The 72,089-nt window shown below is 36.4% G+C and overlaps 5 protein-coding genes and 1 long non-coding RNA gene across 7 annotated transcripts in view; all 6 read left to right on the top strand.

Annotated features, from left to right (window-relative positions):
- The window catches only part of LOC120344535 (protein YIPF3-like), a 13,155-nt gene extending 13,016 nt beyond the window's left edge, over positions 1-139 (top strand). The window contains exon 8 of the mRNA XM_078112415.1: positions 1-139. This exon is cut by the window's left edge and continues 125 nt beyond it. The gene's annotated coding sequence lies outside the window, so the exon portion shown is untranslated.
- A 25,740-nt stretch (positions 140-25,879) lies between these two features.
- LOC120343905 (uncharacterized) lies at positions 25,880-32,669 on the top strand. The gene is made up of 8 exons (XM_039412926.2): positions 25,880-26,003; positions 27,094-27,372; positions 28,049-28,150; positions 29,955-30,071; positions 30,744-31,090; positions 31,342-31,476; positions 31,833-31,992; positions 32,491-32,669. The coding sequence occupies exons 1-8, from the start codon at positions 25,880-25,882 to the stop codon at positions 32,667-32,669; spliced, it is 1,443 nt and encodes a 480-aa protein (XP_039268860.2).
- A 7,299-nt stretch (positions 32,670-39,968) lies between these two features.
- Positions 39,969-42,029, top strand: LOC120344539 (uncharacterized). The gene is made up of 2 exons (XM_039413814.2): positions 39,969-40,228; positions 41,299-42,029. The coding sequence occupies exons 1-2, from the start codon at positions 40,013-40,015 to the stop codon at positions 41,707-41,709; spliced, it is 627 nt and encodes a 208-aa protein (XP_039269748.2). The 5' UTR covers positions 39,969-40,012; the 3' UTR covers positions 41,710-42,029.
- A 22-nt stretch (positions 42,030-42,051) lies between these two features.
- LOC120344531 (syntaxin-binding protein 1-like) lies at positions 42,052-59,545 on the top strand. 2 transcript variants are annotated; one of them, XM_039413805.2, is made up of 15 exons: positions 42,052-42,168; positions 42,758-42,804; positions 43,754-43,835; positions 48,263-48,415; positions 48,860-48,963; positions 49,548-49,696; positions 50,479-50,539; positions 50,814-50,968; positions 51,769-51,876; positions 52,498-52,627; positions 53,380-53,599; positions 54,151-54,263; positions 54,658-54,842; positions 56,205-56,368; positions 57,432-59,545. In XM_039413805.2, the coding sequence occupies exons 1-15, from the start codon at positions 42,141-42,143 to the stop codon at positions 57,518-57,520; spliced, it is 1,788 nt and encodes a 595-aa protein (XP_039269739.2). In that variant the 5' UTR covers positions 42,052-42,140; the 3' UTR covers positions 57,521-59,545. The 2 variants fall into 2 exon arrangements, with proteins under 2 accessions (XP_039269739.2, XP_039269738.2); XM_039413804.2 differs by lacking the exon at positions 42,052-42,168 and having other exon boundaries at positions 42,727-42,804.
- A 3,457-nt stretch (positions 59,546-63,002) lies between these two features.
- On the top strand, positions 63,003-66,972 carry LOC144422990 (uncharacterized). The gene is made up of 2 exons (XR_013475517.1): positions 63,003-63,133; positions 63,597-66,972. It is a non-coding gene; the product is annotated as an uncharacterized LOC144422990 (long non-coding RNA).
- A 3,724-nt stretch (positions 66,973-70,696) lies between these two features.
- On the top strand, positions 70,697-71,635 carry LOC144422939 (uncharacterized). Its single transcript, XM_078112981.1, has 2 exons — positions 70,697-71,441; positions 71,514-71,635. The coding sequence occupies exons 1-2, from the start codon at positions 70,697-70,699 to the stop codon at positions 71,633-71,635; spliced, it is 867 nt and encodes a 288-aa protein (XP_077969107.1).
- The last annotated feature ends 454 nt before the right edge of the window (positions 71,636-72,089 follow it).

The raw sequence follows: 72,089 nt of genomic DNA, 5'->3' as shown, positions 1-72,089 counted from the left end.
TTTATTCATAGATATATATATAATTACTGTATTTATGCTATGCTTATCGCATTGAACATTATTATAGGAATTTTATATCGGGGAGAGGAAAGTTGATAAGATGGCTGAATGCCATGCCGAAATACAGAATCTCGTCCGATTAACAGTCTGTGTCTTGTGTAAGAATAGATGACGAGTTATTCGTTTTAGATCAGTTTCGTTAAGACGACTCATTTATGTTACAAGCCATGACATCTCGTCGGGTCAATCAATGTCGGTTATACGATTTACCAGTTGTTTTCCCGAAGCATTTACTGATAGATGGGTATTTCGGTACGCTTTTGGAAAAATCAATTCAAATGCGGGGGGGGGGGCTCCTAATTATGTTTTGTCTTCCTCAAGTTTGTAACTTCTAAATTCCTAAGAGATTTTAAGCATATGTAATCATTACGGTGCTGACATTCCCATCAGCTGAATTATTACGAGTTGTGCAAACAATATCTTATATTGAAAGAATGTATGACATTGTTGCGCCCAGTCCTTAGGCTTGAACTAGGCTTTTGCATAAGGACTTTGACATTCAATAATAGACGATTTGCGACGCCATAATAGCGCATTATTGCCACCAGGTATATTCGTTTCGAAAATGAGTGAACCACAACCGGTGTATAGCAAAACGATTAAAACTGATCTCATATTTTGTACTTTTAACGGATAGTGAAAAATATATTGTTTTCATTATCGTGATCCTAAATAGACCGGCACAAGCAGTTTTTTCGAAAGTGCGCGATATTTATAATACAGGGTGTCCATAAAGACCGTTTAAAATTTCAATTTTGTTATGAAGTCAGTTTTCAATATATCTTAACCAGGTTTGTTGTTTTTTAATCAGTAATTGTTTGAGTTTTTTTTACTTCCTTTAATACATCTGTGAGGGCCAAAACAGTACATATATATGGTAAAGACAAATTCCCTTTGCAATTTTGAGATTTTATGAACATATACATAGATTTTAGAGGGAAAGTCTGTAGTGATCGCTGTCTCCCTGCTATCGCAAAATGAAGCCTGTTCTGTCCAAGGCCGCGGATTCCGAAAAACATTAGAAGGGACTCCCAGCTTTTAAAAAACGACCTCGATATCGCCAGAACAAGTTTAAGCTACCTGTGAACACAAGAGGTCGCACCTGTACCATGGCTTCGAATTCTAATTTGCATCACTGGTTCGAATGATTGTTAACGTGGAAGATCGCTGGACTCCTCGCAAGATGTTTCGCGTAAAACTGGTCAATTACGACTCCATCCACCATCAAGGTGGACCAGAGGTGCGCAACCTGCGAAATGAGCATAGGGCAATTTTACCTACGTTGCCATTATTTATTACCATAGTGGATGAAATGCTTTTTACTACAATCCTCGGAAATGTTGGAAAAGATGCGTTATGTATCAGTGCTATATTTATCACTAGCAAGAGCAATTCTCCTCTACTCCAATGCTAGGTCTTTTTTTGAAGATGCCAAGGTTTCTACCGATATTTAAAAAAAACAGTGTTAAATCAGCGGGAATTGTCATTGTTCATTATTAAATGAAATAAACACCGTATTCCCGTGGAAAATATAGTAAAAATTTGAGTGAAATATCATAGTATCCAGAGAAAATTTAGGAATAAATAAAAGTTATAGCCTTGTAAGTTGATCAACGTAATTTGAAACGGGTTTTCTTATTTTGAAACTTCTCAATAACAGGTCTCATCAATTCAAAAACCACCCTCTTCCCAACTCCAGGTCTCTTTCCAGATTTTCCGACGACGCCAAGATTTGTTTCTATCAATATTTAAAAAAAAAACGTTATTATAGCAGCGGGAATTGCCATTTTTTCATTATTTATGACGACATAAACAGACAAAGATTTCCCGCGCTTTTCAACAGCGTTACATTTGCTGTTAAATTCGAAAACAAAAATTTTGAGTCAAAGAGATGGCGCTCCAGAAGTGTGTGTACCACTATGGAGGTGACAAATTTTGTTCCCTTACTTTAGATCAAGTTGTGTAAAGGGAGTGAAAACTATGGGCAGAGGGTATATTCACTCGGCTAACACAGACAGTCCCCGAACTCGTAATAGGAAGTGACATTGTTGAATATTTATGACGACATAAACAGACAAAGATTTTCCGCGCTTTCCAACGGCGTCCCAGTTGCTGTTAAATTCGAAAACAGAATTTTTGAGCCGGAAAAATTGTATGTTAGAATGTTATTATAATAAACTAATACGTGATATCTCTTCGGAGTCAAAGAACACGGAAATGAATAGAGTTGCTCCGTATATCGTATTAGTCAGTGACGGAATTTAAAATGTTAAGAACGGGTTCTCTTATGTACAAAACTCACTGACAATAGGTTTCCTCATTAAAAAAATAGGGTGTCAAAAATAAATATAAATGCTTCTGTCCTCATTTCTAAGGAACGTACCTATTTTGACATGTGTCCTATTTTTGTTTTATTTCTGGTTTAGAGGTTCTTGTACCGGGCACTCAATTTAGAATGATTGATTTGCTAGAAATGATATTAGAACATCTTTGCTTGCTACGCGCATTCATAACTACGCCATAAGTTTGAGCTGTCTTATATTATTGGCTCATCTCGAGATAAATATGAAGAACACATCATATGACGGAAGAGAAGAAAGCCAATAGAGGACAGCTTAATCTTATGTCGAACCACGGCCCGCGGGCCAAATCCGGTCCGTTTGGTGATTCAATCTGGCCCGCCTGATGCTGCCATAACTGCTTTTAACCAATTCTTCATGCACTACATAGTTGTTGCCTTTGAAATCTGTATGGTACAATGGGCTTGTTTTATTATGATCGTGATATGTTGTATTTTAGGTTTCCACAGACTTTCATGTTATGGGGACGTTAATTAACAAAACTTTATGTTTACATGGCCCGCCAGTCTAGGTAAGCGAAATTTATGGCCCTGGGTCAAAAAGCCTTGTCCACCTCTGTCAGCCAGTTGTTTGTTTCAGACACATTAACTTGACGATGAAAAAAGCCGTGACCTGTCAATGGTAACGTAGCGGGCGTATTCCCAGTAACATATAACACGATTCGCCATACCGTCGAGGCCATAAAATCGTGAACTCATGGAACATGTAAAACATGGCGACCCTTACTGTGGTCAGGTTGTAATCGATGCAGACTGAGCCCAGCTGGAATATGAATGGAAATAAAGGCAAAACCAAACCAGTCTTTAAGCGTTATTACCTTTTTTCCTGTAAGTGCGCCGCACGAACAAAAAGTTCCAAAACCGCTGTGTTAAAATAAATCTGCTAGTAAGACATGTCCCATGAAAAATGAGACGATTATCTAACACCATCTTACGCTATTATAATGTAACAATCGCACCATTATAATGTTATCGTGACGCAAATTTACACGCGCGTAAAATAATCTTTGATGTATATTGGAGACGCAGTGAATTTTGGGTCAAAAAACCTAAATTTTAGATTGTGTTTGATAAAAGTCTTTTTTTACAAAAATATTGAAATCGTACCCGATTTCGACAGATTTAATAACAAATAATTTAAAATTATTAAGATTGTTCGGTGATAATGCAACAGAATTATAATTATGATGACACAAATGATTGATTGTGATCTTACAAATCGTTGTAAAGTTATGCTAATACTGGTCGGCAGGTGTAAAAACTCTGCGCGCCAAACCATGATTAGACAATCGGTGTTGAATATACGAACAATTTGGGGCACAATGCCATTTTATCGGAACAATACACTATGTGGAATAATAATATACATTCGCTTCAGACAAGGTTACAAAAACTTGTGATGAGAGACAACACCGAATATGGCTCCGGATTCTGGATCTGAAAACTTTGACTCCAAATTCTGCCTAAATAATCCAACTCCAATAGTAATAATAAAGAATATTAGCAATATGCAATCTCTAATTTTATTGCTATTTGCAAGTTGAAACCTCGCCTTTGTAAAATATCATTGGTTTATAATGTGTGAACGAATAAGTATTATATTACCAAAAGAACTATGCTCAAATATATGGACACGTAGCGCCACATAATTTTGATGACGTCATAGCAAAAATGAGGTAATAGCCTTCTGGAGAAAAATGCCATTTTTAACCACTGAAAATTTCCAAGCAATTGGTAATCAAAGAGAAATGCGATTTCCTCAGAACGTGTCAACGATCAAGAACATCAAAACGATCGTTATGTCCACTAAACATGTCCAATATCAAAGAACTGAAGAATTTTAGCAATATTACAGCAAACACAAAGCCCCCCCCCCCCTTCCTCCTAAAAAACCGATAAATTCTTTGGTAGAGATGAATCCACCGGCTAGGAAACGTGAACAGTATACTTTCACGTTCAACCACTAGCGTTGGTTGAGCTGCCTTGTCAGAGTTGCTCTCCCGAGGAGAAAAATAAATTATCGTTCAAAAAGTCAATTTTGATTGTGGATAAGTATATTGTGAAGTATTAAAACGCATTGTGATGTGAATAATATATAAGTAATTAATTATTTAAACATCCAATTCATTCTGTTGATAAAATCTTTAATTTAGAAATTTTGTTCCAGCGATTGTATCGGCTGGTATATGTAAATTGAGAGTTTAGCGCTCATGGCCCGTCTCCACGTTTTTCATCCCAGTGATATATACAGTGGTATTTTGATTGGTAGATTCCAAATACCCGTAGTTCGGCATCTTCGGTATAAACACGAAAATTCTATATTGTGATTAAGTTGTCTTATCGAAAATTCTGTTCTACAAATAATCCGTCTTATCGGCTTTCCTCTCGTTTATTATGCAACATATTCTGGATATACTTCACCCTTACCTCTGTTACTACTGCACAACTGTCTGTATAAAGGACCATATTATACGTATTTGATTCTATTATAATTTATATATATCAAAGAGGTTGAATGCCGCACATTCATGTTTTAGGCAAGTATGGTCTTGTGCATACATCCCGTCTCCAGTATTTATAATTACCAATTCTTTTATATTGCTTTTACGAGACGAATAAACATACATACATGCATGCCGTTTTATTTTTCCATTCTTGGTGAACTCGATTTACTGTCTAATTCCATTTAATCCAACGATTTCTTTAAAATTCAAAAAGAAACAAATTTTAATTCGGTTTCTTCCGAATGTAAACGTTTTGCATAATTTAAAACCAATCTTTGAAATTGTTTGATTAAACTTCAATTCGATTTTTGCAAACATTAAATATTCAGATGTGATGCCGGAATGAAACAAAATGGCGCACAGAAATTTCAATATTCTAAAATCCGGAGTCCGGAAATTTAAAACTTTGACTCCAACTACTAGAATTATGCTTTTAGTACGCTGGTCTAGTGATCAGAGACTAATACTAACTAACAAGAGAGTGGTGCACAAAAATATGGACACGAAATCCAAAACGTCGTAGTACGTACTTGCAATCTGTCACAGCGGACTACCGATAACAGTCGTCCCGATGTCATAAAACGTGGAAAACAGCCATCACGATGTCATAAAACATGCTCGAAATTGAAACCATACAGCGCATTTTAGATGAAATATCAGATCTCACAAAAAATTCAGGAACAAATGAAAAAAAAATAGAGCGATTTTTTTCATAACACAAAAACAGCAACATATTACCAAAACGATCCATTTTTTGTCCAATTATGCGAATGAGTAAACTCAATAGTAAAACAAGGCAGCAAAAAAGGGTTAAACACTAAGGTAAAATATCAAAGAAACCTGTTCTCATGTGTTAAAATAAAATCTTGAAATTTTAGCCGAAATATCTTATGGACCAGATTTAAAAAAGGAGTTTCCTTCATGTACTTTCCACATTTAAGCACTGAAAATTCGGAATTAATTTGTCCATTGTCTGAAGAGAAAATTGATTTCTTAACAACAACAACAAAACTTTAGCAAACGATCCCTATATCCATTTTATGACCAAAAGTTTGATGGAAAAATTGAACTTAGTTTATAAACTAAATATTACCTCATCCTTGATCACACATCCGACATTTTGCGCTGATGGAGAGGCCTGGGCGAAATTTTGGATCGACGACAGAAACTCGATGCAACGTCTGTGCACGGAGTCTCTTTTTTTGCAATGGATTCGGTGTTTGGACATTTATCTTTCTAATTATATATTGTTCGACTTCTTTCTATTCAAATTTAGACTTTTATCACAGGTGTCTTTGCTCGATAACCAACCTCACCCTTCACCGTGAAATGCATTTTCATGTATTTTCGTTTTTAGTTTTCGTTTGCATCAACTATTTTCGGTTTGGTGAAAAATAAATTACTGACTGACAACGTTACTCAAATCGCCGAAGAGTTCCTTCCCAGGAAGGAATTTTATCGTTTTTTTGAAGGTATTTAATATATATTTTTCATTTTTACTATAATACCTATTTATAAACACACTATTCAAACTGTATAAAAACGAGGGCGCACTCTAGCAAAAAACCCATCAAAGATTGGACAGATCAAGTAGTTTTATGCATAGGGAGGGAGGAATAAAGGTACTTCCGTAGTGTTTGTACCAGGTTAGGGTTAGGCTATAATTTTACTCATTATAAAACTTCACCATGTCCATGAATTTGAGATACTGAAACTCATGCACCAGTACTTCAACGACAAACTTCCAAAGGCATTTGTAGGGTATTTTACTAAACAGACTGCAGTCCATTCATATCGCACTAGATCTGCCTCGCAAGGTGCCTTATATGTCCCAAGATATACATTATGCTCAACACAAAAATCTATAAAGTATATGGGTGTGAAGTTGTGGAATGATTTACCAGGTACCATAAGATCACTGTCATATCATGGTTTTAAAACAGACCTGAAAATAAAATATATTGATAATTACCTTTCTGGAAGTTGATCATCTGAAAATTTAATGACCAATTCTAATCTGCTGCCGTTTCTTAACATCTGACTCACGACAGCATGTGACCTTGGCTTGTTATTCTTGACAACGCTGATCCCAGCTCGAGCGATTCAGAGGTGCACGGAGTCCTTATTTTTCAAAATTGCTGCTTGGTTGGCAACGATTATGCCGTTATGTACCATTGAGGTGTTATATACACCTCAATGTTATGTACACGGTCTAAAAACCTAATTGTACATTTATTAGAGTTTCATCTACTTTTATTATGATTGGTTTCTCTTTGAATTTTTTCTCCTTCATATATATATATAAAGAAGTTTGTAATAGCTATTTGGTGGTTTTCATGTTTTTCAAATTTGTTATATACACATATTATTCAATTGTTTGATGTCATGTTTTTTATGTTTTGTAAATAATAATGATTAGAAGCATAGGCGTTAACTAAATTTATTTATTAAGCTGAATCAGCATCGTAGGTGTCGCTGCTCGAAGACCTTTCGTGGTCCCTCGCGACTCCTGTCACACATATGAAGTTCTTTTTTTTACTTATTATATATCTTGCCATATTTCCGTGATATATATATATTGATTGTGTTGACGAATAAATGATGATGATTGATTGATTTTCCTTATTTTAGTTCTATTAGGAGTTCAGGGAATGTCTGTGTTAGCCAAGTGAATATACTTCCTGCCCATGTCCGTAGGTTTCAGTCGCTTTACACAACTTGATGTAAAGTAGGTAAACAAAATTAGTTACCTCCATATTGGTACACATACTTCTGGAGCGCCGAATAAAGAGTTCCGAAATAAGCGAAGAGAGTTTAATTTCTAACGAAGGCTTTTTTTTCGGCGAGATGACGGACTGTCACTGCAACGTTTTGTGACTACAGAAAGGATTTTCTGTAGCGATTTGTGTTCATGAATATTTCAAATAAACGTGATTTGTGAGGCAAGAATGAGTTTGTTCATTATTTATGACGACATAAGTGAGGCGAAGATTTTTTCCCGCGCTTTTACGGGCATTAGTGTGATTGCTTTAGGCCTATTATGACTTGACAAAATCTCTATTGAATTATTAACACATATTGTGAAATATAAATGACTTTGTTTTGTTATAAAACAAAATGACGGCTTGATTATGTGCTCACAATATCACGCAGATATAACATAGAATGTTCACAAGTTTTATAAATCTATATTTCCCGCCTAAAATTCTCTGAAAGAAAGTAGCTCGTCGTTTACTTGGCGACCAATCGTGTAGGCATCGTTTCGCATTCTCTTTAAACTGAGGGTGCATTTCCTTTTTTAACACCAATCACGACTCATTGGTCATAAAATAGATGCACTTTTCATCAACCCGATATGTGAGCTTGTTTTGTAAAACATAAAAATCTTAAAACGACTGAAAGTCGGCACTTTTCTGTTAGTATTAGCTTTCTATCAATAATTCAACTTCAATAGTTCTTCTGCTGTTATGATAATCGCCTTGTCGTCTAACCCAGGTGCAATAAATTGAGCAGGTTACATACCCCTGATATAGAAATCTCATAAAATCGAACATTTGTATTTGGAGTCAAAAGCTAAAAAAATTTGGTTAATTCAGTTTTCATATAGTGATGTTAAAAATTCAAAACATGGCATCATTGTAATCCGAATATACAGGGAATGTGAAAACACAACGACAAGTTTCTACAAATATTAAAAAAAAAATGTTGAGTAAACAATTATGAGGGCATAAGTGATGGAGATTCCCCGCGCTTTCTGCCAGCATTAGCATGTTTACATTCGTGTGTCGACCTATTGCTTTGAGACTACTCATTATATATAAATCAGTACTTGTTTGTTAACAATGTAAATTATATATATATATATATATAGTATTCATGACGTAATAATAGCATTTTTGTCATAGTAAGAATTAAGCCCAACTAGCATTGTTCACTATGAACTTACAACACGGTGATCGAACAATCACATTTTTTGGGGAACCGTCTTCTCGATGTTTCTGCATTATGATGTCTTAACCTGACACAATCTGATAGAATTATGACGCGACAAAGTCACGATTATTGGGTCACAACAAGCAAGTGTGAAATAATCTCAGATAAAATACTTTGATGTTTATTGTGGGAAAATAATTTGGGGAGTAATATTAAAAAAAAATATGAGATGGTGCGCGATAAAAGTATCAGCTTGCAAAAATATTGAAATAATATCGGATTTTACAGATTTAATGACAAATCGTTTGTAATTTTCTGATTTTACTTTGATAATGACACATAATGGGGATTGTGACGATACAAATATGTGATAGTGATCTCACAAATCGGTGTAAAATCGTTTTAATAGTTTTTTGCAAGTGTGAATGGTAACAACGAGAAATGGGAAAAAAATGGTCACTTGATAAAAAACATACCCAGCTCCTAACGTCTGGAATAAATCATGCGCAACAGTCCATGAAATGCCACGTGATTCAACCAGATTACCAGGTTTTGCTAACTAGCATACTACAATCTATTTAAAATAATTTTGGATTCTATATATATAAAGTTACTCCATATAAAGTCGGAGACAAAGCTATTAATTGAGTCAGAAAAATAAATTAAGCGCAACAAACCGCAAAATGTCACGTGATTCAATCAGAGTGGAAGGTTTGGATAACCAACAGTGCAGTCGTTCGTTTGGCCGTTTTTTTTTTTATTCTATGCATGCAGGAAAGTGACTATATACGGAATCGAAGACAGAATCCCCAACTAAAACCCAAAAGTTTTTTTGTCCAAATTTTGTCATTTCCGAGACGGAATCTGCGTTTTCATAAGAATCAAAATTTTATGCCAATTTTTTAATACATTCTCCACAAGCTGTGCGGTATCCGTCATTAAGATATGAGAACAATCATCAAATATACACGAAAGTTAAAGGCTCAGCAGTTAAAGCACTAGGCTTCCCTGTGTTGGCATCGCTGATTAAAACCTCGGCTATAAATGTTATGCCATCATCTTACCCTGGCTGTAATAAATTGGTGTCATGAACCTAATATAAACAACCTTGTATACTGGGGTTATGTTATATTAGCTCAAACGTCGACTAAGAGTTTTAAAGCAGCGCAAACAAAAGAATCACTTCCAAATCAAAACACCATGCTATTATGGGACGAACAGTATACGTCAGCAAGGTCAAATGTCGTGGCTGTTTAATGCGTTGCCAGTTTTCAATACACAAATCACCACAGTAGGCGATGGCAAAACGGGAAGATTCCAGTCCTTCCCAATTAAAGTGAATTCCTGAAGTAAGAAAATAATATTCATCACAAAAAGCAGTGAACGTTTGACTTTTGCGAAAGAATGTCAGTTTCTTTCTCAGCCAATCTGAAATTAAGAATAAAAGCGTATACTCCTTATATGTCCTGCATGATATGGGATATTAGTGGCTGCATGTACGGGGCCTTATTCGGAGACGAATGCGCAATAAAGCGTTGTTTAAAAATGATTCGAACGCAATGTGAGCAAAATGTTAGCCGGAAGTTAAAATAATTGTACCGGACGTCCGTTGTGTCCGACCATAACAATCAGTGAAAATTTAAAAAATAAATAATAAAATTAAAGGCAATACCATTCTAACAAATTTTACCTTAAGTGCCAGAAATTTGGAATTGATTGGTCGATCTTTGCATAAAGTTCCATAAATCCGATCTGAGATTTATATGAATCAACAACATTCATAGAACTATGTGATAATTTGAAAAATAAATAAAAGTAATAAAATTCCAGCAAATTTTTCCATCTTTAGGTATTGGGAATTTAAAATCGATTAGATTCGAAAAAAACGATTTTTTTTACGAAAAAAGAAAAATTTTGGAAAACTATTAATCCGGTGAAGGAATTATAACAAACAACCTACATTCTAGATAAAACATTTGGTCAACGCTTTAGGCGTTAGATAAAAAATTGGGTAAGGCTCAAAGTGGAAAAGAACGAATGAATAAAACTAGCGATTTCTTTCATATTTACAAAAAATTAAAAGTGATTGCTCCATTATTAGTTTGGTATAAAAGCAAGCCATAAGAATTTGGCAAAGCGCTCAATAAATCCACTTCGTTTCCCATAATCGTGTCAGTTGATCGTCTCCGCCATACCTGTTAATATTTCATGATTTAATATGAGGGTTTGGCCCGGGATCGCGTGCTGTGGCATCAATTCAACGTTTTGAAAGGTTTTGTTGTACACCAATCTTTAATCTACGGGGTTTGCCGAACTAATATCCCGACATTTCATTAAATTGTTAAAGCATGAATATTTAATGGCATCAATCCGAAATTTTTCAACAAAAAAATGTTTCTCCGAGTTTTCATTTTCGTTCACAAAGTGATTGTTACTTAATAATGCAATAGATTGAACCTTTTTAAATAAATTGTGACGTCATAAATTATGTATACGATATATTGTTTGAATCAATTGTGATTGTGCTGAATTATCTTTTGTGAAGTAATAAAGTGCTTTGTGATGTGAATAATGTATGAACAAATTTAATCTTAAATGAACAATAAGTTCGTCCATTTTTTCAGGCCATTTTCATTAGATTTCGCTCCGCCCAAGACGGTGGACAAGTAGTTACTTATTTGTCGTGACATGCTACGTCACATTTATGGTTCAAGAATGTTTATTTTTCGCTGTTTAGATACCATGAAGAATTTTCATGTTTTTTTGAGATTTTTAACACTTACGACTAAAAATTAGGCAGGCCTTGGATCAGAATTGTATTATTTTGATATATCTTTAAAAAATATTGAAACATTTACTTCAGGTACAATTACATAATAAAATTGACAAATTAAGAGAAACATGAAAATACAAATTTGGACATTGTATGCATTCAATTTTCTTAATATTGTCTAATTTGAAGGCTGATTTAATTTGGCTTAAGAAGTCTGACTTTGTCCCGACGAAACGTTACAGAAATACATTTGTGTTAGTGAGCTAAAGGATATTGAATTACTTAGAACAGTCATCTTGATTCTTGCTACAGCATCCTTGCATCATAAACATACGGATTAGTATTTTCGGTTTGTTCTGTTGATGGGGCTATGCCGCTGCCTTTTGTTTTCACATTTCGGGCCGTTTTATTAGTTTCCTTGATGACTCCAACAGAAATATTCTGTAGCATATCGCGAACGGCAAAGCGACCAGGTGGAGAATACTCTTTAAATGGTTTAACACGCATTGCACACTAGTGGTGAAGCATCGAAGAAGGATAGATAGGTAGTTGGTGAAGCCCAATTGATAACAAATGTTGAAATTTTAAATGTTATTCGTGACATAGGGAACTTGGATTTAAATATAAGTTATTTGATCCAAACCAATGTTTCCCAACTTATGGGTCGCAACCCAAGGATGGAACGCTCGAGAAATCTCATGGGTCGCTTGTTTTTTAAACAAAAAGTTGTTGATCGCTCCTATTTGGAACCCAATAAAATCTGTTCCGGGTTCGGAAGTCAAATACTTTAGGTTTGAAATCAACACCCACCACTTACTTCACCCGAAGTGTGATAAATTGGATACCAAATATCGAACCGCGAAAATTATCATACTTTCTGATATAGAATTATCACATACATCGCGGGTTTCTTGCGCGAAGACTTTTTCGTTATGAACATTGTTCTGAAATCACTCTAATCATAGTTTTGTTGTGTTTTAATTTATTTATTTAAAATAGGTTTCGAAAAATGAAGATATTGAGGTTCCAACATAATTAGTATTTATCGAATATATTAAAAAGATATCTTTGACTTTTAATTTATATCTAAAAACACTAATGTCACGTTTTACACTCAACAAGTGGGCAATGGTCAAACTCATGGACATGAAGATCCGATGACTAACCACAACCCCCCCTTGAATTCAACTGAACTGGAAAAAATTCTTCAAGCTGAAGTCGCTTTTGGGTTCTTGACCCCAATCTTAACAAAATCTTTCTGTAGCGATTTGCTCCCATAAATATTTAAAATAAACGTGATTTGTGAGGCGGGAACGAGTTTTTCATTATTTATGACGACATAAGTGAGGCGAAGATTTTTCCCGCCTTTTATGAGCATTAGTGTGATTGCTTTGTGTGTCGTGAAAGCTTATTATGACGTAACCGATTTGTTTTGCGACTCGAATTTGATATATTCATTATGGCTCAATAATAACACATTTTTATATTTTTCATTACGTCACGATATTCATTACGTCACGAATACCTCTTCTTTTTCTTGATATTTTGGAATATGAGATAACAATGGGTATTATTGTTTGCTCACAGGCAATCTTCATTTCAAATTTTAAACTCATAGTTCAATTTATTGTGGGTGTTCGCGGTATGGCTGTCTGCTTGTTTATAGCCTTGCTAGCAGTGAGCGCATAATACGACGAAGGTGTATATGCCCCGTAAAATGACACGTTAATTTTGACCAGAATTTGAATGTAAATTCACTGGATTTCTCAGTCTACCGTCGGTAAATATCACTACGGATACTTGTAATATTTACCATAAAATTCAACACCTATATTCCAGTAATATGTAATGTCAGGCTATTGCCTGCAACTATTTCTTCAAGTGTAGTAAACTGAGTAGACAACGCCGAAATGAAAAAGCACAAAGCCTTAGGGAGCAAATTATGAGAAGGTAAAGAAAGATCTTGGTTTCAAATGTCCCCCCCCCCCCCCAAAAAAAAAAAGTGAGGCATAGATTCTCACGCCTTTTCAACACCCTTTTACTCTATTCATGAACGATTTACTGAAAATCCGACGTTTCTTGGCTTGCTATCAATAATCCTTTCACCAAATGAACCAACTAAGACGGATCTAAATACGCACTTTCACACCATGGATATTTTCAACAGTAAAGTAAATCTGGAGATAGATTCTTTAAGATATCTTTAGATATCAGTGGCCTTGTTTGGAGCAGAAGACACGAGTAAGCGTCATATTACGTCATAATACAAAAAAAAATTCCATTTCCCCCACCAAATTTTGGGCTGGCTACTTTTTTGTAACAGTAACAGGTTGTTGAGAGCCTTGCTCGGAGAGGTTTGAAATCAATCGATCGATATTTCGTTTCATATGACAGAAAAATATCGAAAATATTGCAAAATAGTCTTTAGATGCTGGTTTTGGGTGAAAAACCTAAAATATTTGATAGTGTTAGATAAAAGAGTCGTGTTACAAAATAACTTCAAATGATCCGATTCCTACAGATTTAATAATAAATAATTATTTGATTGTTTTCGGATAATAAGACTAAGTTATGATTATGACGATTCAATTGTCTGATTATGATCTCCAAATCGTTTTGAAGTTAGCAGGTGTGGATAAAAAACCTTTGTTATGGAATAACATTGAACGAAGTCACGTGATGTCTTCTATATCAACTCTTCAGAAACGATATTTCGTATTTACAAAACGAGTGTTTCTTGCCTGGAATACTTGCCTAGTGACATTTTCATAGTAAGCTTATAAAAATACCTCATAAACAGAAATTCAGGAATTTCGAAAGATGTAATTCTCATGTTATACCGTAACAGATAGCCTTTATTTTCAGGTCTTTTATTTTCATTTTTCCACATTTCAAATGGAGCTGAGCATTTTCTAGTGGGCCTCCAATTTCAATTACGTGAAAAAGTTTTATAAATCTAACATTACATATAATTTTTTTTCCATCTAGTATTTGTTCATATATCAAACAATCATACATTACGTTCCGGTTATCCCAAACTAAAGTACAAAGGTTCTCAACCTGGGGTCCGTGGGGGCTACAAAGCAGTTGAATGGGGCCATAATGTCAGGCGCAAAACTGATTTTAGTTTCCTCTTCACAAGTAAACTCCGTTCTTCCTAGTTTCATTGCTTAATAAGGTTATTTCACAGAGTGTCTTCACTTTGTTGACAATGAATTGTTTGAACATAATGGGATTTGGGATCTAACAATCAAAATAACACTATAAATACTATTAGATTGATAATTTTGGGGGCCATGAATGACAAAGGCCCTCGAAAGAGAGCCACGAGGTTGGGAACCACTGCTATAGTGGTTTCTCTTGCATCATTAGATTTCAGTGGCCTTCAGAGTAATATTGAAAATTTTAAGAAGAAAGATATTGCCTCTCACGTATGTGACATATCAGCCTTTTGTTCGCCTCCATTTTTTAATCCCAATAAAAGAGTAAAAATACAATTTCTGAAGAAACCATGAATTTTTTATGATTTAATATCAATTCAAATACTTTTGATTAAAAATATTATTATGTTTATTTATTATATTTTCATTCATTGGAAAGTGATTGTTACTAAATAATGCAAAAGATTAAAGCTTTCTACTGAATTAAACTATATTGTGACGTCGTGAATTATGTATCATATAATATATTGTTTAAAAACAATTGAGATTGTGTTGAATTATATTGTGAAGTAAAATATCTTTTATGAGGTAAATAATGAATGAGAAAGCCTAATCTCATAGTGGTTTATCTTCGGCCATGATTGGGCCAAAGTTAATTAAGGAAGAATTTAGCAAAATTATTTTTTTTTTGTGAAATAGGTTTTTAGAAATCCAAACAATCGAAATTATCCCTTTTCCTTTTTTTAGGCAAAATTTCTTTCTGTCAAATATGTGGGGAATAAATTTTGCATTTTATCATTTTCGTTAAATTTACATCAGAATAAATAAAACGGATAAAAATTAAAATTCTAGAATAGCGATATATTCGGGTATGTTTTGAAAACGTACATTCTTCAAATATATTGAACAAACAACGTGTTGTAATCCGATTATGATTCAAAATTTGATCGTTTCTCTCACCGAACAAGGCTTGAACAAGAAGATCGGCTATATTTTGCATACATGCTTACGCGGTGTTTCGCGCTTTTAATCAAAATAAGGCTTTGTACAAGCTGCAAAGTGTACTCAAAGAATCACTATTTTTGAAAAACCGGTCCAAAACCTAGAAAAAGCCGCGAAAAAACACCAAAAACGTGTAAAGACCGTGCAAAACCACCAAATATCGATTTTTAACAATGATATTTTTACTAGAGAAATATTATTTTCGGTGAGACAGGAATCTTCCCTGATCGACAAACCTTATCCAGTTTGACTAATAATCCTTGCGTGAGTTTGCAACTCAATTTGCTTTGTACCTAAGCCACCGGTACTCAACCAGTGAACCAAGTCCCAGGAACATTTTTAAGTAGGCCACAAACCTATGGAAAGTTATCAGAGATTTAATAGAGAATAGTAATAAAGTACTATAGCTAAATTATGATTGTAGTAGCAATGAACAACGATGCTGTCTTTTGCTACAAAGTGGTAATCTTCATTCTAAATATTAGTGTGAAAGCGTCTATTTTTGCGGAAATCATTGATCGAAATATTGTCGATATATGGTTATTTGTATTTGCTACTTTACTGATATATCTTTGTTAGTAGTTATAAAATACAAGTCAATATAATTAAATACCTACCATGCCTACAGCATGACTACGGCATGGCCCAGGGCTCCTCAAACGGGGTGGGAGGGGAGCCGCTACGACGGCTCAAGCATATGACGGACCATGGCCTCCAGTTCGGTTACCAGTCCATGTCGGGTATTGGATTAGTTAGCCAGTTGCTTGTTACATGTTTGCCTAATTTTTCATGCCACATTCCGGCAAAATGATGAAAAAAACTCGTACGTGTTTTACAAAATGGCGGATAGTCCAACTGTTCCATATCTATCATAACCTAGAACAAATAAAGGAAATTATTTGCCTCGGAGCGTAGTGATACCAATCACTTGATCGCGTCAAAGTTTTTTGAATAAAAAAAAAACATTTTTTCGAGATAATATATATTTAAATAGCCTTTAGCTTATCAATGGCGATTTCAACTCACATCAGCACATTTCCGCTCTCAGTTGAGACTTTGGATCAAGACTGCATTAGAACAAGGCAAGAACTCCCTCATTTGAAACTGATGATAATGTAGTTGATAGTGCCTGATAAGGTGGTTGTATTTGTACGGGAGGAACGGAAAGTTGATGAAACAACGTATTTTATGTAATATCTATTGTCACAAAACTCACACTGTTGATATAATATTTTCTTGATTTCGCCTAAAATCACTTTATAATTTATTTTTTTGGAGAGAAAAGCCGCTGGATAGACGAATTAATCGTGGATTGAATAATGTCGGGCATCTAGGGTAGTCCGGGATCCATCGTCACTCTACGCCTCCACCCAGTATCCCACTACTTCAAATAGATCCGAATACCGGTAATAGAAAGTCAGTTTGAGAGAATAAAACATCACTCGCAATTACAACCTAATTTTACCGATTATTTTTCGCCGTGAATGCTGAAATTTCAACGTTTCCGTCCGCGAGGCCATTTGTTTCATTTAGCTCGGAACGCGACAAGCACAGGTGGGCAGCGTGGCTTAGTTAAGTTCAGAAGATTATTTTTCAGAGTGGGGTTGGTATAAGCGTCGGCGGTTGGCGCGCAGGCATCAGCATAAAGAATACTCTTGCGATGACACCCCTGATTAGCTTTACATAATAAAAAGTGGAATAACATGTCACAGTTGAAAGAGTGAAATTATGTTACGTAACTATGTTATGCATTTGTAATATCAGTTGATTGATATGCTTTTCTTGAATTTTTTTTTCATGAAATCAATATTAAAAAAATAAAAAATAAATTACACCTATGATTACAATGGCGGGTTTAAAGTCTGCAAGAGATTCATGTTTTAATGATGCTTATAACTTGCATAGTTTTGTGCACCAGGACTATAGTATTACGCGTTGGGCGTCCCAATGCTTCTCCTCGTTATGAGGACGTATTCTATACCAAAATATATAATTCTGAGATTTGTTAGAAAATTGGTAATATTTAAGGGACATATAAGCAGTTCTTTGCAATGATTAATTAAAAATGATCTTTCGACGTCATAGCGGGGACAATGTGATATTAAATGTTCAACGGTTTCGTTTCCAGTAGTTGTGTGCGAGGGGTTTCTGGACTCTTCGCAGTTGTAGGGTGGTTCATGTAACCGCTGGTCGGTTACGGCTTCCTCTACCATCAAGTTCATGCATCTTAAAACAAAATAATTGGCTAACTAATCCCAAACGCAGCATGAACTGATAAACGGACGAGAGGCCGTGGTTTGTCATATGGTTAAGCCGTCTTATTGTATTTCCTCTCTTCCTAAATATAGGCGGTCTCCTCCACCATCAAGTATATGCATTTGAAACGAATAACCAGATACCTATCCAATACCCAATATGAATGAGTATTCGTAGTAAAGTTCTTGGTGCGGTATGTGGTCAACTATTCTTCATTAACTGGTTCACATATATTCTGATACCCGACTGGTAATTGTACGAGATATCGGGGCTCATCATACGATTAAGTCGTCTTTCCCAAAAACAAGGAAATACTTCCCTAGCCTACAGCACAATTTATAGCAGAAACTAGAATTGTCAAAAATTAAAATGGCGAATGTTTAAGACAGCGCTTCCAATCCAGGGAGGCTTTTTGTTTCGTATTGGCTGTAGTTTGCAGTAGTACGAACTATCTTTGGTTCTTTATTATTTCTATAATCTTATAAACTACATAAACTGTATAAAAAGCGGGAATGCGACTTGCGCATAGCACTCGGTAAAGATACATTAGAGATTGAAGAGATAAAGTAGTTTTTAATCTTAGTGAGGGAGGGATACCTGATTTTATAATTGGCGAAAGGATGAATTTAACGTGAAACTTGAGCATAACTGATTTAAGCGTTTGATCAAGTCCAAAATTTCCAGAAATTTTTTTTCGATTAATTTCCTTACCGCTTAGTTTTCACTGGTAGTGCTGACTTGATTCAATCTTATGGTTGCGATTTTTCGTTATAAAAATTTATCCGCAGCTGTGAGTTGTAGTCGGAGATCATTTGAACCGGATTGGAGATCCGGAGTAAGATGGGGGTTTTATCTTAGCTATCTGAGCTGTTTGACATACAATAATAAAACTAATGATCTTCGAATATTAGTGAATTTACTGCATTTTTTATTAGTATAGTCGTTCCCATTATCGCGGGTTTTAGCGATAATTTCGTGAATTTTATTTGTTTGATCTGTTTGTTTAAGATAACACCGCATAGGGCCTGCTTCGAGACTTTGATTATGTCATAAAATCGAGATTGAAAATTCGGATACGAATAAAAGCAAACCTAATATCGGTAAAACAAAATAATCTTCAAAGTGTAACAAGTTTATTAATTGCGGCAAACCTAATAGGTATTTAATTAGGTACTCCTGAAAAATGTGAACCAAGATGGTGGACACCGGGACGTAGTATGTGTACCAGGTTAGGGTTAGGCCGTAATTTCAAGTACAAATACTACGGGAGTCACATAGCTAGTCCCCGAACTCGTAATAGAACAAAAGTAATGAAAATCGGAATAAAATTATGGCCTAACCCTAACCTGGTACACATTCTACGTTCCGGTGTCCGCCATCTTGGTTCACATACTTCGAAAGTACCAGAATTTGTTAGTAGTTGGGCCTCAATGGTTCACTTCCAGCATGCTTTGCATGAAGGCTGCGTGACTAGCATTTAATTTTTATACGGTCCAGTTACTTGCATTACATAAGTTTGTAGAATTCGCTGCCTTATAGGGTATTCCCTAATTCTGAGAAATTTATTGTAAAAATGTTATCGTAATAGTTAAAGTTTTGTCACTAGTCTGAGCTGACCTCGATGACCGTACGGTTGTATCGCTTCTTTCTGTTCATACCAAAACAATTTTATTTGCTGTTGCTACATTATTAATATTCGAGCTCTGGGGAGAAAAACTCCGAGCATAAGATTTTTATCTGCCGGGTTTACTGATAGCACGCAAGCGCAAGTTTCGAAATTTTCAAAACATTTCCTATCTTTAACGCTAGATCCTATTCGGATTAAGGTACGATATGTATGCATATATGTATGTATGTATGTTCATTTGCTTAAAAATATAACAGTATGTGCATAATAATTGAAGAGTATAACAGAGACGGGATACTTGTTCAAGACCTGATATCGCCATTTTTCTAGTCCGCATGAATCCTTTATATCAACTGTAATAAGCTCGCGTACATCACTGATCACAGAGGTTATTTTTTCAATCATTTCAGCAATTATTCCGAACTGAATTTAAGTCTGACTCCCGGCTTATAGAAACTAAGGTTCCGGTTATTCGTGCCGGGGCCGGAGTTGTGAAAGAAGGCGATTATTAAATGGTTTGTGGTTGACAGTCGGGGTCCTGCTATCTACACCAACTCTTTTACTAAAGTTTTAGGTAATTGTCGCCTAAATTTACATTTCCGTTTCTTGCGCTCAAAATTTTACATGGTTGTGGATAAAAGAAGCCAAAACGATAGTTTTAATAAAAATAAAAATTATAAATGTCCCATAAATTACAGACGGCAATTTTTATGCTGTCCAGTCATCAGACGCCCTAACGAGACGTTGTCAAGTCTATTCGCACCAATGTGAAAAAAATTTTATAAACTTAATAAACATACTTGATAAACTGACCGTTCCAACTCGGAAAAGTTAAATTTTAGTAAACGCATAATTTATGTAACATTTCTAATAAATGTTTAACAGAGACGAGATACATGTTCAAAAACTTACTGGCCTAAGACACAGATGTGCGACATGTACCCTTAACAATTATAACTGCAGTTTAGGATCGGTGCGTTATAGTAGGACAACAGACCTGAAATATACAAATAAATCTCGGTAAAATACAAAAGACAGAGAAAAACTGCGCAACGACGATATGTAAAATAGTCAGTTCATTAGACGTTCATGTTCCAGGTTCCGGTGTGTAAGGGTGGGAATAGGATATAAATTATAATAATTAAACAGTGTAACAGAGACGGGATACATGTCAAGACCTTACTGGCCTAAGACACGGATGTGCGACATGCATCCCTAACAATAATAACTGCAGTTTAGGATCGCTGCGTTATAATAGGACAACAGAAATGGATTAACGAAAATATACAAGTGAAAACACAAATATACTAATTCAGGTGTATTAAACTACATAATGCAATGAATTTCAAATTCCAGTGATTAATAATTCCGATGCCAGTAATTTAACTGTAAAATAGTAGTAATTCGGCGTTCCAGAAGTGTGTGTACCAATATGGAGGTAACTAATTTTGTTTGCCTATTTTACATCAAATTGTGAAAAGGAACTGAAGGGTATATTCACTTGGCTAACACAGACATTTCCCGAACTCGTAATAGAACTAATACAAGGATAATCAGAATAAAGTTATGGCCCAACCCTAAACTACTGGTACGCATATTACGGGAGTACCATTCATTTTATTAAAACTATCAGTATTTTTACTGTGAAAAATCAGTAATTATTCGCAAATTACAGGGGGTAGACAGACGCTACCTCGTCGATTTCAAATGACCGTATTTTTTGGTTGACAGTATAAAAAAATATCTCTCTCACTCTCTCTCTGTTTTTGATCGCATTGGCGCAAACTGTTTAAATATCGCGTCCATCAGAATTTACTAAGGCGCAATTCTACATTATGATTATTTACGATTTCGGTAGCTCTTGTAGATTTATAGTCATAATCAAATTTATTTTTTCCATTTAGTAAAAAATATCATACAAAATTGACAAAAATTAAACACATTTTTACTGGGGAAGCTGCGGGGAAGTTAAACTGGTTATCAAGCAGCGACACCCAAGGTTCAATGTCTAATTTAATTTCCAAGAAATTTTTTAGAACACTTTTAATATAGATGAGTATAGCTTTGTTAGCTGAACCACACATGGCATCCAATAGTCACGAAAGGCATATGAGACGACAAAAAATGCTACATGGCAACATCTCTAATCGAACCCATCATTGTCAAGGTTTTCTGTAACGAGTGGAATTTTTTCATTTCTGAGCAAAAGCGCGTGATCTTACTTTGAGCAATATTTTTTATAAGCAGGCTTGATGAAATTCGGTTTATTTCCGTTATAGAAAATTAAAAATAGCAATAAGCTCTACTTGGCGCCATCTCGCGGTTTGTTTTAAATCAACCATAAACATCTCGCGTTATTTTAATAACTTTATCGATTTTTTGCAAATTAATTAAATTCACTTATTTTTAATAATCTTCGAAATGTCAACTCATTATAAAATTATTATTATCGAAGCACAGATGCGCAAAATATGGCGCGTATTATGAGTTACAATCGAGAAATAAATATGGGGTTACTTGGAGTCAATATTTAGGGGTTATAGAAAGGTCATGATTATTTTTAATCACCCAGTTGTTACAAAACACAATTTTTCGTGGTTTATAGATAAAGTAATATGTCGTTACGATTATACAATTATGACGTTACAATAATGTTTACTAAATTAACGCGGGAGATTATTTCGCTGCCCACAAGTGCGCCAAAGGAGTGACATATGGGAAAAACGTTAATTTTTACCTCTTTCAACACCTTTTTACCGAAAAATCAATGATTAGTCATAATTACATTATTTTCATACGTTTGTCATTAAAATTTCACGTCCAATATTATCCCGCGCATCCGTGAACCAGGCGGCCCCTGTTTGCGCTCCCTGTCCCGTCCCGTACCCCAAAGTGCCAATCACACGTTCCCAATATGGCTATGTGTGTATATGCTGATTGTATATTGTTTGTAATGCACTTTAAAAGCTGGAGATAATGGGAAACACGACTATATACTGAGCTATATATAATTACCGAACACCTGGGCGGTTCTCACACTCGTTCTGTGCGCTGGATTTGTAATGTACCATTAGTAAGTACTAAGATTGGGTAATGGAAATAAGACTTGAATATGGTCGCGTCATGATTATTTTTTGTGTGCATTTTTTTTTTGAGCGGAGGGGAGTAAGGGGGTAATTAAAAAAATTATAAAGGTAATTTCGTATTTGTTGCTTGTAACTGTTGATCTGTCCATATCAAATACATTTGAATTAGTAAATTGCCGGATTCATTCATAGATGTATGACCAGGGTATTATCTTATTATTTTTTTACCAGTGTGTGGTACGTCATTGTTTTCTGAAAAAAAATTGAGCGTATTATTTTTGTATCAATCATGAATCCGTCCAGAGACGAAAGGAGATAAGAGTGCGCATGCAAATTTGCCATTAGTAAGATTTATTACTTAGTAGATACTGATATTCATTAGCGGGTCTAGGATTTGAACACCGCCGTGTTATTTGTGTGTATGTGAGATTTAATATAAATCAAGCTTATTATTTTCATATTTTCCTCCAAGAGACGAAGCCGATAATATTCCCTCAGTCGCTGATCTCGTAGGATATCAGATACTCGACATTAGTAACCGGTGTGTTCCAATGGCCGGCTGCGCAAGCCGATATGCTTCTATAACAATGTTCTAAGCAATGTTGAATCAGAAAGTTTCCATATTTCCATAGGCGTATTGAAGGGCCATTCCCTGAAATCTCCCGACTTTTTTTAAATGTAATTTTTCGGCATTTACAGTGAGGCATGAACTCTTACGCATATTCCAACACCATTTTACTCTATTCTTGAACGATTTACTGAAAACTGACCTTTCCATGCTATCAATAATGCTTCCACCAAGTGAACCAATCGTGATAGAAAAAAACTCGCGCTTGTACCTTGAATAAATTCGACAGCTAAGTAAATTTGTGAAGAGATTCTTTAAGTTATTGTTAGATATTAGTGACTAGTTTATCTGTCTTTGTTCGTATTAAAAGGCACGAGTGTCCGTCGTATTGCGTCATTATACAAAAACTATGGCTCATGGCCTCCTTCAAGTGAAAACACATTAAGAAATAACCTCATCAAACAATGAGACTAGGAAGAACGAGGAATTTTCTTGTGAAGTGAAATCAGGTTTTCGGCTAGCATTGTGGCCCCCACTAACTGCCCTGTGGCCCACTTAGTGCGCCACGGGCCCCCGGTTGAGAACCGCTGGTATAAATCTCGCTACTCGCTAAAATAAACGTATTTTTGCAAAGTTTCCTCTGACCAAGGTCAGGCTTCTTCAGGCAAGTGTATTTTAGTGATTGCAAAATACAATATCACATTTGTGTTAGTCTGTTAAAAAAGTGGAATTACCTAGCTAAAGCATATGTTCTCAAAGTGCTCTGTACGAAGCTCCAGGGCTTCACGATAGAAACCTAGGGACTCCCGCACTAGCTATTCGTTTAATGGTAATCCCATAGTGTGTGTACCAGGTTAGGGTTAGGCCATAATTTGATTCCGATTTTCCTTATTTTAGTTCTAGTACGAGTTCGGGGACTGCCTGTGTTACCCAAGTGATTCTACCCCCTGCCCATAGGTTTCAGTCCCTTCACACAACTTGATGTAAAGTAGCTGAACAAAATTAGTTACCTCCATATTGGTACACACACACTTCTGGAGAGCCCGTTTAATTATGTAGCTTTCCAAAGAAGCAATGATGGCATTGATATAATTTAACAACGGTAGTGTCGAAATGTGGCAACAAAGCGGTAATTTAAATACAACATTTTCTACGTTCCATATTATATTTACCGCCTCGTTGCCACAATTAAATACAAAGCAGCAAATACATCCAAGTCATTGAAATCTAGTATACTCAGGAACATTTATTGCCCAGTAAAAATGTTTTTTTTTTTGGTTTTGTTTTTATAAATTTATTATTGGGGTCCTTAACACCAGAAGCCAGACAATGCCTGATCTATAGTACCCGTGGGTGTTTTTTAGGTCTTTACTTCCCAAAGTTTTTTGTTTCGTTCTCTCCCCCCCCCCCCCCCCCCTTCCAAAAGAATGAAATTTCTACTCCTATTGGTCGTACAATTTTCAATAGACCATTTGCCTGTGATAAGTGGGGGTCGCAGTATGGAAACGAGATCAAAAAGCTGGCAAGGTAGTTGAATATAAATATTAAAATAACTATAGACAGAGATGCGCGCACACATTGTTTAATCCAGGGGTTGTTAACCGGAATTCGTGTAAACACCTGTCTTGTATACTATTCTCCATTAAGTTCATGCATCTGAAACAAATAACTGGCTAACTAATCCTAATCCTAACAAATAACTAATTCCATTCCCGACGTGAACTGGTAAACGGACGTAGGACGTACCCAGGAGGCGGTTTTGCTGACCCTCTTTTGAAATGTAAAAAAAAGCATTTTCTGCATCGTACATATCAATTGTTTGTAACTTGAAACGCTTCTTAGACGCCAAGTCTCCAATACCCCACATTTTACGCGAGGACACTCCAACTGTTATAGTCTAACTTGGCAATTAGAAATTTCAAAACATCTTCCTTTGAAAATTTGTGCTACGACCCAGACCGGACGAGAGGCTGCGGTTTGCTATGTGATTGAACCGTCGTATCTTTTCCCGGATACAATTTTTATTCAAATCGCTTGGCCAAAAGCTAAAAGTATGAATTCTAATTCGAAAATTTTACCTGAAGTTAAAAAAAAGCTCAAAATATTTTTGTAAAATATTTCTTTTAAATTCTTAGGTCCAATTTTCATCAAATGTTCTACAGCTTTGCTCAGAACAGGCTCCTCCCAAGAAACAAGCAAAAGCCACTGTATTTCAAAATAACCGAAATATTTTCGTTCGGCATTGTCAAGCTAGTATCAATAAGACCTTTTTGCAATTATTTTTTACATTTGCATAGAAATTCAATAGACATAATCAACAAAATGTCCTCTGCAGCTCTTAATGACGCCACAACCTTCCCACGTCATAAAATAATGACGTCACAACCGGAACAGACGCAACCTTTATGTCTGTCAATCAAAAGCGAATACAATTCGGACAGTACCTCGGACTCCGGTAGGTCTTCACATGTTTCGCGTGATGCGGACATTCTTATTCCGGCAAATATGCAAAAAGATTATCGGGCGACCAATGACAAAACGAATATTAAAATGAAGGAAATCATTCCGTCACGAGAAATCAAACCTGAGAAAACAAACGTTTTGTTTCCTAAGACAATCAACTCTGCCGCATCTGACATCGGGAAATTCACTTCAAACAAACCCAACTTAGAAGGTTAGTTCGATATTTTTATAAAGAGTTTTCACATTTTTGCCTCGAACAAGGCGATTATTTGGCAATCAGGCAATGGTACCCAATTTGTTACTCCGGAAGTATGTCTAACAGGTTAGGCCATAAGTTTATTTTTATCTTCCCTATTTTAGATCTATTACGAGTACTGGGACTGTCTGTGTTAGCCAATTGAATACCCCCGGCCCATAGGCTTCTGTCCCTTTACAAAACTTGATGTAAAGCAGGCGATCAAAATTAGTTCTCTTTATATTGGTAAATATACTTCTGGGGCGCCCCCAGTTTAATACTCTCTGGATAAGGTGGGGCAAGGGAGTGTCAAACTTCCCTGCTGCCCGGGGCGAGTTTTTGATGACCATGCTCCCCATACCTAACTTCAACAATAATTCGGGGAATTACTAAATTCAACATGTTGTTATATATGAGAATGAATCAATCAAAGGTGAAGTAAGAGTGAAATGTTTGTATTATTAATATTCAAATCATGAAACTAAGCAATATATGCAATTTCGAAATTAATTTGTGAGTTAAACAAATTATAGAGGTTATTATACAAGAGAATGAATAAATTAAGATAAGAGTGAAATGTTTGTAATATCAATATCAAACTTGGCCAACAAACTTAATCTCTATAAAGTGCTGCCCAGGTGTTACCTGTTTCCTATGGTCCTCCCTATACAAGCAGCTAGAGACACCTATGCAGCAACTATTTTGATAAGAACAGAATCTTTCCATTTATTTCATCATACCCTGTGCAGGGTACGTAATTTGAACTCACGGATAATAATTTTTTTTTTTAAAGACGAAATTTTTCCTGTTCGCCGTTGATTTTAACATAAATGACGCGAAGTTTATAAATATTTTGGTTTTCGCTGTGGTTGTGAAAAAACGCCTTTCATCTCTAATGTTTTAATTACATTATTATTAGGCCGCTAGAAAGCTATCACATTTTTTCAACATTTTGAGTTCTTAGGGCCCGAAATTCCACTCAAAATTTTGTTTTTATTTTGAATAAAGGGAACACTTTTCTATGACATCTTGCATCCGTTTCAAAATTGCCTTCATGTTTTTCCAGGGGAACAGAATCCAACAAGATCAGAAATTATAGACATGAGAGACACATTACGTCAATGGAATGAACTACGTCATAAATTTCGTGACGTCACCCAGCCAATTCAAATATCTGACATGGGAATCGATCCTAACCATAAGTTCTCGACGACATCTCCGAAACACTGTGGCATGGCGTCTGGTTTCACTAATGGCATGGCACCGAGACATTTTGGTGGCATGGCGTCGCCGCCCGCAACTGATTTTTGGAGGCCTCCAGTGGAAGCACTCTCGCCTCAGAAAGGTATTAACTAGTTATTATAAATCGTTTTTACATCGAGCAAGAATCCAACGATTTTGGCACTGACAACCCAATTCCTCACACTCAGGTGGTGGTGGCCACGGGAATTAATCCAGAGATCTTTACCTTTCGACCCCATGCGTAGCGTGATGGCTTAGCACCAGCGCACCGCGTTTTTAATTCGGATTATTTACTCGAAATAGCTCGGAATTTGCCACATTTTCTAAATTTGGTGGTGATTTAATGGCGCTTCAGAAGTGTGTGTACCAACATGGAGGTAACTAATTTTGTTCGCCTACTTTACATCAAGTATCAAGCAGGGGGTATATTCGCTTGGCTAACACAGACAGTTCCCGAATTCATAATAGAACTAAAATAAGGAAATTTGAAATAAAATTATGGCGTAACCTTAACCTGGTACGCACACCACGAGAGTACCGATTTAAACTCCAAATAAAATAAAAAGTCTAATATATATAACACATAAGCAAGCACTGAGAAAAAAACACTTCAAGAACGTTTCAATATTTGAAAATCTCTCAATAAGTGTTTGTCAAGCTGATAAAAATCCAATTGTTCGTTACCGTTGAATTCTTGCTCATTGGCCAAAAGTTACGGAAATAAACAAGAAATTGTATACCCCGGAAAATCAAAGCTTTATTATTTTTATCATTTCCAGATCTTCCATTTTCCGAACCCGGAATCGATATCCATGGCAACCTCCAACACAAATGGCCTCAGGTGCCGCCAAACCAGAATATACCATGGAATGCATTGTTAGGTAAGTACTGTAACTTGCTCGCAACTAGTGGTATTAAAGTAAAATTATGGTCTAACCCTAACCTGGTACACATACTACGTTCCGGTGTCCGCCATCTTGGTTCACGCCTTTCGTGTCCGCATAGAACAGGGCTGTGCAATTATTTTTGCCATCGGGCCACATTGAATATTTAAAATGCAGTGACGGGCCGGACTAAGTAAAGTCAACATATATTGCGCGTATCTATGGTACTGCGGATATAAAAATGTGAGATAAACTACCGGAATATACTTGGTTTGATGCCTTTTTTGCTATACGGCTTATTTAAAATGTCTTGCTTTATTGTTCTCAATTTAACCGCGGCTGCTTTAATAAAATATAAGCATTACTGCTATGAAATACGACCGCAAACCGCGGACATAAACATGTGACGTAGATTGCCAGACCATTTTTATTCGTGTTTTGCCTTTTCGCGATTTCGCCAAATCTGATTCGTTCTTACAAAACCGACTTCACTCTGTTTTAAAGATTTTACCGCTAGAAAAATCCTTACGGCTGTGATAAAACCACGTCGAGTAAAATTGATTTTAGTAGGCTACCATAAACATCGATTGAATTTAATTCACATTAATTATCTTTTATGTTAGGCCCGGTCGGTGATTTTAGAATTAGATAGATAGAACTGATAGTTTTAGAATTAATCAAAAGATACATCGCGCGCATATTCGACTGTCTTTCAATTTCAGTTATAGTATGGTTTCGAGGGCACATGAAATTTTTCAGTTTCTAATTTCTACAACAGCGTTTTTGTTAATCTGTCGCAAGCCTCCTAGATCAGAACATACATCGCTTCCGTTTATTTTTTAGTATGTTATATTGTTGCACTTTAATCTAGATCTAGTTTGGTAGCAGCTTCGCTCCTTCATTTACCTTCAGCATGTCGTCGCCGATAATTATATAATACCTCGTTTTTTTTCTAGATCTAGGAATCTGGTCGCGGGCCGCATAAAACGTTGCCGCGGGCCGGATATAGAGCATTGTCTCTCTTGTTTCAAATTAAACGGCGATTTATTTGAATTTTGTCAGTGTTCTTCGAATAATGACCAAATTTTACATTTCAATATTTTATTATAATTAATATATGAAAATAGTCATGACCTTTCTATGACCCCTAAATATTGACCCCAAGTAACCCCATATTTATTTCTCGATTGTTACTCATAATACGCGCCATATTGTGCGCATCTGTGCTTCGATGTTAATAATTTTATAATGAGTTGACATTTCGAAGATTATTAAAAATAAGTGAATTTAATTAATTTGCAAAAAATCGATAAGTCATTATATGAAGGACGCGAGACGTTTATGGTTGATGTGAAAAGGAATCGCGAGATGGCGCCAGTGAGTCACCGATCGTCATTAGTCACAATTTCATAAATACTCAAGTGACTCGGGTCATCTGAAATGACTCGGACCCAACTAACTGCCAGTGAGACTTTACTCAATAATTTAATCGGACTCGGACTCTAGACGCGGATAACCTTTGACCCCGTTGGTTAAATACCGTTGTTATCACTATAAATTGATGAAATTTGTATAGGATTCGTTTTTCACTTCGAAGTTTTGTGTGATGACGTTACAAAATTAAAAATTGCGTCCCGTGGTTTTGTAGTCACATCTCAGTGATCTCGTAGTCGCATTACCGGTACTGTGAAAGATTTAATACCACAGTACTTCGTTGTGGCTTTTGTGTCCATATATTAGACTTAGAGCATCGCTCTCTTTTACTTTGTCAGTTTCCTAAACCATCTAATTATCTTTGCAGGTAAAATGACTGCTGATCAATCTTACCTGAGGCTGCCTGCTTATTACTCTGCTCTTGCATGCGCGCATGCGATCTTGCAACAACGGTACAACAGCATAAGAGGAATTGTTCCACCCGGTAGGTGGAGCTATGAGATTATATTGCATGCATATAAGGGGATTTCAAAAAAAAATTTAAATCTGAGTTCGACTCGAAACTACGATCCATTCAAATATCGACACTGGTCTGAAAAAATTTGGACTCTGATATTTTGACTCAAACCCCAACTCAAAACTATAAAAAAATGGGAATTCGCCAGCAAAAACTTTGGCATATGTAAGAAAACCATTTCTAAGTGTAGCGTATTGCTTTTTTAGTTTCCGTCAAGAATTTTGGCTTCTATTACCATTCGAAGTTGAAAATTACGACTCACAAATACAAAAACTTCCGACTGGGTTCTGCAAATTTACTATAAAAGCACTGGCACTGAAATTAGTTAGCTAATTAATAAAATTTATATGGTATCTATTCGTTGAAACTCTTCTCCCCGATCTGTCAAACTAGGTGTTAGAACCTTCGGTGTCGCAGCTCGATAACCAGTTTTGGTTCCCCGCGGCTTCCCTTCCCCAGTAACTTAAATATCATTTTTTCTTTATATTTTTGCATGTTTTTTTTGTTTTTTACTGGTTGGAAAAAATAAACTTGACTTGACTTGACGACGGTTTTAGAACAAAAAATATTATTAGGTTAAAAATCGGATTTTGTGTGCTGCGGAAAACCACTGATCTAATCTGAAAAACATTTATTCAGAGCCGCAGCGAGAGCCCCAGCAATGCGAAGACGGCCTGACATCGTTCATTCGAAACCTTCCTCTGTACCCCACCCCCTCTGTATTAAACCTCAGCGCTGTGTTCCCGCCCACTACGTCACAGCCTCCTGCTTCATTGGATGAACTCAGAGCTCGTATCGCTATGACGTCACAATTAGCTATGACCTCACAATTAGCAATGACATCACAAAACATGGTCCTCAACAACTTTTTGGCGCAAGGAAACAGTAATATTCCCGCGATGACGTCACGCGGTCATGATGTCATAGCTCAACAAATGCACTGTGGGCATTGTGACAAAACATTCAATTCTTCTCACGGTCTTGAGGTAATTATTTAAAATTGCTAGTTCTTTTGTTTTTCGTTCAAATTTATTTTATGATAAAAAAAATACAAATAAAGTTGTGAAGCCCTTGTTGGGTTTTCTTTCTATTTATCATTTTTATAAAAAAAATTTACATCTCCGTTTCGAATAAGGCTGCAATCAATGACGGGTATACGCTACTAAAAGATTACAAATATTATAACCTTCCTTACTATAAAAATTTTCAAAATATCATTTCTTTCTTGTCACCGCAGATTCATGTCCGCCGCTCACACCCCGACAGCAGACAAGCAGCCTACCAAGCAGCCTACAGTTGTGAAATTTGTCACAAGACATTCGGACATGCCACGACACTCGGACAGCATCGGACAACCCACGGCAAGGATAGGGTGAGTCAAGCGATCTGTGACTATTTACTTCCAGTTACGATTTACGTCAAATGAGTTGTAAATTCCGAGTTTGATTCCGGATCGTTCGAAAAATAAACTCCGAATAGACAAAATTTTTGACTGGAACTTCAAGTTCTGGCACCAAAACCATGTCCAAATACTTCAAACAACCAATTCATTTATTTTTCCTGTCATATTATAGAGCTTTCCTGAAAAAAAAAAGATTTGACTATTTTCACGAAATTTCATCGGTCGTTTCTACATCTTCATTCAGAACAAGGCTTTGTCAGCGAAACCTTTATTTGCCATATTTTTAAATCTCCTCGTTGTTCCTAACATTCAAACTCTTTTCACAGGCGTTTGAATGTCATATTTGCCACAAGAACTTCAAGCGTTCCTCTACTCTGTCAACCCATCTCCTCATTCACAGCGATACCCGACCATTCCCCTGTCCTTACTGCGGAAAGAGATTCCATCAGAAGTCCGATATGAAGAAGCACACCTTCATACATACAGGTAAGAAGGGGATTACCCCCTCTTTTTCAAAAAATAGAAAAATCAATAAACTATCACTGTCACGTAGAACGATCAAAAAGTTTGAGAACGACTGATTTTAGATCATCTTTATATGAACCGTAGTTCTCTGACATGAGACAGCGGATTTCTTGTTGGATATGAATACATCTGATTTTTGAAATTTTTTCAAGAATTTATTCAATAATTTGATTCAGGGTTTTGTGGCGAACTTTCGTGATTCCTTTTAATACACTCTAAACACCCTTGTGGCACTCGGCTCTCCAACAATAAAAAAAAAATGGTGCTCCTGAGGTATGCGCATCAAGATGTCGCACAACCTGAACCCTAACCTGGTATAAAACCTGAGTTCAGGTCGTGCGCCATCTTGGTGCGCATACTTCAGGAGGTCCAAAAAAATTAAATGGTTTTATCTTGAGAAACCCTCCCCCATTTTGAGCCCCACTGGTTGACGACAATATCACATTCCCCTATTTCCAGGTGAAAAGCCTCACAAATGCAGGATTTGTAGCAAAGCCTTCAGTCAGAGTTCGAATCTTATCACACACATGCGGAAACACACCGGCTTCAAACCCTTCGCCTGCGGTCTATGCGACAGAGCTTTCCAGAGAAAAGTTGATTTGAGACGTCACAAAGAGGCTCAGCACGGGGTCAAATAAAGGTCAATTGAAAAGTCATTAAAAGGTCAAATGCGGTGACATACAGAAAAACATTTACTTTAGTGTCGTCGCAGTGATTTCTGGGAGCTCAAGAAGTATATGCACAAAGATGACGTACATCCTGTACATAATATGTGTACCAGGTTAGTGTCAGGCTGTGCGCAATCTTGTTGCACATACTTCCGGAGCGCCGATTTCTGTTTATTTTAAGAAATGAAATGATAATTCTATTTATCAGTAATGTTTTATTTATCCATAAATGAACTGCAGATACTGGAATATGTCATAATGAATTTTATATCACGCGTGTGTGACGCCACAGAGTAGAAAAGCGTTATAATAAAGTAGCGTCACGTCGTCTGATTCCAGTCCTGACTGTATATAAAATTCAACTGTTGTATTTATTTTATTGAAATTTTCTAACTTCGGGAAAAAATCGTTTATTTGACTATTTAATTTTTCAAGCCTCAAAAGGTAAATATTGGGGACAAGAATTATCACCTGAATATTTCAAAATTGGGACCTCCCGGAGTATGCGCACCAAAATGGCGCACAACCTGAACTCGGCTTGTGTACCAGGTAATGGTTCAGGTTGCGCGACATCTTGGTGCGCATACTTCAGGAGTACCCAAAATTGAATGTGTAGGCCCCTAAACTTTAGCCTACCTTGCGTAATGGTAAATCCAGCACTGATTCTAGTATACCTTTTCAATGAGAAATGACGCCTCTAGTATTTTTTTCAATTCATTTTACCCAGGGCATTGTGTAAATTTTAACTTAAAATGTGTCTGCCTTATATTTGCTCGGATCGCTTCAATTCGGTGTTTTTATTTATTTTTCAAATGACAATCTAGTATTTTTTATTAATTACATCATAATTGAAAGGAGACGACTGTTACGTCACTGTGAAATGCTCCAATAATTATTCGCGAATAATTCAGTTCAAAGCATTCATTTTCTTCAATTGTATTGCCTATGTTACGCAACAAAAGATGATAGAACACTTCACCAATGATGTAACCATGGTGGCAAAACATAAAACTTTTAGATTATGCCAGAGGAGGGGAACCCCCTCTTTTTATTTATGTTTAAGTACAACTACCCACCCATTTCATATTGTAGTCAAAGTTTTGAATGTATATTTTCGCCTCATTGGATTAATCATGCAGCGTGGGACATCTAACTCCAGGCTATTAGAAAAATAGAGCCCAACTCCGGGCTGAAACCGGATTCATTAATTGTGACTCCTCCAAGTCCAGATAACCAAATCTCAACCACAAAACATTGATTACTTGGAAAGTTTAGATTTCTATTTCGCTGTATTTTTATGTAAGTTAAGACTCGTTAAATATTTCTTGGGAGGAATTGAGCTGCCACAAAAGTTTTCCTCTCAAAGTACCGACCAAATATTTTTTAAGTTTTAGTCCCGAGATATATATATATATAATTCTACCAACCCTTCGCTGTTTTTATTCAATTAATGGAATTGTATTCATTTACCAAGCGTGACCGCATCTGTCACGTTTGTCATTCATTTCGCCAACTCTCTCTGCTCTTTTATGCAGATTATTTTAAAAAGGGCCGCGAAATAGGAGAATATTTACAATCAATTCCGAGCAGAACAATTTTACGCTCGGACAAAATTTTAGTCCCGACTGCAGAAAATTTGAAATTTGTCTTCTATGCTGTATTATTTTGAATTCGACGCAGGCTGAGAATTCCAAAAAATCGCACTCCATGGCGTTATCCCAGATTTTCTTAATTTTCAAAGAACGGTCCCGTAAGATGGCATTTGTCCATACATGCTGAGTTGAATTTTCCTCATTCCGTTAGGGAGAGGAAAGCCTACAAAACAGCTCATTATTTAATTAATCGCTCTTTTGACTCACAAGTAGATTATTTTGTTTGTGCCTTCTGTTTATGCTGTTATGTTCCTTGAATAAATCTGAAACAAACCCAGATACTCTGAGTTGTGCGGAGAAGTATTATGAGAGCAGTTTTAAATGTATATTTTCGCCTTATTGGATTAACCATGCAGCGTGAGACATCTTACTCCGGGCTGAAACCGGATTCATAAATTGTGACTCCTCCAACTCTGAGATAACCAAATCTCGACAACAAAACATTGACGACTTAGATTAGGATTTACATATTTATTCCGGGAATAGAAGAGAGAGCCGATAAGACGGATTGATAATGTGGCGAACCACGGTCTCTCGTCTGGTTACCAGTTCATGTGGGGTATGGTTAGTTATTTGTTGTGAGATGTATGTACTTGATTAGAGAAGCAGCTGTAACTTAAAAACGAGAATATCGGTTGGAGACCGAAGACTTACCGATCGAAACTGCAGTTTCGCTAACTCGCTAATTAGTAATTATACGACATAATCCATCCAAAATCAATAGGCTTCTGGTCCGAGATATGATGAATGCACATGCAAACCTTGGAGCAGATTCAACCACGCCTTCGTGAGATATCGCGTGCATCTAACAGACAGACAGACAAACAGACAAATATCTATCAACATACTTACCGATCTAAAGATCGATAAGTAACAATAGCACTGTGAGCAATAGCAAGACAGCAAGTATTAGACTTAATATGTAAATCATGTCATGTCAATGCAGCTTTGTGGTGACATACATGCATTTCCTGAAATGAGGCAACCTGTTGTTGTGAGCTCGATACAAAAAAGAATCCAGTCGTGAAACTTTTGATCCTGCCACTGGCTTAACTGATCGTTCGGCATCGTGTTTGATAGCATTTCCTGGCTGTTTCACACTCCTCGGCTTTTTCAAATCATACGATTTATACCGATCCCTACTTTCTGGTAAATTTTAGAAAGTTCTCTTTATTACCATTTTTATTTTTGACTCTTTCTGATTAGCATATCCGACCCTTCATGACTTTGTACCAATTGCGATGAAATGCGGTATTATAATGAATAATAATTCGTGTTTTCTGACTGGATTATCTGTGTTTTCTTGCATTGCAAAATATACTTATTGCCCTTCTGCTCTGTGCTAAACGCCGCATTATACAGCAACAAGTTTTTATTAACTCATTGCAGTTAGTGAAATTGGGTGCATATTCTCACTTTGTGGTCTATACAGTATCTATAAATATAGAATAGTTATAACTAGGCTTACCATACTTCCTGGTTTAGCCGCGACAGACCCGGTTTTGACAAGCTGTCCCGGTGTCCCGCCCGGTAGACTTAAATGTCCTGGTCATGCGGAATGACGGTCATAAATATTTTTTAATATAATTGGATACAAAATTGTTTTTATTGTTGAAGAAGGCAGTCAATTTATCACTGATTGTCGACTCACTCAACCACTTCACAAGTTAAGTTAGTGAGAGCAAAAACTACTATATTGTTATGTCATTGTCGCGGACAAAAGTGTCCGTGTTTATATATATTTTTATGTTTATAGACTGCTTTGTTGACCCTTATCCAATGCTGTTTTGTCGGATCTAGACTCCGACCACTTACTACACGTCAGAGAAAAACTGTGTCTTCCGCTCTCTTTTCTCGGCCGTCGGGCTGGAGGTCGGTTGTGTTTTTAGTTCTTTAGTGATGTAATCTGTTATGCTGTTTTAAGTATGATATTGAGTTGTCGTACAATAAACAACCAATCCGGAACCCTTGAGTCTTCTGATTCATCTACAATCACAGTAGCAACACCTTTTTAATCTGTGACATCATAATTATTAACTTGTTTCGCCAAATAGTGCAGTCGAGGGTAATTTTGAAGAATTTTGTGTGACGCCGCAGTAGTTCCTAACCTTTCTACCCTGACGGACCGGTAAAATTAAATAAATTGTACTCGCGGACCGGCAAATTGAAATAACATGAACAGAAAATATTAACATATATTTGTGGTAATATAATGCAATGCCTAACAGTCACTATGCTCCTAGAATCTAGATAAAAAGCACACATAAAAATTTTACATGAAAAAAACTATTGAAATGTGTGAAACATAAAGTAATATCATATATTTGCGTAATAAAATGCAGTGCTAGGCACCCATTATGCGTGAAAAAAACACGCATAAAACATCTCACATAAAAAACATCTACCTGCCAAATCATGTACGAACATAATTAATTCTAGTGAGAATTTTGCTGCTGTTTCGTTTCTAATATAGGATTGCAAACGAGGCTTCAACGAAGTAGCTCTGCAGCGACGTCCAGTCGATTTCTTTGTTTCGGTTTTTTAAAGCTAGTGATGAGAAAGTTTTTTTTGCATAAGTACTGTAACTGGTTGAAAATACAGGCAAGAGTTTGATTGTTCGATCACTTGGCGATGGGTATTTGTTATCAAGAGATATCCAGAATCGTGACAGCGATTCTTGTTTGAATCTGGACTGTAAAATAGAATTACAAATTTTGTCAAGCTTTTTATTTTTCACCGCGTTTATCGGGTTTACCATATTTAAACCATCGACGCCTCGAACAAACTGAATTTACATTACAATGCCAAAATCGTCGATAACTTGGCAGCAGGCTTATAACCCTAGAAAATATCTCAGCGGCCAATGCGTTTGTTGCGCGTCTCGTGACCGCCAGCAGGGTCGCAACAAGTTAAGATAGGATTTACATATAGTTCCTATCTTACTGGCTGTCAAGGCGAATCTCTGGAATATTGCACTGCTATTGACTGTAAACAAAAAAAATATGCATAGCCTTTCTTTGGATGGTCACATCAATCAGGGGAGGTATGCAGAACAGAATTGAACGTGTCGATGTTTAGGTTTCTGAATCTTTCGAGATTTGACGAGCGATTTCGCGATGAATCGGAAGCGGAAAGTGTGATTACTCGACCCCACAACGTCGCCGGGCCATTAATACCGCACTTAGCAAACAAGATATGATTTACATATTTATCCCGTGGAGAGGAACAGAACAATATTTCGCTACAGCTTCCTCAGTGCAAACGGGAAATCCCCCGTTATTCGCTGCTATTATGGCACATTTAATGCACGGTAATTTCTAGTAATAATATATAACAATTGAAATTAGTTAGCTATTTAGTAAAATTCATATGGTATCTATTCGTTGAAACTCTTCTCCCCGATCTGTCAAACTAGGTGTTAGAACCTTGGGTGTCGCAGCTCGATAACCAGTTTTGGTTCCCCGCGGCTTCCCTTCCCCAGTAATTCAAATATCATTTTTTCTTTATATTTTTGCATGTTTTTTGTTTTTTACTGGTTGGAAAAAATAAACTTGATTTGACTTGACTTGACTTGTTATATGGTGTCGCGGCTGACTGGATGGATCGGCAGTTGGCGCATCGTAATAAAAGTTAGGATCACTCTTGTCAGCGCACCCCCGATGGATGTTTCATCCGACCCCTCACCCCAGAAAAATTCTCATATACTTGAACATTGCAAAATTTTAGATGCATATTTTGCGGCTGTTTTGAAGAGTTGGCTCTTACAAACTGAATTACATAATCAAAACTATCATTTTTATTAAAATATACAACCCAGTGCCCCAAAAGGTACTGACAGCTAATTTTAGCATAGTTTATCGCAGCTTTTGCGAGGCGAATTCTTAATTTCTGCAACTAAACTAAAGCTTATTGGAAAACATAATGACAATTAAATTACTTCATTTAAAGCTAATTTTCTGAAACACAACTGAAATCTGACATATAACACAAAAAACCACAAAAACGAGGAAATGTTTGCAACCATGCTTGAATATCTGTCTGAGCGAACGAAGTTCGAATATGTGCAAAAGAATTGCTGGACTTCTAGTCACCGTAGGGTGGTTTACGACTTACGGAACCGCTGGTCGGTACCGGCTTCTTCCACTATTAAGTCCATGAATCTTAAAAAAGTAAATGGTCAACTCATCCCATACCCGACATGGGCTGGTAAACCAGTGAGTGGCCGTGGTACTTCATGTGCCGTAATATCGTATTCCTCTTCTTCGGAATAAATAGGAATGGCATGATTAGATTTGTAATGTTTTATTTTATTCACTTATATTTATATAGCATATGTATTGACTTTTACACGATGAAAATAAATATCTGAATCTGACTTTTGTAGAGTGTTCATGTGACTGAACAAACAGGCGTTCCCAACCACACGTGGCGCTAGAGGTCCACATTATGCCAGTTTGTAAACAAAGGTCCTAAATATTCTTCCGTCTGCCTGACCGGTCTGACAGTCTGAAGAACTCGCTTTTGATTTATTTTTAATCTATGTTCTGGGAGAGAGTAAAGGCGATAAGGATGCTCAAGCAAAAGGCTAATCACAGCCGTTCGCCCGGTTACCATCCCATGTTGCACATTGGGAAATAGGAATAGTTAACTAGTTACAGACTGAAATAGTCGCCTTAAACTCGATATTTGCGGCCAATTTTCGTTTCAGAAGTCGCCTTGGACTATCGTATGGATTTCTGTCAATAAACAAGGAAAAGTAGAGAATTTGGATTAAATTAGAAAGACCACAACGCTGAAAAGCTTCTCGCTTCCTGCACAAATAAGAGTTTATTAATTAATGTTCTATATTCTCGTATTGATCGTCCATATTGATTTTGCACTGCCCGTCGCTTTCGGCACTGAAACTCAATTTACCACAATGGCTGAATGGCGAGAGTCGTTAATATCGATTATGCTAACTGCTGTCCAGCTGACGTGCTTTTATCAGTGAAGATTAAAGACAGTGTCACTATCAAACAGTGATTAAGGTACCTAATGCAGTAATGGGTCAGGCGTTGATAAGTTCAGAAGTCAGGAAAAGTTATTTTTAGCTATCATACCCTTATTTAGTTATCAGCCATTTTTCCTTCAGTAGAAACAAACATCAGAACATCGTCTTGCCTAATGCAGTAATGCAAGACTTGCTTTTTAAATGAGATACTTCTGTACTTTGAGTCACAATTATCTCACTGTATTAAGTGAGTAGGACTTTTGGCCCATCGTTTTCAGATAGGACGGTTTGAATTATGATTTTGATTTTTAGTCGCCTTTGGGGTTGTTTAAAAATGATAATGACTATACGATGCAAATACATGTCAATTTATATGACATTTGAGCAGAGGTAATGTTGTTATGTGGCAGTGATGCGTCGACAGGTTACGGTATTGGTAATAAATATCCCTAAACAAATTTATAAATACATGCTACTCCAGCTAACATTTCATTCAATATCTGAATTTAGTGTTCATCCTTAACTTCGCTGGAGATCAGTCTCTTTTAACGCTAAGAGATTGTTCTTTGTGAAACTTTCCTTTAAAAAAATGTTATATTTTTCTGAAAAATTTAAAAATATATTCCAAATTTAAAAATATTATTCCAGCGTTGATTAATTGAAGTTATATAATGTCGTCCTCATTTATTGATGATCCTCCGAGAAGAAATCCTTGGGCAAAAGAAACCAGTCATCCATACGATGAGGTGCTAGCTTTATTTCAAAAATCACAAAAGCATGAAATGCTGCCAGAAAATGAGATTATTGCGCAATCCAATGAAACGAAACTTTCTCAAGGAATGGATCTTATCGCTCAAGCGAATGAAGCAAGGCGAAAACTAGGACAGGTTAGTTTTATTGATGTTCTAGAAATATGCCGGCACACGATATTTATCATGTTATAAACATTTTTAAAGGTTTTGCTCGAGAATTCTCCGTTTTTAATCTGTGTAATATGTAGTTTTCAAAATAAAGTATCTATGTAGTTTTTATTGATATAGGTAGGCCTACTGCAGTACGGCACACTATACAAACGGGTGACATTGTCCCGTTTCAGAGAAACCCATTTTACAGATGATCGGACACCCCTCCTTTGGGAGACGTCTGAACATTGTTGTCCCTCAATATCGGTAATAATGCAGTATAATGTAGTTGCGCAAATGCTGCAAATAAACGCAATCTAATACCTACCGGTAACTCATCATTGAATTCCTCGGGGAAAAGTTAATCCGATTTACAGAAGGACAAAAATTTTTACCGTAGCATTCGAGAGTTTTTGGCAAAAAAAGGCCAATTTTGTTCATGTGACGGCCGCAATTAATTTAGATTATTATTGAGACAAGCATGGAGTGATATGAAGCATCTGGCGGGGCCCCAGAAATTACGGACTTTTAATAAAGGTTATGAAGGTAATATTGAAATTGCAGTCTGGTTCAGATGATTTTTTGCCGCACAAGACAAAATGTTACAGAAATACTTTTTTGTTAGCATGTGGCAAGACTCTTGAAGTGCATATACTATTTTCTGTGTGTGTGTGAGCTGCGAACCTCTCCTTTACGAAACAGTCTGGGCCTCGTTAACAGCATAAACCAGCATATTAGCTTTGCTCAATAACCTAAACGAAGGCACAATCTAAAAACACCAACATTGGGTTCCTTTGAAAAAATAATCCGATTTTTCGAAGGGAAAAATTTTTACCGAATCTTTTTTTTAATCTGACACATCCTGCGTCATGGCAGACGCACTTGTTTCAGAGACAAATAGGGATTTATTTAACCAAATGCCGGGACATTTTGGAATTGGAGAACTGCGGCCTATCGTATATGGGTATTTGGTTCAGGCTTGGGAGAAAAATTGACAGTTTATCTAACATTTGTAGAATGTTTCGTTACTTTAATTTTTACTCAACTTTTTTCAGATTCGAGCGAAATGTACATTCCTGAATCTCGAAAATCGAACGAGTGATATTCTACGTTCAGAAGAATTGAAATCCAACCTAATCGAAGTAGAAAAAGTTTTAAATGGATTCGAAACTTGCATCACAGAAGTCCAGTGGCTGCAGGAAACATTAATGCAAACATACAAAGGGGAATCGATTAAGTTAGAACGGAAATATCACGAAAGTTTTCAAGAATTGTTCACAAATTCTGTGAATGTTTTACACCATTTGCAGAATGAGTTGGACGCTTTACAATGGCATAAAGACAACTCAGTAGATAACGTTGAACACAGAAATATTTTGAAAACTTTGTCAGACTCTGTCACAAATATTGAAGCAGGAATGAAGACAATAGAAACTATGCATCTGAACTATGCATCATGCATCTGAAACAAATAACTGTCTAACTAACCCCATTCCCGACATGACCGGATGAGAGCCTGTGATTCGTTATAAAATGAAACGGGTGTGGTGTAGTATAGTAATACATGCACATTTAGTTGATCTGGCTCAACAAATTCGCACGTTGTAGTGACATAATTTTTGGTTGGAATAGTCATGTTGGGGTAAGGAATAACATATGTAACAATCGTTATGCTACCCCCACTGAAAGTACTTGTTGTACTAAACTGCACTAAATCGGATTAAGCCACCTTATTGCCTCTCTTTTCTCCCAGTTTGGAACATTATAGAAATATATTAATAAATGCGTGATTTCTTGAATTGTTTAGTCTTACAATATTGTTTGTATTTTTAGAAATATTAGCTTAAAGTTAAAAAATAAAATTTCTCTAAAATTGTGGAATAACTGAGGAAGAAAAATGGCGTTGAAGGATGTAGTGGCAAACCGTAAGTTGTTTTTTATTTTCTTTTTTACGCACTTTTCCCCCCCAAAGAAGTTTCAGAGTGGAGTGCATCATTTTATGTTGCTTTTCTACACCAGCGATTCTCAAACTGTGTCCCGTGGGCTTCTCGGCAGTTTTTGCAGTACAGGAATCGGTTGCCATGGTGATCTCGACTGTACTTTAACCATTCTGGGTCATAAATTTGTCTTCCAACTGGCGATAAATAGGCCGAGATGTCCTGCGATCTAAGCAGGCTGACAGACTTTATGGCTGTCTGGGAAGCACGGCCTTTTTTCGTTAACCACCCAATAATCAGTCTGATTTTTTAATTGTCAAGTTTACAGCAAACTTCATAAAACAAAAGGTTGGGAACCACTGCTTTATTAGCTCATAATGCCCATTATTCAAATAAAAATATTCTAAATTATCCTCAGAATAAAGACTTTATATTAATAAACACAACTGTCTTTTTGGTGTTGAAATGCTTACTCCAAAGGTATGTAAAGAGCTAGTTAAAAAAGCAGATTGTATGCAGAGGTATACAGGTTTAGTTATTTTTAAAATGTTGATAATTTTACTTCTCTCTTTTTTAGGCATCATGACTGATGTGATACAGAAAGTGAAATCCCAAGACTGGAAGGTAATATGAGCTTTTAATGACTTTTGTGGGGTGTTTTCATTGGACTGTGAGAACGGTGTTTCTCTACATCAGCAGTTTCCAACTGGGGGGGGGGGGGGGGGGTGCATGGCTCTCCAAGGGTGCCACAGAGCAGTTGGGGGTGGGGGCACAATACTAGACACAAAACAGATTTTACTTCTCCCTTTACAAGAAACTCATCGCTCTTACTAGTTTATTCCTTGATAAGGTTATTTCACAGAGTGTTTTCATTTTTTTTGTAATAATTGTTTGAACATAATGGGAGTTGCAATCTACCAATCAAATAACACTATAAACTACCTGTAATGACAAACAGGGGGCCACAAGTGCTAAAAACCTCCTGAAGAAGGACCATGAGCTATGGAAGGTAGCGAATCACTGCTCTATGTGTTAGTTGGCCTGAGAATTTTACAATGGCCTGGGGTGTTCATTGAGTATTTCATTTTCATTGAGGAAATTTAGGCTTGAAATTGGGAGTTCAACTTATTAACAAGCTGATAAATAGACACAATTTGGTCACTTTCACTGTATTGTACATATAAATAATGAAAAATATTTTAGGGTGCTCTAAGATTTTATTGAAGGTTTTGTTGCCAAAGATTTATTTTGCTGCTGGAAATGGCCACGAGCGAACGGAGGTCAAAAACCACTGATCCGTAATGCATCAGCTGGAGAATACAAACTAACACCCCCGCCCGGCCTAAGAACATTTCGTACTTATACTTTTTTACGATACTCAGAAGTTTTATTCCATGATACTGAAATTTTTGTTAAAGGTTTTATGGGCATAAGATTTCGTTTGGTGCTGAAAATAGGACACAAGGGAATAAAGATTGAGAACTGCTTTATTAGAATACCCATCTGACCCCACTATCTTCGCCTGTGAAGTTTTTGGTTCACCTCATATCTCAAATATCTGTTTCGTTTTCAGGTTTTAATCCTCGATCGGCTGAGCGTGCGGATTGTTTCTTCCTGTTGCAAGATGACCAGCATTATGTCTGAGGGAATCACTTGTGAGTTAGACTTTTTTATATTTTTGGGAAGATAGGGAGGAAATATGTGTATATTTGCGCTAAAAGCAATTAATTAGGTTTTCCATGTTTGGTATTTTTCAAGGGGTTGGGGGATTTAGGGCAATCACCAAATGAAACCAATTAATCATTTTTTCCAGATTTAATAATTTTCGAGTTTTTTTGTCTATTTCCTGGTTTGGGGGGGGAAACCGAGTATGGGCCAACTGATACTAATTTATCAGATTTTTCCAGGTTATGTATTTTTTAAGGGGTGAGAGAGGAAATCCTGGGTGTCGCCAATTAATCAGTCCTCAGGTTTGGTATTTTTTCAAATGGGGAGGGTTAGGAATCCTGAGTCTGGCCGAAATGAAACTCAAATGTCCAGCAGCATAAAGCAAGGCTAATGTTGGCAGACTATTTTTCAATCAAAAATACTCCAAATGGGAGTTTGAGAACCTCTGTATTAAGATTTTATTTATTTTAAAGGCTGTTTTGAGACTAGCTGTATTATCATAAGACAAATGTTTACAAAGAGGGCTCGACCGCTTGAACTAACGCTCTTTGTTATTTTGTTTGCATTGTAGAACCTATGCACTGAAAATATGCTCTGGAACAGTGGTTTCCAACCTTTTTTTTAGGCGACCCAAATTTTTTGAGAAAATAAATCTTGTAAAATCTGGCGACTCAAGGATATGCCCAATTACTAGGCAGTACGTAATACCATTTAATATGTCACAAAATTAGTTTTATGCTGTGATACTTCCCACATGTACACTTACTATGAACCTTTCCCCGAAAAATTCTTCCAGTACTTTACCATTGCAAAATTTTCGTGGCTATTTTAATAGTGTTTTTACGAGTTGGCGCCTGTGAAATGAGGTATGTGTTTCAAACCATCATTATGATTCATCGCATACAACGATCTGTTTTTTAAAAGTACCGGTAAAGAATTTCAGGCTAGTCTATCACAGCTATTTCTATCCTAATTTTTATTACTGCAATTAAATTAAAACTACTAGAAAGACAGAGTGATCACTGAATTATCTGATTTACATTTAAGTTCTTGAAACACAACTCAAAACTAACTAATAAAGTTCAAAAACGCGAAAACGAGGTAATGTTTACAACCACACTTGAAAATCTGTCTGAGTGAGAAAAGTGTCGGAGCAGATGCGAAAAGGGGGCATTGTTACGTCACTTTTTCCATCTTGCTGATTGGCCAATGTCACGAAGTAAACAAGGAAATTGATGCTCGGGGAAAGGATAATTGAGCAACACTTCGATACAAATATAAAATAAACAATAAAATTTACTATAAAATAAAAGCAGGAACTTTTAATTTTTGTTGAAAAAAATAAGCTACCCAAGAAATTTTCAGGTAACTCAATATTGGGTCGCCACTCATAGATCGGGAAACACTGCTGTCTGCTGTAGAATAGTTGCCACTGGTAGATCCATGCATTTGCAAGTTCTTCAACTCGCAAATCCAACTTGAATCTGTATCGTAAATTATGACGGTCTTCCGCAATTATTTGATGTGAAATTTAAAATGAAAACTGTCAAAAATAATGCCATTGCAGATTACACAACTAACTGTTCTGATTCTAAACCCCCTTTATCACCCTGGGTGTAATATAAATTGGCAATTGGCAATAAATGTAGGCAATGTCAAAATGGAAATTTTTCGGTCTTACCGAATAACAGTAGCTCTTTACATAGAAGGCTACTTATAACTAGGGCTGGGTATTTCGAACCGAATATTCGAATCGAATAGTAAATTATTCGAATCGGTTCAGAACGAAATTTCGAATCACTGCCATCTTGTTTTTTTCTTTCCGCCTATTATTGAGTTGAAGCCATACTTTTTCAACGCAATTCTGACATATGACTATTTTTCTGTAGTGAGTTATTGATGAAAACGTGTTTTTTATTGGGTGTAAACACTCAGCAATCTGTCTGACTGATGTATATTACGTTTCCAGTAATTTATGTGTCTGGAGAACCCAATACAAGGAGAGGTCACATACAATTATATATCTCCCAAGTAATTGAGATTCGATTCGAAAAAAATATTCGTTTCGATTCTGAAATCATCAGGTATTTGAAAATGCCCAGCCCTACTTATTACCCTATCCATGGTTCTTCACTTTTATTTTATCTTATTTTGTTATGAACATTTGAATCATTCTAGACCGAAAAATGTAGTAGTAGTCGTCGAATGTGTGGTATCGGTGGAAACTTCATATATTTTAAATTATTTCTATCCCATCTGGAATTTTTTGTTTTGTTACAGTCATGAGTCCTAAACGTCCCAAAAATAATTGCATTTATAGTTTTGTTTAGTTCAGCCTACCTAAGACATATTTCCAATGTTTTGAGTTTCAAATATTTCCAACCATCTTATCAATAGTTATTGATTTTTTTTATTGATTATCTCCTGCCTGCAATCTGTTGCTTATGAGTTGATCAATATCCAATCAGTTAAGATGAAAAAATATTTCAAGTGTAACTGCAGTGATTGCTAAGACCGCAATTTCGATTTCCCACAATTTCGAATACATTTTGAAACAAATTTTGCAAATATGGGATATTGTATTTTTCGCGCGTACAATACACATTTTCAAGAAAAAATTACATTTCTAAAATTAATTAGTATTATGCATTGGTGTAAGAATACCGAAAAAAATTACCATATATCCTTGCATATGCCAATGATTCGGTTTCTGTGAGACTAACTACTTATCCTTCTTCTATGCTTTTGTGCCGGCGGATTCGTATGCATATAAGGCAAGGATACTGTAGCAAGAGTAGAGATAACTATCCTAAGTGATTCAAGAGCCTTGCTGAACACTAACACAAATATATTTCTGTAACCTAGTATCAGTCTTCTTGAGTCTTCTTCATAACAATTTTATGTGGGAGAGTTTTTAGACACAAATCATGTCAATTTCGAATAAACAATACACATGAAATTAACTGTTCTCCCCGAAAGAAGGCTTAATTTAGTTTGTTTGTTTGTTATTTTTCAATCAGCAATTGTTTAAGTATTTTTACTTATTTAATAAATCTGCGAGGGCCGAAACAATATATGGTATAGATAAATTCCCTTTACTTTATGGACACCCTATATATTCAATGAGGTATGAGATTTTTAGTATGTGCAGGAAAAGTTAGGGCTAACAGCGACTCTATTGGTTTGCTGTATTTATAGTTCCCAGAAAGTTTTTTAGTCATAATGTGATATTCAATTGCCTAAAAACAATCATTTTGTAAATGTTTCGTTAGTAAATTATTTATAATTAATTAAAAACTGAAAATATTGGATATAATTAATTTGAACTGATGCTTTTCAGATGCTCCATGCATTATTGTGTATAAAATCGTCTATTATAGCATTGTAATGTCACAATACTTATGCGTGAATAGAAACAGGAAATGCGAACTCAATTGTTGTGTCATACATGCTACTTTAATTTACTGTTAAATCATAGTATAGTTGTAATACCGTATTATGTTTCTAAAAATTAATTACCTACTCAAAGAATCGATCATGCATGAAATGGCAGCATCTGCAGTAGCTTCCAAGCCTGATAATATTCTGGCGAGTCACTCATAATTGATTATTATGCTTATTCAGCTCATGATGACCTACCGAATAATCTACAATTTTGAATAAATTCTGAAATTATATTTTCAAATTTTGAATATTAAATACATTCTGGATTGAAACTAAACATTGCATGATTGATTGAAAGTTCACGCATCTGAAACAATTGAGAAAAACTGTTTTCACACCTCTCATGGAATTGTAATCAAACGAGAGACAGTGTTTTGCCATATGATTGAACCTTATTACCCTCTTGCTAGCTTCCCTTTTCACCCTGGTTAGGTAAAAAATTTCTAATAATGTTGAAAAGTGTCATTTTACTTTCTCGTTATTAAGTTGATTCATTATTTTCATGGGCTGGTGATCAAACGAGAGACAGTGTTTTGCCATATGATTGAACCTTATTACCAACTTGCTAGCTTCCCTTTTCACCCTGGTTAGGTAAAAAATTTCTAATAATGTTGAAAAGTGTCATTTTACTTTCTCGTTATTAAGTTGATTCATTATTTTCATGGGCTGGTGATCAAACGAGAGACAGTGTTTTGCCATATGATTGAACCTTATTACCAACTTGCTAGCTTCCCTTTTCACCCTGGTTAGGTAAAAAATTTCTAATAATGTTGAAAAGTGTCATTTTACTTGCGAATTCTCGTTATTAAATTGATTCATTATTTTCATGGGCTAGTAATCAAGCGAGATAACAGTGTTTTGCCATATGATTGAACCCTCTTGCTAGCTTCTCTCCCTCTTGGATAAGTATAGAATTTCTAATAATGTTGGGAATTGCCATTTTATGTTAAAGTTAATTAATCTTTTTTAGTGGTCGAAGACTTGATGAAACGCCGTCAACCGCTTCCATCACTAGAGGCAGTATATTTCATCACGCCGACAGAGGAATCGATCATGCGTTTAATCAAAGATTTTGACGACGGGACGCCAATGTACAAGGCGGCCCACATCTTCTTCACTGACTGTAAGTTTAGTAGTGCTATAGTGCATATCCTTCATGTGAATTTATATTGAAGAGACATTTAGATCAGTGCTACTCAACTATTTTTAGATTCGTATAAAAACTTCAAAATTACTGGGGTCTGATCTTTTCAGCAAATATATTTCGATAATGATACCCGCATACTTCCTCAGTCGGCAAATAATTATAAGATAGCTCTCATTTAATAAAAGGAAACCATCTCATATCCGAGGTGGGCCCAATGATTCAAAATAAAGAATCGAATTGAACACACGAAAGATCAGGATTCGTCCGCGCTTCGTCAGTTGAGTAGCCCTGATATAGATTACGAGTAATGTAAACGATATAGAGTATGATCTCAACTTATAGAAGTGTTGTATTCAACCATTTGCCATAGCAAGGTGCCAATCCTACCTGTTTTAGCATTTTGCTCCCTTTTTCTTCCAGCCTGCCAGGAAGCTTTCTTCAAGAAGATCTGTCAATCAAAGCTTGCAAAACACATCAAAGCAATGAATGAGATCAACATAGCCTTCCTGCCTTATGAGTCGCAGGTAAGGAGAATTTCCAGAACGGCTTCTTAACTTCTGAGCTTTTTAAGAAATATCTCTAAGTTGAAGGAGATTGTTACTCATGCTCTAAACCTCAGATTAAATTTTTTACTCTCGATTCCTATGAAGTTGGGGGTGTTAGTAGACAAATACTGATACCCCGGATATTGACCTCAACAGGTATATCTACAAGCATTTACAGATATGTTTAGAGCAGAGGGTGTACCCAGGAATGGGGTACGAGTTGAAGCTGTAAAAACTGTAAACGAGTTGGAACTGTAAACCGCATTTTTCTGTATCATAGATGAGCACTTTTTTATAGATTTAATCTCTTCTTAGACCCTAAAGACTCGTATTCTGGGCTCGCAAGCTGTCGATTTCTAACTTGGCAATCAGAAATTGTTCCCCCCTCCGTTGAAAATTTCTGGCTACCCCCTGTAAAGACATACTATTATAAGAATGAGAATCGTTCTGTTTCATCATTGACAACAAATTTATTACATCCTTGGTGAGGTTGGGGTTTGAACCAGCGATTTAACGATGCCAAGTTAAGTCTACTGCTCTAACCGTTAGCCCATCTGCCACAGGTTTACACCCTGGATTGTCCGGATTCATTTGAATACACCTTTAGTCCAAACCATCAAGAGAGACGAAACAAAGGTCTGGAGAGAATCGGAGAACAACTGGCAACGTTATGTGCTTTGCTTGGAGAATATCCGTCAATCAGATACAGAAGGTAACTTAACCATGACTGAATTTCAGGTACTCCCGTGGTATATGTACCAGGTTAGGCCATAATTTTATTCCGATTTTCCTTATTTTAGTTCCATTACGAGTTCGGTGACTGCCTGTGTTAGCCAAGTGAATATACCCCCTGTCCATAGGTTTCAGTTCCTTTACACAACTCGAGTGTGAAGTAGGCGAACAAAATTAGTTACCTCTATATTGGTACATACAATACACTCCTACAGTGCCGAATTTCATGCATGACTGAGCGTATTTCTGTCTCAAATAATTCAAATTTTATAGCATATTAAATAAAATAAAAATGAAAAGGTTTGGATTGGATATCATCATGCTTCGTAGTACATTGAAAAAGTGACAAATAGCCTTTTATCGACTCCATTGCTCCATTAGCTGGGGAGAAAAGACACATTTTCAAAACTATTAACATCCCGAATCGGACAACAATTTAGCAAACGATCCATGTGCGAACTTTGTGTTCGATTAGGTAAACTGTGAGTTCTCATGAAGAATAAAATTCTAGTGGCTGTGCAAAATAGAAAAAGCTATGGAGTATCCGAACTTTTTAGTTAGTTGCAACCTTTATTGTGAAGCATTTCAGAGACCAGAGGAATACCTGTGCAATACTTGTAAGGCTGTAAGGAAAACTGGATACACTGTAAATAAAGTGAATGCAGAACCTTGACAGTTATGGTTGATTGGTCATAGTCAGTCATCTATAACTGATGCCATCACTTGATGACAAAATTATCAAGAATTTTTTTATCTTTACAGCGAGGACACAAAGTCCCTTCTGCTCGCTCAATTCCTTCAAAGCAAATTGGATTCATTCAAGGTAAGAATGTGTGAGAATAGTTAACTAGTTGCTTGATCCCAAAGCAGGGACCTATTGGTGGTGGAAACCGTAACCAGCTAATGGTTAAGAGGATGCATCCCTGAATAAAGTTACGGCGACCACTAAAAGGCCAAGAGAGACTGAAATTATATAGAACTCTGGTCGTGAATTGCGCATTCAATCAGAATTAATCAGACTCGTCTCTGAGCAGAATAATTGTGCCTACTGTAGTGCCTATAAAGTTATAACGCTCATAACTAACTCCTTTTCACAGGCAGACAACCCAACCATGGGTGAAGGACCGGACAAATCTCGATCTCAGCTCATCGTTGTGGATAGAAGTTTTGACCCTGTGTCGGCATTGGTTCATGAGCTGACTTATCAGGCTATGGTTCATGACCTACTGCCTGTGGAAAACGACGTCTACAAGTAAGGAAATAATTCTTGTGGTTCTTATTGTAGGCTGAAATTATTTCTGCAACACATTTTTCATTTAACACTTATGCCACATCTTTCACGCCAAACAAAGCCCCATACAAGCAGCCACAGGCTTCTAACGTTATGTGAGAGGCTACCTTTATTAGGAAAAACCAGAATTTTTTTGCTTTGGCATCGCCCACCCTATTATATTCCTTGTGGGATTTGAACTGGAGATGTGTTATCACAGTTAAGTCTAACTTCTTAACTACTATGCCATGAACTCACGACCCCAAATATAAATACCATAAAATTCATGTTATTTTTCTATGAATGTTTATGTTCTTATAATTAAAAATTGGCTGATTAGTAATCTCACTTGTCTGAAATCAATAACAGAATATGTCGATTTCAACCCACGTCAACAAGGATGTGCATTCGAGCTTGAGGTGTCGGTGGGGTTAATTCAGTTAGGCCAGGGTTTGGGCTTATACTGTGCTATTCCAACTTTCACTGACGGAATTCATGTTATTTTTGCTTTAATTTTAGATGTGCATTTTACAACTTTCGTATTTTTTGAAATATATGGTTTAAAACACAAGACTGTTGCCATTTTCAAACTTGTCTGAGGAACTGTTCTGTCTAATGCTTTAACCACTAGAACACTACCCATGTCAGCGCTAGATCATTTTGAAAAAAAAGCACGCTTTGAGCAGTGGCAGCTAATACTTTCTCACGCAGATAAGCTTCACTTACTTCTGAGTGAGCGAGTGTGACCTCTTTTATAATGTCTTACAACCATCTATTCCCAGATACGAGAACCAACAGCAAGCAGGCGGGGCAGAGAAGCAGGTACTGCTGGACGAGGATGATGACATATGGGTGTCGCTCAGACATGAGCATATCGCTGTCGTTTCAAAGTAAGTGCTATGGTTGACTAGCGTTGCTGTGATGTCACAATATGTGCTGGGGGCTTGTTTGACTATTTCTTGTTATGATGTCATAATATATTTTCATTCTGGAGAGTATAAATGCGTATTCACTAGAAAAGTGTTATGTTCGACCAGCTATGTTGTGGTGTTATAATATGTGCTTATTTTCAAGAGGGGAGCGCCCAGTGGAATGACGTTATGGTTGACTCCTTTATTTGTGATGTCACGATAAGGAGGGAGTAAATGCCGTCCTGCTAGCTAACCAAAACTAAACTAAACCCCATCGGAAAACATGATGACAATTAAAATACTTCATTATTTAACAACTAATTATTGGAAATATAACTGAAAAATGCTAAATAACATTGTTTGCAATTACGCTTGAATATTTGTCTGAGCGAACGAAGTGTCTGAGTGGTTGCTAAAATTGCAATTGTTATGTCATTGTTGACTTTTTGTTGATTGGTCATTGTTGCGATAATAAACATGTAGCTGAATGCTTGGGAAAACATCTATAGGGAGAATAGTTTGTTTAGTCTTCCTGGATCCCAAGTATTCCCAACCCATATTTTATTTGTTCATTTCTTTAACCATGTCGAAATTTTTCAGAAAAGTGACATCAAAATTGAAGGATTTTGCCAAAGAAAAGCGAATGAAGACCGGAGGAGACAAAACTACGATGACTGACTTGTCGAACATGTTGAAGAAAATGCCGCAATATCAGAAGGAATTGAGCAAGGTTAGTGTTCACGGGATATCTTGTGTTGATTTAATGTGAACCAGGGGCAGGCAACCATGGTGAGGGGGCGAGTGTTGTGATCCAAGTTTGCCCCCCACCACCAAAAAAATTATGAAAAGTTTTCGGTACTCCTGAAGCATGTGGGCATTTGCCTAACATACGTTGTGTACCAGGTTTAGTGTTAGGCCATAATTTCAGATACAAATACTACGAGAGTCACTTGTCTAGTCTGCCGAACTCATAAAAGAGATAGGACAGTGGGTCGAGGATAGGGAGGTCGAAGGAGATAGGCCAGTAATAGAACTAAAGTAAGGAGAATGGAATAAAATTATGGCCTAACCTTGACCCGGTACACATACTATGTTCCAGTGTCCGCCATCTTGGTTCACATACTACAGGAGCGCCAAGTGTTTTTCCCTTGTCATCGTATGTATGGCAAATGCCCATAACCATATTCAAAGCTACTCCCAGAGCACACCAAGAGAACTGACCACTAAACTATGGTTATGGTCGTCACAGTTGGTTGGTCATGATTAGTCACCTGTGACTGATGACATCATGCTCAGTCATGTAGAACAGTAGTTACTTAAAATTCTTCTGTCAGTACTCATTCTAGTACTCAGGCTCAGCACTTTGCTTTTAGAAAAATTAATTAAAAATTTATTCTTCTATCAGAATGTTTTCCACTTTTATTTGACGACGAAATTGTTTTTTTGTAAAATTAATCAAAAAATATTCAACTTTATTTTCAGTATTCGACTCATCTTCACCTGGCAGAGGATTGCATGAAAGAATATTCTGACAAAGTCGACAAATTGTGCAAAGTAGAACAAGATCTGGCGATGGGAGTCGACGTGGACGGGAACAAAATACGGGAACCGATGAAAAATGTCGTCCCGATACTTCTGGACCAGAATGTCACAGCTAGCGATAAAATCAGAATTATTTTGTTGTATATCCTGCTCAAAGGAGGTGAGTCTGGGGTGGTTCCCACTAATCCCCTAGTCGAGTAAATTAATACTAATCAGAGCCTTACGTCGAGTCATTCACTAGGTTAAGTCTCACTGATGATTAGTTGACTAATAGTTGTCTCAACCCCAAATAGTCGGGTTCGTGATGACTGCAAGGGGTCCGCAAAGATATGAAAAGGGTCTGATCGATCTTTAGTGATTGAAGATTTACAAATAGGGATCCGTGGCCCAAAAGGTTTAGGAAACTCTGGTTTAAGCCAATCCCTTTATGTCAGTGGTTCCAAACTTTTTACTGATTTCAAACCACCTTAGTGTTTTTCGCGTACCACCGACAAAACCCACTTTGGGGTTGGGAACAATGTCACAATAAACACGCTATGGGAATATTTCATAACATGGCACTTCGTCTTTTTTTAGACTTTTGTGCAAAGTTTTTGCAAATTAATTATAAGGAGTAACAATGTATTAATTGTGGGCAAAATCAAGAAAGAATCGCAATTTGCAACGCAAATGCAATGTGGACGTAGCACGTAACATTATGTATGTTTCAAGGTATCCCAGAAGAAAATTTGAAGAAGTTGATTCATCATGCGGGAGTCAATGAGCAGGATGAAGAAATCATTCGTAACATGCAATACCTGCCAGTCTCCATCATTAATAATGAGGTTGGTATTTGTGTTCTGGCCTATCTATGTTGAGGTTATGGCCTATCACAGCGGTTTCCAACTTGCGGGTCATAGAAAAAATTTTGTTTGCATATTTTCCCCTTCATTAGAAAATTCCCTGTTCTTCCTAGTTTCATTACCTGATAAGGGTATTTCCCCTTCATTGTGCATAACTTGTTTGATCATAACGCTATAAATCCTTTTGCGCTCCACTGATACTAATTATAGTTAGTTGGTGAACAATCGACCTGCAGAAAAGAGCTGACACTAGTCTATTTGTGACGTTCATTTCACAAGACTGCGGAATTGCTGTTAGTATAATTAGTGAATAAATGCCCCTGAAAGTAACCCTAGTACACACACACTGAGAACTAACACCTTCTATCGCACACAGGGTCGCAAGAAAGCGCCAACTAAAATCAATCGTCGTGAGCATGAGGCGACGTACCAACTTTCCAGATGGACACCCATCATCAAAGATGTCATGGAGCAAGCGATAGAGGACAAGTTGGATTTGAAAGTTTTTCCTTTCCTATCTGGAAGAAGCAGTGGACCCTCTAACGTTACTGGCGTCAGAAGGTTAGAATCGAAATATTGATCTTTCTTTTTTGTAATGCACCGCTTACCTTTTACTCTGTACAAAGTCCTAAAGGAGCTACTGATATCTTATGGTATGGTGATTAATGCCCTATTTCCATCCTTTCACAGCGGGACCCGAGACATGGATGTGCCATAAACTGATTATTGTACATATCGTCGCTGTGCCATACCTCTTTGTCTCGTGTATTTTACCAAGTTTCAATTTAAATATTTGATGTCTGTTGTACTACTATAACGCAGCAATCCTGAACTGCAGTTACTTGTCGGGCGTACATCTGCGTCTTAGGCCAGTACAGTCTTCAACGCTTTCATTTTGTCTTTGTCATACTGTTTTAACTATTATGCAGATACTGTTACATTTTTTGAGACCAATAAACAATGTTATGTGAATAGATATTTCTGGTTAGGCATTGCCTACACAATTTATCACATCGTGAGTGAGGTTGGAGATTGGGATCAGAGATGTCTAAATTGCGATACCAATACAGTTCAGTCCAACCACTTACCCACTGGGCCAGGGGTTGGCATATTACGTTCCGCGGGCCAGATCTGGCCCATTGAAGTGTTTCATCCGGCCCACATGTCTGTTGAAATTACAACTATAGTTTTTATGGATATAAATTTCCGTTGAAAATATTGTAATCATGACCTCGATTGTTACGTTGTATAAACGGCAGGTAGCCTATCTATTGAACTAGTTGGTGTAAATGAACCTATTTTTTGTTCATCGTTTTTCATATTGAGTTCTGAGTCTCCGGCCCAGTAACCAAGCCTATTTTGTCTGTAACTGACTCACTCGGAAAAGTGATTGCCTGCCATCGCGTCGGGCTACATTAGGCAATCACGTCGCCCATGGCCTATTCCAGGGCTACTCAACTGGCAGACCGCGGACCGAATCCGGACCTTTCGACCATTTAGTTTGGACCGCGTCTGCTTGTTTATTTTGCATTATAAGCATTGTTTCATAGTTTTAGATGATTTTGATACAATTTAAATACACAGCTATACAGTTTGTCGTACTGGTACCGATGGGCGATATTATTTGTGTACATATTTGCAAGCCATTCATTGCTTTTGTATTTAATTTAATATTGCATTTGAAGTTTCGTTTATTTAATGAAATAACTTTTCTATAATGTCCGGACCCCAGTAATTTTGAATTTTCCCAAACGAATCTTTGGTGAAAATAGTTGAGTAGCCCTGGCCTGTTTTCCTTTTCTCTGCACCTCTGCACATACATAACCATGCACTTATATCACCTGCGAAGTTTATTTTAGTATGAAGAAGATACCCAACCCACATAAAAACATTTAATTTATATTTTTGTTACATTTTTTTCAGCGCTCGCTACCATTGGCACAAGGACAAGGGGCCTTCTGAGTACAAGTCTGGGCCACGCTTGATTGTGTTTGTCATCGGAGGAGTCACCTGCAGCGAGATGAGAACCGCTTATGAGATCACAAATGAATTTAGACCAAAAGGAGAAAAATGGGAAGTTCTGATTGGTCAGTATCTATTTTTGTGCATTGTTACTACATATGCAAATTAGGAATGTTTTATTATTTTAAGTCATTGTGATCTTAAGAGCCTGATTGTTGGACAATATTTTCTTGCTGTTTGGGAATTCGGCGTTGTATCGAATTTGTGTCACATTTACCTTATTAACATTAATAATTATATACAACAAAGACAAGTATAATAACTCTCAGTTAATCAATGCATTATGAAAACTAAATCAGGCACTCCCTTTCAAACCCTGTTGGGGAATCTAATGTTTGTCAGGTTGATTCTCGTCTCTGTAGGGTGGTTCATGTAACTGCATGTTGGCCATTGTAGACTTAAATGACTGGCGTGCAGCACTTGCGCATTTGAAGTATTGCCTATTATTCTGACCCAATTGCCTAGAATATCTAACCTTTTAACAATTTTACCATCACTTTTCTTATTTTTATAAATAATTATTCTAACCAACTGTTTAATTTTTTTTCGTGCAACTTATTTGGGGATTCGGGTACGTTTTGGTATGTATATGTTTGTCTCTTGTGATGTCATCATACCTGTTATTTTGTCACAAACTGAATGTGTTGTCATCATTTTATGTTGTCACAATATTGTTTGTGACATCACAAATCATTTTCACTACACAACGAATGCTTGTGTTTGTTTGATGTTTGCATGTCTCGCTGGAAACCAATCAAACTGTTTGATTGTTTTTTTTTACATCCTCCCCCACTTTTCAAATCGAAAAACTGAATTGAATGTATGAATTGACGTGTTCTTCTCTCTTACCATTTCATTCGTTTTCAAAATCCTCCATTGCCCGGTTATATATTTTTTTATTTCTCCCCTCTTTCCAACATTAATGTAACCTAATATGATATGGTTTGGCGTACTTCAATTTCTTTCCAATTCTTTCCTACTTTCAACCTCCCACATTGACTTTAATTTTTAATGCCCCCCCCCCTCTTTTCATGCTAATCTGACTCAATGTGTATATCTCCCTCCTATTTTATTCTTATCCCAACTCCACCCCCCCCCCTTCTTTTTTAAAAAAAATCTGCTCTGCAGGGTCCAGTCACATGACCACCCCCACAGATTTTCTCCAGGATGTCAAAATACTGACCAGAGCAGTGAAATATCATCATTTGGACGCTTAGAGAGAGAGAGAGAGATTAGCAGCACAAGATTATTTTTATCTTTTATTGTTGAATTTCTCAAAATGGGGAGATCGAGTTCAAAAGGACTGTAGTTTGAGAATCAGAATTTTTATCAGTGCTTTTTTGCTTGCGCTCAAATATTCGATTCGTTTTGGACAACCCTGATTGTGATTCATCTGTATGGCGGCATCTGTACAATTTCTTCTTTATGTTGTCTTATAGTATTTCTTTCAATATTTTGAACGGTCAAGAATCAGATTTTAGATTTTTTTTAAAGTCTGGGAATCTGTATCAAAATTTCATCTAGAACACTATAATGTTTGCTCGTAGTTAGAAGTCGAATTCTGATATTTTTTGGTCAATATAGGGAACACTCGAGAATTAGGTCGATGAATTCTTTACTATTTTTTCTTCTCCAGACGAAATTTTCAGAAATGAAGAAATGTTACCGAATTATATATATGTCGAAAAATTCTTAAATAGTTACCGGTAGTTTGTCTTTCTAGTCATTTATTTCATAACAGAATGTAAAAAATCGTAGATAAATATTTATATTATCTGTAAGTTTTTATGATCTGTATGATAACTTATATTTTGTGTAAATGATACTTCTTAGTCTTTATCACAGGTGGTAACAGGGTACATCTTATAGTTAAGTCTGTCAAGTCTTTATAGTGTGCGTGTAGTATCAAAACTTGTCTCAACTTTGGCATTTCAGTGTTTTCCAATAACTTTATTCAAAGACGAGTCTTCTTCACTTCTGAGTGAGGAAGCGCGAAAAATTATTATTGAAGTCTCAAAGAATGACTAAAAACACCTTAATTTAATTTCTGAAAACAGTAGAGAACCGGTCAAACCATAAGTTATCTCAACATTCCTGAATTTCCAAATTTGAACCCCTTAATAATTGGGCTAGCAGTTAAAGCATGGGCCGGCAAACTGCTACTCGTGGGCAAAAAACGACCCGCAAACTATTTTTGCGGCCCTCTAATGACTCTATTTTTAATGCATTAAACAAATATTATACATTTATCATTGTCTCTGCACAGATTTGTGGTAACAAGTGCTGCTGTATGGCACTTTTTGTGGACCTCCCGAAGTATCCCGTAAGTAGCATCAGTTGTATGACCACATACACATCTGATTGTGGCATTTAGAATATGTATTCCATATTCGAATATTTTATTCTACAATTTATTCAGAATTGCGGAATAGTTTGTAAATTCATCTCCATGACGACGGCATCTGTACAATTTTCATCTCATGTTCTAAACATGGAATGTCTCCAGGGTACAGGCTTTTTAATAGTCTTTTAACTGCAGCGAAATGCTATTATTGTCATAGCGACAACAATAATAGAAACAATTAGGCAGAAAATGACACTTATTTTGTAAATTTGCGGGTTTCAAGACTTATTAAGGGCAAATGTTGAAATTTTCGAAAAATTTTCATTTGAAAATATTACAAAGAAAAAGCTGCTTTTTGACCTGGTATTCACAATAAAAAGTTACAATTGGAAAATTGAAAATATTTTTTAATCAATTTTTCAGTGACTTTTCAAATATTTGTTCTTTTTGGTTAAATCCCTTGAATTGGGCTGGCCGAAGCGTGTATTCTACACCAGGGCTACTCAACTGGCGGTCCATGGTTCATATCCAGATCTTTAGAGTGTTTGATTTCGATCGCACCGGATTCTTTATGTTGAAGAATTGGAATAGCACTATCTTAATTAGCGAATAATCATTAGCCGGTCAGGGAAGTGCGCGTTCAGGGATTTTGAAATTTCTGGAAAGACCAGACCCCATAATTTTGAAAGTGTTATATACTGATCTTTGGTAAAAATAGTTGAGTAACCCTGATCTACGCTACCCAGAGGTATAGTAGCTGATTACATATCAGCGTCAACATGTACAGATGATTCAAAGTGGGAAAAGCATTGTATTAAAAAAGGCCGTCCAGTCAGTGTTTTGTGTTTTATTTACTCCAGATATTATAATTGTGATTAATAAATTTGTGAACTGTGAACTGCCTTGTAAACTTTGTTTGGGTTCAGACAATTTTTGGGGACTTGGGCCGAGAAAAATAAGAACAGTTACATTTCCTTCTCCCTTACTTCCCCGAGAGGCGGGAAAAATTCGGAACGGAAAATCTTACTTTCCAGAACAGTTGTAATTTTATTTAGTAGTTATCTGTGAAGTTAAGTCGGACGATTTCGGCTTATGTCAGTATAAACTGTAAAGAATGATGAAATGTGGCAACAGGTTCAGAGCAGAAGGCAAATAAAGCCTTTTATACCAAATAATATAGGCTCACTCTGTGGTGTCGTTTTTGCTTTGAATAGACAAGAAAACTTATTGTTAAAAGTTTTTTTCCAAGAGTAAGTTTATTTTAGAATGACTGAATGAGCATAAGCGGCTGTGTTACATAGGCACAGTCAGGTTTTTTCAATAGAGTTGTAGAGGGGATTATACAAGTATTAAAGCAGTTGCTGGAGACACAGTTTATGGCATTGTCAGGCGGCCTCAATAAGCTAGAAAACATGTGTTGTTAGTAAAAGTAAAACTCAGTTATTCAAACCCCTGGCATTCTGTGAGCTTGCCTCTCTATGTCAAACATCGTTTGGAGTATTTTGCGAGTGTAGTTCCAAATTCTTCTTAAAGCTGCTTATCCCCCCCCCCCTCATTCGAAGCCAGTCTTGCTTTCTGTAAATTCAAGGCAAGCAGGAAAAAGTGCTCCTTAAGTATGTGCACAGAGATGTCGCACAACCTGAACCCTAACCTAGTACACAATCTGAGTTCAGGTTGTGCGACATCTTGGTGCGCATACTTCAAGAGGTCCAGGAAAAGTATATAAGTTTGCGAATCTGAATTACAAAAACATGCAGGACACCAGTTGTGGGTTCTTGTTAAGCCACTCTTGGAATGTTGTGGTGATTAGCGAATCTGTTATTTTTCAAACGCTAGACGACGCAGCAAAAAAGTGCATCGCGACTGACCAACTAGCGTAGACTTGGAGTTTCAAAAGTGACATATTAGATTTATGTTAAGCATGTTAATGTAGCTTATGTAGTGACATACATTGATGTTGAAGTTGTTCTCATCGTGTATACGTTTTTGTATTGTTATACCGCTATAAGTTCGGCAAATTTTTTTCAATGAGAGAACCTGTTGTTATGAGTTCAATACAATAGAGAACCTGTTCCTGTAATGTTGAATCTGACCACAGCTCGGATCGATGGCAATTGATATAAATATATGAAATGGGTGTAAGTTTGATAGAGGGCTTGACAATGTAATACATATAAGCATGTGACTTGGACCATTGTAAAAGCATGTGCAGTAATCCATTGCATGTGTGTTATGTGTCTTATTATGTGTGTGTGTTACCAATTGTGTATGTGCCATCAATTGATTCATGAAGAATTTTTGTCTGAATTTTTTATGTGAAAATAAATCATGCTATGTAACTACAAGATTTTATGAAAGGTCGAAATTTCCCAACATTTGGCTCAAGGTAACAGATTCTTACTGCTTTTCCAGTAGAGCACCCCTGAGTCATAAACAACAATTTTCTTGACTTAAGGGATATACTAGACCAGTGGTTCCCAAACCGGAGTAACGATTCAATATGGCCCGCTGGGTTTGGGTAAAATAGTTCAACATTTTGTGTTTTTACCTCTTGCTTTTACTGCCAATTATTACGTCATTATCACAGTTCAAGCATATTCGTAATAATTTAGTTCAGATCAATTATACCTACTGATACAGATATCGGCCCTTTGCGAGCGCTCCCTCTCTCAGCCCATGAATATCCTTCCGCTTCTAATTTTTGCCTCCGTTCAATCAACCTTGGAAACCACTGTATTGGACAAACATAGGAGCAAATCATGCTTGACAGTAAAAATAGAAATACTAAAAAATGAACAGTTATCTCAGTACTTCAAGAAATCTTCCTGAGAAATTTAAGAAGCCTTGATATGGAGCAGACCAGTGTTTTTCAACCTTTGACCCCAATGAAACATTCCAGAGGAACACCTGTGTGATACTTGTTAGGCTACAAGAGGAATGAATATATGTAAAAGCAGAAGTAAAACTGGAAAAACGAAATAATTTACAAATTGTAGCAAGTTTAATAATAGCGGCAAATCTAATTAATATTTTATTATATTCAACAATATACATATATATAATATAAACCCTCTGATTTAATTGGAAACGTGTGGACTGTACTGTAACTGTGTGTAATAAATTGGGTTTGTTATTTTTATTGAATTTTCAACATTCCAGGTTCGACTCATTTATCCAATCCGACCGACCTTTTGAGCGACCTTTTGAACCTGACGGCAACCCCAGAATCTTCAGATTGACAATCAGCCCCACTGAAGCAGGGTGGGTTCTTGCGCAGAAGTTTAAGACGATTATCCTTGTCAAAAAAGAAAAATGTGAGTCCTATTTTCTTAGGAGCCTTGTGCACTGATAACAAGATCAAATCTGTTATTCTATTTCAGTACTTTGGGGGCTTTAAGTTTCTTTCATAGATGCCCAGGTCTGTTTTTCTCTCCGATGTCCTTTACAAATGTGCAGTGAGTCCTCGGGTTACGAGGTTACGAACGCACTCCATAAAAATATAAAATATATTACTGTACTGTAATATCTAAGCCCTTAAACTGGATCTTTATGATCAAGAAAATCAGTGCGTTGGGCTAATTGGTTTTGTTCATTTACTTCGTAAATGACGTGGACAATTGCGATTATGAACGAATAATCACTAAGCTTCAGTCATATGTACACAGTTTCAGTGATACTGTACGCCATTTTGGTTGTTCCGACTTAAACTGAAATTCGGGTTACACCGCGTCTCAAGAACAGAACAATATCGTAAGTCGAGGACTCCCTGTACAAATTTATCTTGGGGGAGAGGGGAAGCCTATAAAATGGCTTAATCATATGGCAAACCACGGTTTCTTGTCCAGTTACTAGTCCATGTTGGGTTTGGAAATAGATGGCTGGTTATTTGTTCCAGATGCACAAGCTTAATAGTGGAGAAAGCCGTAACCGACCAGCGGTTACATCAACCACCCTCCAATGGTAAGAAATACAGCAATCCTTTTGCAAATAACTATCCCCGCTTTGGATTCAAACCTGCCAACCCACACAGTAAATCATTAGGTTTCAAACTTCCAGAATGACATAGCTTTTCAACCCAGAGGCCCTGTAAATATTTATATGCTTATCTATCTCTGCTATTATCTCAGCTATGATTTTAATCTGTAGATGTCACCTCTCATAAACTGTCAGATGTGACACGCTTTTATCGTATTATGTCTCATCTCCAATCTTAATTTCAATTTTCTGATATCATATTACCTCCCTATCAAACATAACATAAAGTTATTCAAACTAAAATAATGAACTTCATCTATCCATCTGTTATCACATCATCTTATCTATTGCATGTTATCTTATCAATTTTCACCCAGAAACCCCCAGAGATGGAATTGAATGAAATGAACGGCAACAACTCAAACAACAAACAGTTGGAATTGCCAGACATTGATAAAACGTTATCATCTACGGATGTTTCGTTACAGATTGATTCCGATTCTCAGAAAAGGTGAAAAATTTTTCTCTACTTTGGTTAACGAGACGTGGTTATAGTGTAGTGGTTCCCAAAGTTGATTGACTGGGGGCCAAAATTAGAAGCGGAAGAATATTCGAGGGCCAGGAATCGCCCGTAAGTGGCCAATACCGGTACCGACATGTATAATTAAGATACCACGTTGAATTATAACGAATATACACGTGCTACACTGTGTTAATGACGTAACAATTGGCAGTATCCCGAACGCAGAAGTGTAAAACCATAAAGTATGAACTATTCCATTCAAGTTTGGCGTTCATGTTCAATCGTTATGTGGGACGTAATTGGCCTACATGCAGCAGTTTGGGAGTCACTTTATTAATATCAATAATAATATGGTGTTAGTAAATATCAAATATTGTGAGACTTAGACGTATGTCAAGTCAACTCGATCGGCAAAAGACTTTTCTATAATATTTATTTATTCTCCACACAGATCAGGAGGGCTTGGCAATGAATCTTCAACCAATAGAAGCGCAAGAACAACTGTCAATCAAAATGATGGACAGATAAACCCCGCCTTCAGTGGCACCATGTGATTTTTTTATGTATATATTGTTTAATTATCTGTTTTAAAGTTTCAGAAAGTTTACGTAATTTCATTTTGATTTCGTTTTGACTGATTTTATTTTTGCTGATATTTTTATTTTGAACAAAGCCAGGAGGACAAGCAGGCTCATATGCAGATTGCACACACCAGACCCATTGTGTAATAATATTGGGCAAGCTGTATGTCAACTGAAAATTTTTATATTAAATATTCGACATCGAACTCAATATCGAAGTCCATGCAACAAAAAAAATAGCTGCCTAATCCTGTACTAAAAATGGACTAGTAACTGGCAGAGTTACAAATTTTAAGGTACCGTATATGCTCGTTTTACCGCCTGATCTTGATTAAGGGCCCATTTGAATAGCCGCTCGTGTGAACAGAACATAAAAATAAATAAGGGCCGGTGCTTGAATACCCGCCCGATGTAAAAGCTGATTTTTCAGTGGTAGAGAACAAAAGCTGATTTTTCAGTGGTAGAGAACAATAGGAAATAAGAAGCGCTTTTGTCACAACGGTGTTGAATTTTGGGTGCGGTAGATAACACTCACGCCTTAGTCGTCCAAGTACATACCAGATAGCATTGATTACGTAACACCATGGTTCTCAAACTGGCCGTCACGATGCCCTAGTACGTCGTTTCAATATTGATAGGGCGTCGCAAAACTTTTCTTCTTTTGCGGATTTGTACCTGCGGTGCGTAGAAAATGTCAAAATTTTCGTTATTCTTTTTTAAATCATACTTGAGAACTGGAAATAACAATATATTGATTATTGTAACGATCGAAAATAACAAGCGCCCGTGCTTGAATAAGGGCTCGGTTAGTGAGTTGGTTGAAATAAATATGGGCCCGGGCTACAAAACGAGCAAATACTATAGTCACACAAATTTATTCACCACGTTAATAATAAATTGCCCCTTATTCTTTATTGGCCCTTAAAAGGATTGACGTGTGATTGAGAGTGAGAAACTCGGATTGAAGACCTGAATATTTTATTTCAGGTTAGTCTGGTGTAAGTTTTTGCCATTTTCAAAGAAGCCCAACACACCACGGTTTTAATATTTTTCTTTTCACTTTTATTCAATATTATATATATCGAAGTTAACAAAACTTGTACTAACCGGAACTGTAAAAAATTATATCAGATTGTATCATTTCATGCTACTTTTTACAATAATTATATAATTGTTCTAGTAACAACAAGATCAACGTCTTCCAGTTGTGTCTTCCAGTTCTAACAATTCCTGTTAGACAAGCAGTCACTGATATATAGGGTTTAAATATGCTTAAAGGGAATCAAATAAATATCAATCACAGTGAGTAGATAGCGCACAATTTTTATCACAGACTGTTTGCTATTTTTGTGATAAAAAGATTTAACATTTATTGATTTTATTGTTTATTTTTTTTATCTTAATTTGAAACCAGGGATGGACAAAGCAATCACAAATATATTTTCAAATTCATGTTAACACTTTGTATGATATATGGGAACACTTTGTATGATATATGGGAACACTTTGTATGACATATGGGAGCACTTTGTATGATATATGGGAACACTTTGTATGACATATGGGAGCACTTTATATGACATATGAGAAACACTTTATATGACATATGGAAACACTTTATACGACATATGGAAACACTTTATATGACATATGGGAACATTTTATATAAGAAAAAGGGATATTTTAAAAGATGATGACGGCCCAGTTAAACCCTGATTTAAATTTTTTTGAATTATTTACTTGAATATTTTAAAATTAGTTTTGTCCATTCCTCGTTGTATTGAACATCGATCAAATAATTTCTTCATTTTTGTTTTATTTTTGAACTTTTGATTTTACTGATTTATTCTCCATGACGGTGATAATCTCAAATCAGACTTTTCCTAAGAAATTATAAAAAATTTGTTCAATGATTAGCAAAAAAGAGGTAAAATTGTTATTTCATTTCATTCCTCAACAAATCAGATTGTCTCTCTTCTGTGTGCACTCATCAGGGAAAGTATTATTTTATTTTTTTTAATTGATTTTTAGCTTCAACGATTTTGCATTATTTTTAAAAAAAGTGTAATCGAATGGTTTCCAATAGGACGATTCTGCTAGTTTTCCATAAATTCCGAGAGTCTGTGTTAATGTACGTATATTGTTTAATTAAATATACAGTAATAAAGACCTGTTAACGTTTTTCAACCTGGTTTCTGAGACATCCTAGGGCTCCAGAGTCTGTAATATGTATATTGTTTAAGTATAATCAAATCAGGTTTGCCACTATTATCAAATACTTTTCAAAGCTTTAGTTTTGCCAGTTTGTTTTATATATATATATCTATACACGAGACACAGGACAATTAAACTATTTCACAGGGAATCGCCGAGCCTCTGGAATTTTTTATTGGGGCACCGCTTGAAGGTTGAAACCCACTGGTACAGGGTGACCCCCAAAAAGTAACCCATACTATGTATTTTTTGGGGGGGGGGGCAATATAATCAGAAAACAAATTGCAAATTGTATTTTATCGCTGGACAAATACGGATTGATCACCTGAGAGAATATCTCCTTTTTTAAATAGTTAAATGCTGAAGCCGTTTCTGTTGACAGAAAATATATTCAGCTTTAATATTGTTTTTTTCTTCATCGAGCGTTTGGCGGTGATTTCCGCTGTAGCATTGCATTTTATTGTAAAACAAGGGTACACTGTAAGGTGTATCTGATATAGCTGGACTAATAATCCAACGTCTTGTAAAATTGATTTTCCCTGCAATTAAGAGATCAGTCACGCAACAAGTCCCGGTACATAAAAATGATTGAATAGAAGGCTTCCTCTTTTTTTTTCAAATTTACCACCTGTAATCCAACCTAATTATTGAGTTTTATTTTTGTCTGTGGGAACACTTTTATATGACATTCGACCACGTATTTTATGCATTGATGTCCAGTTAGCCTGGATCCCGGTTCTCTCTGCCACTTTATCATTCAATGCACAGAGTAACCTTGTAACCAACTATTGCGCCCTTCCTTTGTGTGAGTGGAAATACTGAATGTAAGTTTACTATGATTGTGATTTGAAATGAATCTGGTGGGCTCAAATCTTAACGATGATTTTATCCGGGAGTTAAAACTTTGTTAAAATGTGGCGCAATATTGCTGAAGTCATGTAATGGTGAACTCTTGTTTTACAATAATTTACAATGCGAACATTTTAGTGCAATTTTACTAAACGTATTCTAGAATAAAAGTTAATTAATGTATTTATCGTTTTTGTGGCTTTTAGAGGAAGGACTAAAAATGTTTTGCACATGGATGCCATTGGAATCCGTACATAAACTCAAGAAATCAAATACACCAGGTTGGTTCAAACCCTGGCACGCGGGTCGCATGCCCTTCAATCTCGCAACCTTGGACCACCCAGTATTTTTGATTCCGTCGGAGAAACGTGCATGAAACATAACAACAAAGTCTTAAAAGACGGAGTATAAATCGAAATGAGCTAAAACTTGAAAATCAGTGTGACTGTTCACCGGGTAAACAAATTTAAACTTTGCCCTCGTAACGGACCAATAAAAACATGAAAGAATGTATACCGTTCGGTCGTATACGACATGTTGTAACGCAGGCACCGACAACAGAACAAAAGCCTAGTCAGCCAACTATTGAGCAAAGTAAGCACTGCCAAGGGCACCGCATTAATTTTCATGGTCAAATATACAATAGTACCTCGGTGTTTGAAGATATAATACTGAAAACACATTTAAACTGAGGAAGGAAAGCCAAAGCTGGCTATCGAGCCGCGACGCCCAAGGTTTTAAAATCGAATTAAACATTTCAAGTTCTATCATTTTGATTCTCGAAGTACTGCTATTATTGATGAGCGAGGCTTTGGTAGTTAAACAACCAACATCGCGCAACACAAATTACATGTAATTAACAATCGAACTGCTTGCGACTGTCCGTACTCCGTGTCGTCTGATCAACTAGAATTTCATTAATCTTTGCATGTTATTTTTTTGCTGAGTGGAGAAAACTTGACTACGACTATACCAGGGCCCAAATTGCGTTTTCTAAATTTTCGTGAGGACCGAAAAGTTGCACATATTGCATGCGATATGCACAAGTCCAATTTTGTTAAAATTATCCATTGTTTTCGTCATAGTGACATGAATATTTAGGTCGTAAAACATTGCTAATATGTCGCTAAACTATATTCGCAAATTCAATATTCAAATATAATCATTATTACACAGGACGTCGATTATTAGAAAGAGTGTATTCGGTGTAAAAAAAACTTGTTAATATGCGATCATCTGTGAAGACGCGCTGAATATACAGGGTGTCCACAAAATGCCGCCCGATTTTTATAGTACTGTACTGTAATAGCAATCCGAAATTTCTTTGTCTTTGTTTATTACTAGTTCTTTTTAGGCTTGCAGTTCTCATTTATTATACAATAAATTTTATTTAAAATTACAATTGTTATTACTATAAAATCGGAAATTTCTCCGATAATTTCTGTATCTGGACAATGCGGTGAATCCACAACTCAAATTTCCGACCAGGAATGAGGAAGTGAATATTAAGACTGAATGACTGCGTTGTTTATAAAATGACTGAAATATAACAAAAAACATCATGAATTTTGTTTTAGGGTCGTCGTCATAGATTACAAATGCTCTTTTAGACGTCTTACATCGCCAAAGTTTTGTGTGACTACGGCACATACTGTGCTCGGTGACCGTACATTTGAACCCATGTGTATATCCGCGGGTTCAATCTATATGCGGGTGCTAAAACCCATGGGTTAGGGTTAGTATGGGTTAAACTATCCGTAAAACAAAAAAAAATCCATAGGTGCAATAGCATGCAGGTGCAATTCTCGTGGGTTCAAATGTACGGGAACCACTGTGCTCGGTCTGAACTATACCGTAGTCACTGGAGTTGAATCATCCAGTTATACTTTCTTGAATTACCGTCGGGGCCGCACTTTTCCCTGGGTTATGAGGACGATTTATACCAGGGGTGGCCAACACGTCGACCGCCACATCTGGAGTAGTCGATCGCGTCTGATGTTTAGTGAATTTAATAACATAGCTTTTAGCCAAAAAATCACCTTGAACCAATTTCATACAGCGCTGTTGTGTCTTTCATAACAGAACGTATACATTACTGTACATGCGCAAAATACGATATGCATATGCAGCAAATGAGTATGGACTATGGAAAAGCCCGATAGCACATTATTACGTAACAAAAAAGTTTTGCCGTCCCATGGTTTAGAAACTTGCCGAATATTTTGTGCCTTGGCCGTTAAATGATCCTATAATAACTTCTGCTTGCAGTATGCGAAAATTATTGTCTCACTCCAACAGTATTGTGATCATTTTTATTCGCAACGGTAACAGTGGCATCAGAATGCCTATGTTCTTTCAAATTTCATACTAACGAAGAATCGGACTTTTAAGTATTACAAAAATTCTAAGTTAGAAGTTTGAGCAGTCATGAAGCATTCATGGTTTGAGAATATTTATTTTTTGCTGTTTTGGTGTAATAGACACTTTTTCAAATTTTTGTTAAAGAATTTTTAACACCTAAGTTTTAAAATTAGGTAGGCCTTAGATGTACATCTGAATTGTATGATTCGAATAAATCTTCAATAAATGATTAAAATTTACTACGAGTACAATCTTTTTATATAAATTTCTGGGCCGATTTCAATAAAAATGCGCCCACCTAGCCTTCTTATTTGGAAGCGTTGGAATGTTTCGTATGCGTGTGTATAGGTATCTGCATATTCAGTACTCGTTCGTTTTTGTGCATGACCCTATCACCGAACAGTCTTTCGCGAGCTATTTTGAAAATTTTAGTCGATCGCGGTTGAATGCAGATTGGCCAACCCCACATTTATAACAGGGAAAGCGAACGTTTTTGGACGCGAAGTAGACCTATGGATGGAACGTTTTGTTATTATGTTGTTTTTATAATTTATTGAACCGGGTCAAAAATTATATTTTATCATAAAAAAAGACCGTTGGTCATAGATATTTATTCAAATGTGCAGCAATCAGAAACTTTCTGTTGCATCTCTTCTACGAGTCTCATAATACTTGGCCAGTTCAAAGGTTTACACTTACATGACTTGTATTAGGTCTGAGGTAATTTCTGGCACTCTATTCCAGCGTTTCCCCACCTATGGGTAGCGCGGACCAACATCAGGTCGCCTGGAAATTCTCTTGGATCGCTTGTTTTCAAAAATATTTTATACATTCATTCAAATAGTTTATACATTCAAGTGTTGCTCAGTAATATACGGGAAGTATCAGCTCGTGTAAATCCACGCTACGAATTCAAAACTTGCGGATAGCAAACAAGCGCGAATTTATCGACTTTAAAGTAATCTCCGGTGAAATAAATGTTATGTAAAAACGATTGATTTGTATTAATAATTTGATTTTGCGGCAATTTCACTCTAGAATTATAATTTTCAATCGATTCTGCAACGCACCACTATTCTGCCCCATTTCATTTCAGTTGTAGCATATTTAATTTAACCTTTTTAAGACAATAACATTTTGTTTTCAAAAAAAACGGGATAAAACATAAAGCAAAGTAACTTCTGATTAGGGTTGCCAACTATGAAAAGGGCTACTGGACCGGAGGCTCAATATGAAACTATGAATAAAATCAGTTTATTTACAAACAAACAAAAAAAACAGCGTAGCAGCTAATGCACAACAAACCGTTAGTGCAGTGTTCTTCAACCTTTTTCACCGTGGTATACATTTTACAATTTTTCAAGAGCTTTGTATACCTTACAAATATCAATGTTTATTCGAGGCCTACATAAACATTTAAAGTTTAAGCATAGATTGTAAAAAGATTGTAAAAACCTAAAACTGACGATACTGGAATATTGATTATTCGCTATTTGATTAAGTTCTCTCAGCGTATAAACTAATATAAACTAATAATCTGGCCATAATGGAAGGAAAAATTGACCAATTAAAATCAAAACTGGAATTGATGGAAACTCGCATCACTAACAACTTGAAAATCGAAATTAAAGCGATTGTAGAGGAAAGTATAAGGGACTTGTTCGAAGACTCCATAAGCGAACATGATAAGAAAATATCTACCCAGATCAACGAATCGGTAATGAACAACACCCAACAAATGGCTGATAAATTGGAAGCAATGTTTCATCAGTGCGACCAACTGGTTGACAAGGTTTCTAAAGTAAACAAAGATATAGAGTGTTTGCGCCTGAATACTTCCAAACTTGACACTGACCTCTGTACTGTTCAAGCCAGCCAAAACTTCATCAGTGCAGAGTTTGAGATCCAGAAAGACTATATTTCAAAACTGGACCAGGTGATTAGGGATCTGTCTGCTAAAAATGATAAACTGTTAAAAATGTATACCACCCTACAGCAACGTTTCGACCACGATTTTGAAGACCTGGCTCAGTACGTGAGGCGGGAAAACCTTGAATTTCATGGGATTCCATATAGGGAAGGGGAAAATACTGATAATATCATTGTTAAAATTGGCAAAGTACTAGGAATCGAGGTTGAAAGACTGGATATCTCAGTATCTCACCGTCTTCCTAGAAGAGACAGCACCAAAATCGGACCGATCATAGTTCGTTTTACGAATAGGAATAAAAGGAACCAATTCATTGCTAAAAAGTTTGAAGCTTCTAGAATCAAAGACTTTGGGATTGCAGGTTTGTCCACTCTTTACATTAATGAGAACCTCACAAATTTTCGTAATAATCTTTTATATAATTCACGATTAGTCAAGAAATCTAAGATGTATGAGAGGCTTTGGACTACCAATGGCAACATATACATGAAAAAATCCAAAGAAAGTCCTAGGATTCCCATAACCAAGCTCTCGGATTTAGAAAAACTATCCTAGATTGACTATTTACAAATCTGAATTCCTATATTAGATAAGTAAAATGGCTGCTCAGCCTTTTTGCTTTAATTGTTCTAATATTCATTCTACAAGTAATAATAGTCTTTGCCAAAATTGTTTAAAATCTCTTTTTCCATTTCATACCTGCCCTTATTTAATAGACAGAAAACTAGAACCCCTTGACACTTCTGAATTCAATTTTGAAAATGTTAGTCCATGCCTGTCACTTGAGACTGCTGACAGTGTATGTAACATCCTAGGTTGTACCAGTTTATCTAAAAATAAGTTCACTTTGGCTCATTTCAATATTCGGTCTATACAAAAGCATATTGACGAGTTGTCAAACATTATACATGATCTAAATTCATCCCCTACTGTAATAGCGCTATCCGAAACAAAACTCAGAACAGACCCTTTAGTTAATATAGATATTGAAAGTTATGTATTCCTCCAT

Source organism: Styela clava, chromosome 5, assembly GCF_964204865.1.
Source record: "Styela clava chromosome 5, kaStyClav1.hap1.2, whole genome shotgun sequence".
NCBI lineage: Eukaryota > Metazoa > Chordata > Ascidiacea > Stolidobranchia > Styelidae > Styela > Styela clava.
Note: the sequence above shows the minus strand (reverse complement) of the source record. Positions and strands in the feature narration are given on the sequence as shown.

What these genes read in the sequence shown, in the direction of transcription:
- LOC120343905 (XM_039412926.2), top strand. Translation starts at nt 25,880, where the DNA reads ATGAAGGAAATCATTCCGTCACGAGAAATCAAACCTGAGAAAACAAAC. An exon ending in AAACAAACCCAACTTAGAAG is followed by an intron (nt 26,004 to 27,093) that starts GTTAGTTCGATA and finishes ATGTTTTTCCAG; the next exon opens with GGGAACAGAATCCAACAAGA. An exon ending in ATTCTTCTCACGGTCTTGAG is followed by an intron (nt 31,091 to 31,341) that starts GTAATTATTTAA and finishes TTGTCACCGCAG; the next exon opens with ATTCATGTCCGCCGCTCACA.
- LOC120344539 (XM_039413814.2), top strand. Translation starts at nt 40,013, where the DNA reads ATGTCGTCCTCATTTATTGATGATCCTCCGAGAAGAAATCCTTGGGCA. An exon ending in CAAGGCGAAAACTAGGACAG is followed by an intron (nt 40,229 to 41,298) that starts GTTAGTTTTATT and finishes AACTTTTTTCAG; the next exon opens with ATTCGAGCGAAATGTACATT.
- LOC120344531 (XM_039413804.2), top strand. Translation starts at nt 42,727, where the DNA reads ATGTTGATAATTTTACTTCTCTCTTTTTTAGGCATCATGACTGATGTG. An exon ending in CCACATCTTCTTCACTGACT is followed by an intron (nt 48,416 to 48,859) that starts GTAAGTTTAGTA and finishes TTTTTCTTCCAG; the next exon opens with CCTGCCAGGAAGCTTTCTTC. An exon ending in AACGTTACTGGCGTCAGAAG is followed by an intron (nt 54,843 to 56,204) that starts GTTAGAATCGAA and finishes CATTTTTTTCAG; the next exon opens with CGCTCGCTACCATTGGCACA.
- LOC144422939 (XM_078112981.1), top strand. Translation starts at nt 70,697, where the DNA reads ATGGAAGGAAAAATTGACCAATTAAAATCAAAACTGGAATTGATGGAA. An exon ending in CAAAGACTTTGGGATTGCAG is followed by an intron (nt 71,442 to 71,513) that starts GTTTGTCCACTC and finishes ATTCACGATTAG; the next exon opens with TCAAGAAATCTAAGATGTAT.